Source organism: Oncorhynchus mykiss, chromosome 2 (genome assembly GCF_057628025.1).
Source record: "Oncorhynchus mykiss isolate SJ-2025 chromosome 2, ASM5762802v1, whole genome shotgun sequence".
Classification (NCBI taxonomy): Eukaryota; Metazoa; Chordata; class Actinopteri; order Salmoniformes; family Salmonidae; genus Oncorhynchus; species Oncorhynchus mykiss.
Genome location: NC_143023.1, coordinates 61,729,187 through 61,801,275, shown reverse-complemented (window position 1 = coordinate 61,801,275; position 72,089 = coordinate 61,729,187). Strand labels below are relative to the sequence as shown.

Sequence of the window (72,089 nt, the reverse complement as noted above, 5' to 3'; positions counted from 1 at the left end):
TGTTGTCATCTCCCCGCTGCCACGGCTCAAAGCTCGCCTCAGAGCATCAGGAGAGCCCATTTGCTCCTCCAGCTCTCTGCAGAGGGCACTTACAATCCTTGCACTTGAGGGGCGGGAGTACGGCGTCTTGAGATCCTTGGTCATTTCCAATGCTGAGGTAACGTCTGGGGAATCGGACATGTCCCGAAGGACAGAAACCACCATGTCCATTGCCACATCAGAGAGAGTGGTGGTTGGGGATGACACAGGTGATGCAAAGTCTTCTGCGTCAAGCTCATACCCATGAAGCAGCTTGGTGATCAGGTCTACAACCACCTCTGGTGTGGAATGTAGACTGGGAGAGTCCTTGTCGGAGGTCTCAATCATACAGGATTCAATTTCACTCAAAGCCCCTCTGACCATGATGTTTGTCTCAGAGTCATCGGGTACATGGTTCTCTTTGAGGTTTTTGATACCTGCCTCACACAGCTCTCTCACATGGATGTTCTCGGAAGACATCACTGCTTCTTGAATAGTAGGTGGTTGATTGACTATGGTTGTAGCCATGATTGTCCTTACCATCAGAGGACAAAGCTTTGCAACCAGTTCATACTGTAGCTTAAAGTTCTCAGAGCGGCTGTAGTTTATGGGTACCTCAGGGATGTCAAGGCCCTGAAATAGCATCTTCCGTACCAGTTTGCCCACTACACCCTCCAGTAGGCAATTAGTAGGGCTCGGGGTCTCATTCCCTCTGCCACTGGAAGGTAACTTTTGCTTCTTGTGAAGGCCATGAATGGCCTCACTTTGCGCAATACAGCCCTCAACAGGCAACTCCTCCACTGCAATCGTGTGCATAACCACATTGACGTCGTTGGTGTGGGGTCCAATCAAAAGCTTCTTATAGGTTGGGTCTGTGACATATTGTAAAACACCCCCGCCTGTCTTTAAGTTCTGAGCTTTATCTCCAAATGTCCTATCCAGGAGACACAATACTGACTCAGAAAGTGGGTCAGTGAACTCCTGGAGCTCTAGGCTGCTCTCAACTTTGAAGGGGCTGAGGCTACAGCTGATCTGGGAGCTGTAATAAGAAGCCTGCAGCTCTCTCTTGGACTCCAATCGGTCATGCAGCTTTGGATATAAGGCATCTGCAATATAGTCTGTGAGCCGCTCATCCAAATTAACAGAGAAAATATTATTCAGGCTTTTGTTGGAAGCCTCCTCTTTGGTTTTCCTCAGGATGTCCCATACAGCTTCCCTTGGGGCAGAACCAGAAGTGCAAACATGTCCATTGGATGGTGCCTGGGTGCCAGTAAGGGATTCCTTGATCAAGAAACTCTGGAGTTCGGTGGCCACTTCCTTAGACATCTCCCTTCTGATCTTCAGAACAGCAGGTGTCAGTGTAGCTTTCTCCGAGGTCAAAGGTGTCAGAACTCTGGTCAAAGTTGAGGGGCATCTGATATGATCACTATCATCAGAGCAGGACATCTTGGCAACTTTAAATAAAACCGAACTAATAAGGTTCTGAGCCACAGCAGATGATTTTGCTGATGCTGCCTGGAGTGTCTCTGAACTAACCTGATTGGAGGCAGCCATCTTTGTTGTTGCCCTGGTAATGATGTTACTCACAGGCTTGATGGAGTAGCTCATAAACTGGGATCTCAGGCTTTCAAAGACTCCCTTCACTCTTTCTGCCTTCAGGTCTTTGTCAGTGGCAAATACACACGACTGAACAGCATAGTGAGATACAGGGAGAGATATGCCCAAGGGTGAAGCCACATCTGTGATATGGATGGAGGACTCTGAGGGTGTCCCCTCAAGGCGCCTCTGCAGCAACTTTATCATCTCCAGGACTCTGGCATTGTCCTGTGGTGAGGTGGAACACTCTCCTGAGAGGTTCTCACTGTCTAGTGTGTTCTGGATTCCAAGCAGTGTTGTGCTGAGTATCCTCCTGTCATGGGGAAGCACTCCCCTCAGTGCAGAAGAGGACCGGCTCTGTGGTGCTGGTGTGTTGCATGGTGTTGATGCACCAGAGACGTCACTTCCACTGTCATCATCTTTTTTGGTCCTCATTATAATAAGGATTTCGTCAATGATCTCATCACTGTAGACTTCTAAGTCCTCTGTGGTAACATGGGCCGTTGGGGTGGCGATACCCAGAGTACGACCCCCAAGAAGTTTGAAGGATGTCTCCGACCCACTGCCAAGAGGGCCAACAGACACACATTGCAGTATTTCGCTGGATGACGAAGAACAACTGGAGGAGAGATCAAGCAGCTCCTCCTCCAAAGTCGGAGAGGAGGAAAGAATTCCCTCCATTTTCAGGACAGAGATAACATCCGCAAGTGTTGAATCTACAAGGTCCTCACCTAGTGGGCTACTCCTTAAGTGGCTGACAAACATCCTTGTAGGAGAATGGGAGACTGTGGTGGGAGATGGAGAGCCCTCCTCACCATTCACACTTGACCGCGCCTCCACAATTGCTAAAGACTGGGAGATGATGGAACATACAAGTCCGCCAGCCCGCTCAATAATGGAGGGGAGGGAAACAACCAAAGGGGCTGGAGGTGTCACACTCCCTCCTTGGCCATTTCTATCTTGGCTGAGGCAGATCGACGAGACCTCAGTAGCAAATTGATTCTCCCGCACAGGGCTGCTGCTAGAGTCAGGTCCAGGAACATTTGAAATGGAGCTTACAGTCAGGGAGCAAGGAATGTCACTCCTACTGTCTGAAAGCTTGATGGAGCACGAGGAAGGGAGGCTGCTGGAGGAGAGGTTGGTGTTGGTCTCGTCGCTGGAGATTGAGGAGAAAGGGGCCAAGGTCAGTTTGACAGGGATGATATGCCCACGACCTACCACAGCAGATAAGGTTCCAGAGTAGTCAGTGGCAGTAGGTGGTTTAGCATAATGTGGTTTAGCAGGTGGTGGTTTAGCAGGTGTTGGTTTAGCAGGCGTTGGTTTAGCAGATTGTGGTTTAGCAGGTGGTGGTTTAGCAGATTGTGGTTTAGCAAGTGGTGGTTTAGCAGGTGGTGGTTTAGCAGATTGTGGTTTAGCAGATGGTAGTTTAGCAGATGGTGGATTGGCAGAACGTGACCTAGCAGCCAGGAGGTTCTTAGTAGAGATCTGACTGGAGAAAGAGTGTGCTCGTTCCTCACTGGACAGAGAACTGCTGCTACAATAAGTCTGGACAGCAGTGACTGGTTCATCAAAGGAGATTGGGGAGGACCTACTGTCTGGACTCTGAGGGAGACAGATGACATTGACTTTGGAGAGTAGGGAGGTACAGCTGACAGAGCCCTGGGTTGAATCTTCGTTGGTGTCTTTGCTGATGGGGAGCATATTCTCTGCAGTACTTTCTGAAGCTCTCAGCCTTATAAGGTCAACCAAGGCAGGGATCAGGATGCTATTTACCTCCTCCAATACTGAGCTCGTTATGTGCCCAATCATGAGCAGCAAGTCCCTAACAGTAATCTGTATATATGAACATCAACAGAATTGATTAAGATTCACAGTATGTTGGAAATCAAAACACATGTTAATACATTTCAAATTATTTTAAAAAGTAAATATAACAAGTATACCTTTCTTTTTTAGCAATTACTCTATGTCAAATGTGTGGTCTCCATTGTTTCAACTTAATCATCTTCCTCATCTAGACTTTTTACATTTACCAAAGTGGCAAAGGCATTTCACATCATATTATCCAATTACAGTGGCAAGACAAAGTATATGAACCCTATTGGAATTATCGGAATGTCTGCATAAATTGGTCATAAAATTAGATTTAATCTTCATCTAAATCACAACAACAGATTAACACATTCTGCTTAAACTAATAACACACAAATGATTGTATTTTTATTGTCTATACTGAATACATAATTTAAACATTCACAGTGTAAGTTGAAAAAAGTATTTGAACCCCTAGGCTAATGACTTTTCCAAAAGCTAATTGGAGTTAGCTAACCTGGAGTACAATCATTGAGACGAGATTGGAGATGTTGGTTAGAGCTTTCTGCCCACAAAACTTGAGTTTGCTATTCACAAGAAGCATTGCCTGATGTGAACCATGCCTGAAACAAAAGAGATCTCAGAAGACCCAATATTAAGAATTGTTGACTTGCATAAAGCTGGAAAGGGTTACAAAAGTATCTCTAAAAGCCTTGATGTTCATCACTCCACGGTTAGACAAATTGTATATAAATGGAGAAAGTTCAGCACTGTCGCTACTCTCCCTAGGAATGGCCGTCCTGCAAAGATGACTGCAAGAGCACAGCGCAGAATGCTCAATGAGGTTAAGAAGAATCTTAGTGTTAGCTGAAGACTTAAAGAAATCTCTGGAACATCCTAACATCTCTGTTGACGAGTCTACGCTATGTAAAACACTAAACAAGAATGGTGTTCATGGAGGACACCACGGAAGAAGCCACCGACTGTCCAAATAAAAACATTGCTGCACGTTTGAAGTTCGCAAAAGAGCATCTGGATGTTCCAGATTCTGTGGAGAGATGAAACTAAAGTTCAGTTGTTTGAAAGGAACACACAACACTGTGTGGAGAGAAAAAAAGCACAGCACACCAATATCAAAACCTCATCCCAACTGTAAAGTATGGTGAAGGGAGCATGGTATCATGGTTTGGAGCTGCTTTGCTGCCTCAGGGTCTGGACAGCTAGCTATCATCGATGGAAAAATGAATCGCCAAGTTTATCAAGACATTTTGCAGGAGAATGTAAGGCTGTTCGCCAATTGAAGCTCAACAGAAGTTGGGTGATGCAACAGGACAGCGACCCAAAACACCAAAGTAAATCAACAACAGAATGGCTGCAACAGAAGAAAATATGCCTTCTGGAGTGGCCCAGTCAGAGTAGGGGACCTCAACCCGATTGAGATTCTGTGGCAGGGCCTCAAGAGAGCGGTTCACACCAGACATCCCAAGAATATTGCTAAACTGAAACAGTTTTGTAAAGAGGAATGGTATAAAATTCCTCCTGACCGTTGCTCAGGTCTGATCTGCAACTACAGAAAACGTTGAGGTTATTGCTGCCAAAGTACGGTAAACCGTTTATTAAAACCAAGGGTTCACATAAACTCAGCAAAAAAATAAACGTCCTCTCACTGTCTACTGTGTTTATTATCAGCAAACTTAACATGTGAAAATAATTGTATGAACATACAAGATTGAACAACTGAGACATCTTCATCAGAATGCACTCCCAGGAATCACAGTTCCACAATAAATGTTTGTTTTGTTCGATAAAGTTCATCTTTATGTCCAAATACCTCCTTTTTGTTAGCGCATTTAGTTCACCAATCGAAATTCACAAGGCGCGGTCAAGTCCAGATGAAAAGTCAAAACAGTTATATTACAGTTCGTAGAAACATGTCAAACGATGTATAGAATCAATCTTTAGGATGTTTTTATCATAAATCTTCAATAATGTTTCAACCGGACAATTCCTTTGTCTTTAGAAATGAAAAGGAACACAGCTCGCTCTCACGGCCGCCCGCGTGCATGACTTAGCTCATGGCCTTCTGCCAGACCTCTTAGTCAAACAGCTCTTATTCGCTCCCCCTTCATAGTAGAAGCCAGAAACATTGTTCTAAAGACTGTTGACATCTAGTGGAAGCCTTATTGGTAAGTGCAATATGACCCCATTTAGACTGTATAGTAGAAAGGCAAGGAGTTGAAAAACTACAAACATCAGATTCCCCACTTCCTGGTTGGATTATTCTCAGGTTTTCACCTGCCATATGAGTTCTGTTATACTCACAAACATCATTCAAACAGTTTTAGAAACGTCGGAGAGTTTTCTATCCAAATCTACTAATACTATGCATATATTAGCTTCTGGGCCTGAGTAGCAGGCAGTTTACTCTGGGCACGCTTTTCATCCGAACGTGAAAATACTGCCCCCTATCCCAAACAGGATAAACTGAACATGTGGCTAACAGAAATGGAATAATGTGTCCCTGAACAAAAAGGGGGTTCAAAATCAAAAGTATTTGCCAGTTCTTGCTGTGAGATGTTACCCCACTCTTCCACCTGTAAGTTCCCAGACATTTCTGGGGCGGGATGGCCCTAGCCCTCACCCTCCGATCCACTTCGCTGGCCATGGCAGAACACGGACATTCCTTTTTTTTGTGTGAATTTTACCCCGTTTTCTCCCCAATTTCATGGTATCCAATTGTTTAGTAGCTACTATCTTGTCTCATCACTACAACTCCCGTACGGGCTCGGGAGAGACGAAGGTTGAAAGTCATGCGTCCTCCGATACACAACCCTACTGCTTCTTAACACAGCGTGCACCCAACCCGGAAGCCAGACGCACCAATATGTCGGAGGAAACACTGTGCACTAACCTTGGTTAGGATATCCCTGCCAGCCAACCCCTCCCTAAACCGGACGACGCTAGGCCACGGACCTCCCGGTGGTGGCCGGTGGTGGCCGGTTATGACAGAGCCTGGGCGTTAACCCAGAGTCTCTGGTGGCACAGCTGGCACTGCAGTACAGAGCCCTTAACCACTGCGCCACCCGGGAGGCACAGTGGACATTCCTGTCTTGCAGGAAATCTCGCACAGAACGAGCAGTATGGCTGGTGGCATTGTCATGCTGGAGGGTCATGTCAGGATGAGCCTGCAGGAAGGATACCACATGAGGGAGGAGGTTGTCTTCTCTGTAACGCACAGTGTTGAGACTGCCTGCAATGACAACAAGCTCAGTCCGATGATGCTGTGACACATCGCCCAAGACCATGAAGAACCCTCCACCTCCAAATCGATACCGCTCCAGAGTACAGGCCTCGGTGTAATGCTCATTCCTTCGACGATAAACGCGAATCCGACCATCACCCCTGGTGAAACAAAATCATGACTCGTCAGTGAAGAGCACTTTTTGACAGTCCTGTCTGGTCCAGCGATGGTGGGTTTGTGCCCATTGGCAACGTTGTGCCGGTTTCCTTACAACAAGCCTACAAGCTCTCAGTCCAGCCTCTTTCAGCCTATTGCGGACAGTCTGAGCACTGATGGAGGGATTGTGCATTCCTGGTGAAACTCGGGCAGCTGTTGTTGCCATCCTGTACCTGTCCCGCAGGTGTGATGTTCGGATGTACCGACCCTGTGCAGGTGTTATTACACGAGGTCTGCCACTGCGAGGACAATCAGCGGTCCGTCCTGTCTCCCTGTAGCGCTGTCTTAGGCATCTCACAGAACGGACATTGCAATTTATTGCTCTGGCCACATCTGCAGTCCTCATGCGTCCTTGCAGCATGCCGAAGGCACGTTCACGCAGATGAGCAGGAACCCTGGGCATCTTTCTTTTGAGGTTAATAGAAAGGTTAGTATAAAGGCCTCTTTAGTTTCCTAAGTTTTCAGAACTGTGACCTTAATTGCCTATCGTCTGTAAGCTGTTAGTGTTTTAACGATCGTTCCACAAATGCATGTTCATTAATTGTTCATGGTTCATTGAACAAGCATGGGAAACAGTGTTTATACCCTTTAAAATGAAGATCTGTGAAGTTATTTGGATATATATGAATTATCTTTCAAAGAAAGGATCCTGAAAAAGGGAAGTTTCTTTTTTTGCTGAGTGTACTTTTTCCACCCTGCACTGTGAATGTTTACACCGTGTGTTCAATAAAGACATGAAAAAGTATCATTGTTTGTCTATTGTTGTGACTTAGATGAAGATCAGATAACATTTTATGACCAATTTACGCAGAAGTCCAGGTAATTCCAAAGGGTTCACATACTTTTTCTTGCCACTGTACTTGGATATGGATTTCCCAGTAGATGGGAGACAGGGAAGCAGTAATATGCCTACAGCCCCCAAAGAGTGAAATCTGGGAACATGTTCATGACCAAAATGACCTACCACTGACGGGCTAGCTGAATGTGGTGAGCAGGTCATCACAGAAGACAAGGTTCCAGAGTGATCAGAGTCACTGCTAGGTCTTTCAGATGGTGGTCTGGCAGAACGTGGTCTGGTAGTTTGTGGTCTGGCAATATGTGGTCTGGCAGTATGTAGCCTAGCAACCTCGAGGTTCTCAGTCGAGATCTGACTGGAAAGAGTGTCCATCGAGGAGGTGGAGTGTCTGAAGGGAGAGTCCATTCCCAGAGGTGTGTGTGTCTCCATGCCCAGGGGTCTCCAATCTCCCATCTGGCTACCAGGCTAAGAGAGACGGGTGAGAAAGAGAGGCAAATGGATGAAGATACCAACAGAAACACTGAGGTCCTACTGCTGCTTAAGCAACTGTGAGTTGATATCAGCCCTAGGAGTGCCGCTGTTCCATCCTTACCTGTCCAATCACCGACCAGCGGATTCGGCGCTCCAGGCGCAGCTCCCTGCACACTTCTCTTTCCAGCTCCTTAAGCCTGAGGCGTCGTTTCACATCCCAAGCCAGTTCGGCCAAGTGAAGGTTCTTCCCCTCTTCCATTTCACTCTGAAACCTTCACATACAAGGGAACATAAAACATGATTAACCTTCATTTTTCTACAACTCAAACTGTCCACCATATCTATTTCTTAAGTTATTGCTAGATAGGTCAACGTGATTCCACACCTTTGCTTATGTTTTTTTTTACAAATTTGAGTAAAAGATTCTAATAACACTCACGTGTTCTTGAAGTAGTTTCTACCCTTGGCAATGAGCCAATCTCTAATATCCGTCAGTGAGATGTGGGACGGAACCTCCCCTTGCTGCTGCAAGACTAGGAACTGCTTCAAAAGCATTTTCTGAGAGAGAGAGAGAGAGAGATTAATTTGCACCATTCCACAAGTTTTTCCTGGTCTTGTCGCGTGATCAGAAAACCCTTTCCCGATCCATGAGCGACAGCAAGTTACATACACAGTTGGAATAAAACGCATGGAAAGGTGTCTTACAATATAGCATTTGTGTTTTTATAATTATGCATCTAGAAAGCAGACCACTCTAACCTGCTGGGCACAGCACTGCTTCTCCCACAGCAACTGAACTGACTTGATGTAGCTACTGTAGCGATTGTACTCTTTACACGTACACAGCACCTGAAAGGGAGGAGCCACAAAAGAGCCATTTTTAGAGGAAGTTCATGTGTACAAACACCCAATCCCAAATCTACCTCTACCCGAAACCCCAATATTGATTGATTTTGCCTGTATTTAACCAGGTAAGACATTAAGAACACATTCTCTTTTACAACCTGCATTAACAATGACCATATGTAGATTTGGATTTGTGTAAACTAAGCAAAATGGCAAACATTTCACCTAGCCATCATATTGCTTACACCTGTCCAATTTTCTCAGTTCCATATAAGTGTCACTTTTAGATTTTGGAAAGAAAAGGGAGGTCTGCCTTGCCTTCTCATTTGAGGTGATGAGGCCTTGCTTTACCAGCCGCTTCTTCCTTTCCGGATGGCGGAAAAAACTCTTCAGGTGTTTGTCGTGGAGGCAGTTATAACTAACATCTATGACTCTCATGTTGGGGTCCAACAGGTCAAACCCTGGGGTCTCCTGATGGAGCTGTGGATTGTGTTTTAACAAACCTCAATGTCAGGGCAATGGATACTACAGTGGGAATGGTTTTGGAATTAGGACTGAAAATGGGAAGGAAGTAATTAAAAATATATAATTAGGAAACATTTCATTTGAAAGAAATTGAGGATCTCAGATCATTTGGAATGTCATACTATCACACTAACCTTCTCCCCCAGTTTTCCTCTGAAGAATACAGGGAATGTCCTTTCTGGGGCTTCCTGTAACCCCTACAAAGACAGAGACAATCATGACAGAACTTTATAGATGTGGGGTTTTGGTAATGGTTTTGATAGTAGACCCCATCCCTGTCACTTGGTTTGTAATAATTCCACCTTTTGCCAATTCACTTGCATGAAAAATGTTGAATCAAGCTTATCTCTAAAACAAATGTGTTTGATCCATTTACATTGTTAAACTATCCTTAAACTTGTCAACTAGCCGTAGGCCTACATGATGACTGATTCTGTAGGCTACATATTCATCTCATAGACTTTCATCATCCATCTTTAGAATTATACAAATGTGAAGCGACATTAATATGAAGAACGAACAAAGCATTATCCTAGGCCTACTCACATTTTCTTCTTCTTTGCCCGCACTTTTTGACATAGTAGGTATATTGACTAATATTGTAAACAAGTGATGTCATAACTGAAACTTGATTATCCTGTGTCTCCAGAAAAGGTATGCCCGATGCCCTCAAGTAAACGTCCGCTATCTGATAGACCTATGTTGTTGTACTGATATAAACACTATGAAAGGATATTGTAGTCTTAACCTACTGATATAGTCTACAGGCTTATTTATGGTGTGCCCGCTCCATAAAGCGCACCTCCAGTTGTGCCTGGGCTTGCTGCAACACGTGCACTCTGTTGCCAAGCCTTCCACAGAATCATATCTCAACCCTAAAATGTGATCCACATGTATTCGATGTCGAAATTGTCAGTCATTTGCAGTGATGGATTTAAAGCATTACCACGACTACGTCTATATTATTCAATTATTGCACCCACACTGCTTGGGCGCGCCAACAAGCTTCTGCATAGCAAAGGGCTAAAATAGAAGACAGTTATATTTCTGATGCAGATCACACTGCAAGTCCTGCCTCTCCCATCTCCTCATTGGTTTATAGAAGCAGGTACCAACGTGCCATCTCCTCATTGGTTATACCCACGTGGGTGACTGAAAAACCAAAGAGGTCAGTGGCGGTAAGGCACCTAATTTATGAAAGTTGCCAATCGCAATATAGAATCAAGAGAAGAAAAAGCCTGGAAGGAGGAGAGATGACTAGAAACGATTCGGTTGACCGTTTTATGTGTGGATTAATTGGTGGTGTAAAGGACCTTGGTTCACACAGGGTCATGTTTGGCGAGTCAGTGGACAAGTATCCTGCCTCTATTGTATTGAGTTTTGGAGAAAATGGGGGTCGTATTAGCAGTAACTGCAAAAAGTTACTGTGAAACCAAGGTAAATGGCAGTAACTGAACTTACTGCCTTTTAGCTTGGTTTCAACCTGCCCTTGGCTGCAGTTACTGCGTTTAACCTTTGTATCATATCATCATTATATTCTGATAGTGATGCAATCAAACCTGTATGACACTGACTGACAGCTACACACACATACATTGCTAATCTAGGGATACAACACCATGGCACAGCATTCCCGGGGGAAATTATGGTTTAATTTGCCCTGAAACGCCGACATCCAGACACTGGTAAGAACTAGCTAGCTAAGTACATCTGACATCAAAATAAATTAGCTAGTTAGCATAGACTAACAATTCTCCCTGCTCCCAGCAAATTGAACATGAATCCAATCCTGCAACACATTGAGTCCTTACATCCCCAAATCAGGCACTACAGACGAGAGCATGCCCCACATCGTTTCTACCTCCCTAGTGACGTCAATATTCGGTTCATGCATAATGACTACAAGGAGAAGAACAAAGATGCCAGCTGCGGTTATGAAACCTATCGCAAGGCAGTAAAAGGAAGGAACATCAGCTTTGTGAAGCTTGAAGAGGAGGAGTGCGAGCTCTGTTTGGTGTAGGGTCATCATCTTAAGATGGAGCACAGGGAGAATGAGGCCATGGAAACCCAAGCCTGCCAAGACAATAGCCAAGCAGCACCTGAATTCACCATCACCAACCCCGACTGCATTCAATGTAGAAAATATGAGGAATATAAGAAGTCTGCAGGGCAGAGCAGAAGCCATTACCAGGCTGATGCACAGAAAGATTGGCCTGAGGACTGGTCTGTGAAGAGCGTTGATATGCAACAAGTCATCATGCTCCCTCGCATGCCAGGTGTGAAAACAGCATTGTTCACAAGAAGAATCGTTGCCTATCACGAGACATTCGCCACCATTGGAAAGAAGTCTCAAAAGAAGAAGTAAACAATCTCAGTGGTATGGCATGAAGGAACAGCTGTTCGGAAGGCAGAGGAGATTACTTCCTCTTACGTAACAGCACTGAAGAGTGAGAGAGATGTCAAGCATGCAGTGTATTGGGTGGATAACTGCACTTCTCAAACCAAAAACTGGTGCCTCCTAAAATCACTGGTGAGCATTGTCAATGCTGACTCAACTTTGATGGAGGACATCACCCTCAAGTTCTTCGAGCAAGGACACACCTTCATGAGTGCAGACAGTTTCCACCGTGGCGTGGAACAGGAAATGAAAGCTCGACCTGGAGGTGTGGTGTACGACTTCGGGGACTTCCTCCATGTGGTCGCTACTTCCAATGCAGGCAAGGTGGAGGTGGCCGGAATAAAAAAGGAAAACATCCTGGCATGGAAAGCTGGCCATTCCATCGTCCAGCTGAAGTAGGCAGCAGCACCAAAGCTGGCAGAGATGGCTGACATCCAATTGAGGCGTGGATCCAGGAGCCTCTTCTACAAAGTCTCCCATGAAGAAAAGGACTTCACAGAGCTTGACTTCCTCATGAAGAAAGTCACTCTAGAGACACTCTCGACACTACGTACACAGGATAGAGGGATAGAAGAGTCCAAGAAGATGATCATAATCACCAAGATGTGTTCTCTGATGCCTGCAAATCGAAGGCAGTTCTGGAATGACTTGGCTGTGAACAGCATTACTGAGGATGAGGAGTGATATGGAAGAGCACTGAAGAAGTTTTACTTAAAAATGAAATATTACTTAAATGAAATGTAACTATTCAGCATTTTATCAATTGTAGCTAAATGTCATTTGGGTCCACTTGTGAATATGAACATGTAAATATGTTTAAAATGTATTCTTAAAGCTGTTATTTATTCAATCAAAAGTATAATTTGAAAAAATACAAATAAAATGTTTTTATAAGCAAACTCATGGTCATTTTTTATCATTTGTATTACCCTACATCATATGATTAACACACGGGACGAGACCCGTAATCATCTGCGCAATCCACAAGGACACGAAAGCCCAAAACACACAGCACAGGTACTCACGCACACCAACGGACATTGTAATAATAATCAAAAGTCCAATGTAAACTAAAGGGCACACTTATACAAGTCCTAATCAGTGGGAATAGGGGACAGGTGTGCGTAATGAAAGTTCCGGCGGGATCCCTGACATCCAAGAAGCGCATGGAGCATGAATGCTCTGACTTCTGCGGCCAATGCAGAATTCGGATTGACCATGCCGAGTCCTTAATAGTAATAGTAATAATAATAATAATAGTAGTAATAATAGTAATAATAATAATAGGTCAACCAATAGAGGCCAAGTCTTTGAAAGCTGCATCCTCCGAAGATGGAGGGTCCGTTCATGGCTTGAGCGGAGAGAGCTGGTGAGAGAATGGTAGATGATGGTGATGGAGTTTGCTAATGATCTTGTAGAGGGTAAGTCTGGGAACCAGCCTGAGTCTTATAGCCACTGGATTTGTCTTCCACTCTGGGTAGCACCCACTTGGGTGATGCCTCAGCGTTTCTCGGCATCACCTCACAAAGTTCCAAATAGTAGCCAGTCATCCTTACCACGAACACCCCACTGCACCTCTCTGATTCAGAGGGGTTGAGTTAAATGCAGGAGACACATTTCAGTTGAATGTTTTCAGTTGTGCAACTGACTAGGTATCTTCTTTCTTTACCTTTCCATCCCAGCATATTCTGTAGTATTCATAGTATATTCATAGTATACTCATAGTATACTCATAGTATATTCATAGTATATTGTGTAAATATTCCTGCTACCCTCCCTCCTGTTTAAAATATGTTTCTATTATTTGGTTGTATTTATGTCTGTGTGTATGTGTGTGTGTTGCATTGTTGAGGAGAGCCTGTGAGTAAGCATTTCGCTGCAACATTTACGTCCTGTATTCTGGGAATGTGACCAATATATTTTGATTTGATCATAGCCAGGCACTAATTAGCCAAATAAATATAAGGTATTAGGAGCCAATGGTAACCTATTAGGCATTTATTCACTATTTCTTCTTCTTTATCTAATACATTTGTTTATTCATTCACAACTAAGATGTTGCTGGGTCAGTATAGGCATTGAGGTGCAGTGGCGGTAGGAAGAAAACAGAAAGAGACACACAAATGTAATGCCAATTCCATAATATGTAATAGTGATTACCACTAGGGTATGATGTGTTGCTAAATTGCCAGGGCTGAATTTTTGTCCCAGTCAGCCAATGCTTGCCATAACAAAGGGGTTGAATACTTTTTGACTCAAGATATTTCAGCTCTTAATATTTTATTAATTTGTAAAAATGTCTAAAAAACTTAATTCCACTTTTACATTATGGGTTATTATGTGAAGATCAGTGGCACAAAAACTTAATTTAATAAATGTTATATTCAGGCTGTAACACAACACAATGTGGAAAAGGACAAGGGGTGTGAATACTTTCTGAAAGCACTGTACATATTGGTATGTTTAATCATAGAAATACAGTAGATACATTCTATTGTGGTTTTCTTTGTAGCCTATTGGTTTCGTGGTTGTAAATGGAATAGTACATATTGGAAACGTATTTATGGTAGGCTGGCATTGCTTAATTGATTATGTGGGTCTAATTTGATCCACAGAAGTGTATTGTATCATATCACAACGTGTTGCTGAACCCCTGAGCAGCACGACTTTCCATGTTTGAAGCGGGCCTGTTGTTTTGGCAAGACAGCTGTGCATGGCTGCATCTCACTGTAGCAGGCTGTATACTATGTTTTGGTTATTTGCCTTTTGTTTGCTGCATTTGTTTACTGTTAATGTAACTAGCCTTAATATATTGTAGATTGTGTCATATCTTTATCAATCTTACATTTTGTTTACTAGTCATACTACTTGGTACCGCTGTTCACGTTCAATCGTTGCATTCACAGTTGTGTCAGTAGGCTATTCCAAGCCAAACTGCTATTCAGTAGCCTATTTTTGTTTGCATGCATGAATAACTAGGCTACTAGGCTACTTTCAGTATTTAGTTTGTATTATTTTGTACTGCTGCATTCACATAGGCTGTTTGTAATAAGTGAATTACCCTATCTATCTTGTAGCCTATATTCATTACCAAACGGCCTTGCTTTAGTGTGTAGGGCACTGTCCATGGTGCTGATACGCAGCGGAAATACAACAGCTTTTGCACCAACCTACCTTACTTCAAATGCACTCAATGATCTCTGAGTCTCAGCATTTAAATTTTATGTTTGTGATATACGCAGAATTCAATATAATTCCAATGCAAGAACCCCCAAAAAATGTGCCCCCTCATCGATTTCGACTGCCCCCTTAGTAAATGTTTCCTGACGCCTGGTGTGCGTGAGCGGTCTCGGGCATACGGGTCTGATTAGATGGCAATTCCTAACACACAATGATCTAAGCCAAATCGATCCATTTTATAGACTCCATGCTGGCGACAGGGGATTTACACATAACCTCAGACATGCACCCGTTTCCATACATTTTTCAGTGTAATCAATACAAAAATGTCTACAGTCAATCATTTCAAGGTAGGCCTGTAGCGATAGAAATGGACTTACTTTTCTGGCGTCGTCGCCGTCCATGCTACACGCCTAATTAGTTCTCCAAAATGAGCCGGTAAAACATCGTACTTCATCTGAGTTTGCCAAAGCTTGAATGCTACTGAATATTAAACTGGCTTAGAAATAAGAATGTATAGAAATTCCAAAAAAACATTGAAATTATTGCGTCACAATACCAGGCAGCCATTGGGAGTGTACCCATGAAGTTACCAGTCAATTTCCAGGGTTATAGTTCCAAGCCCATTCTATTCATTCTTATTTCTGTGAGCCCAGGCCTACTTCCATCATGATGTAATTTGCAGTCCACATCATTAAGCATAAATCTTAGACCACAGATGCTGAGATGCACTATTTTGCTCAAAATATATAGCTTTTACCCTTTGGTGTAAGCTATACAGTACCATTCAGAAGTTTGGATGTACCCACTCCTTCAAGGGTTTTTCTTTATTTTACTATTTTCTACATTGTAGAATAGTGAAGACATCAAAACTATGAAACCTATATGGAGTCATGTAGTAACCAAAAAAGTGTTAAACAAATCCAAATATATTTTATATTTGAGATTCTTCAAAGTAGCCACCCTTTGCCGTGATAACAGCTTTGCACATTCTTGGCATGAGCCGGCTTCACCTGGACTGCTTTTCCAACAGTCTTGAAAGAGTTCCTACACATGCTGAGCAATTGTTGGCTGCTTTTCCTTCACTCTGTGGTCCAATTAATCTCAAACCATCTTAATTGGGTTGAGGCCAGGTCATCTGGTGCATCACTCCATCACTCATCCTGGTCAAATAGCCCTTACACAGCCTGGAGGTGGGTTAGGTCATTGTCCTGATGAAAAACAAATGACACTAACACTAAACACAAACGAGATGGGCTGGCCTATCGCTGCAGAATGCTGTGGTAGCCATGCTGGTTAAGTGTGCCTTGAATTCTAAATAAAGCAACGCACCCTCACACCATCACACCTCCTCCATGCTTCACGGTGGATATCACACATGCAGAAATCATCCGTTCACCTACTCTGCGTCTCACAAAGACACGGCCGTTGGATCCAAGAATCTCAAATCGCAGGCTGTCAAATCAAAAGGCACTCCTTCGATAAAGTTGTTTTTGACTAAAATGAAAATATGTCATTTTCACAAGGTTGTGGAGTAACATGTTCAACGACCTATTATTGGCTCAAATTAGGGTTGTGCCTTTAGATTGACAAAATTAACAACCAATGCAAGAATTTTTCACTTGTCAAACCCCGCCCTGGTCTGCTTGGTTTGTTTCGTAAGCATTCAAGAAAGTCTTGTGATGTTGCGCCTCTTGGTTCAGAAATTCCGATGTAACATTAAGCCTGTTAGAAGAACGACATTTACAGGAAAAATATACAGGAATCCTAGTCTCTCAGCCTGTATATTTTGTGCTAAGCTATCAATGCTAGTTAGCAAAGTATCTAAACCTGATGCATCTGAAATAACTATCGTTTAAAGTTAAATATAGCCTCAGTGACTGTTCAAGCAAACAACAACACTGGAGGCTTATTGGAACTACTAAAAAGTATGAAGTTTACAAGTAATTAAATACCAAAAATATAGGCTATTTGGAAAGGACACAATGGCTGCAACTTCGGTCAGTGATGGTGGGAGTGGTTTTGCCGAATGGAACCATAGGAGTTTGAGCCTTGAACAACAGAAAAATATTGAGTAACTACTCTCATTCTACAGGTTTTTAAGCATCTAGTTACAGACGTTAGACTAAGACATCCAGAGCAACACATAGCAGGGAGCTCCAATATGATCAGGAAACTAGACCGGTTATATAGATCGCTGAAAATGACTGTCAATCATTTCTTGTATTAGTCATCTCAGGGATGGTACTTGAAAAATGTAGCAGAAGCAATTTCCGGTTTAGCTCCTCACTAAACAGTCTATAGACATGAAATCATAAAATTACACAACTGAATAGGACAAAATAAACCACCAAAACTCGCAATCGAAAAAAAACTGGCAGTGAAAGCAAAGATCCATGTCATCTAACCAAAGGTAGTAACTGCAGGCAAGAGCGAAATAGATTCAATAGGGTTGGTTGTTTCAAAAATTCAAATGAAAAACTATTTTTAAATTAGTTTCCAAATAATTTGTTCTGCTTTTAAATTAGTTTTGCTCCTTTTGTTTACAAATCTACAAACGATTCTCTCAACATCCATCACTTCTCTCAATCTGTTACGGTGCGTGAATGAGGACCCAAAAGCGAATTAACGTAAACAGAGCTTCTTTAATAACAAAACAAAACGTAGGCTCAGATGGACCGGCAGGTTCCGACAGGACAGGACAAGGTTGCAGCAAACATGACGATAGTCTGGTTCAGGCATGAACAACACAAACAAGAATCCGACAAAGACAGAAACAAAAACAGAGAGAGATATAGAGGACTAATCCGAGGGAAAAAGGGAACAGGTGGGAAAAGGGGTGACGAGGTAGTTAGGAGGAGACAAGGAACAGCTGGGGGAAAGAGGGGGAGAAAAGGTAACCTAATAACGACCAGCAGAGGGAGACAGGGTGAAGGGAAAGGACAGAAACAAGACACAACATGACAATACATGACAGTACCCCCCCACTCACCGAGCGCCTCCTGGCGCACTCGAGGAGGAAACCTGGCGGCAACGGAGGAAATCCTCGATCAGCGCACGGTCCAGCACGTCCCGAGAGGGAACCCAACTCCTCTCCTCAGGACCGTACCCCTCCCAATCTACTAGGTACTGATGACCACGGCCCCGAGGACACATGTCCAAAATCCTACGGACCCTGTAGATGGGTGCGCCCTCGACAAGGATGGGGGGGGGGGGGGGAAGACGAGCGGGGGCGCGAAGAACGGGCTTGACACAGGAGACATGGAAGACCGGGTGGACGCGACGAAGATATCGCGGAAGAAGAAGTCGAACTGCGACAGGATTAATGATCCGAGAAATACGGAACGGACCAATGAACCGCGGGGTCAACTTGCGAGAAGTGGTCTTAAGGGGAAGGTTCTGAGTGGAGAGCCAAACTCTCTGACCGCGGCAATATCTAGGACTAGGATATCTAGTTCTACGCTTATTAGCAGCCCTCACAGTCTGCGCCCTATAACGGCAAAGTGCAGACCTGACCCTCTTCCAGGTGCGCTCGCAACGTTGGACAAAAGCCTGAGCGGAGGGGACGCTGGACTCGGCGAACTGAGATGAGAACAGCGGAGGCTGGTACCCGAGGCTACTCTGAAAAGGAGATAGCCCGGTCGCAGACGAAGGAAGCGAGTTGTGGGCGTATTCTGCCCAGGGGAGCTGTTCTGACCAAGACGCAGGGTTGCGAAAAGAAAGACTGCGTAAGATGCGACCAATAGTCTGATTGGCCCGTTCTGCTTGACCGTTAGACTGGGGGTGAAAGCCGGAAGAGAGACTGACGGAAGCCCCAATCAAACGGCAAAACTCCCTCCAAAATTGAGACGTGAATTGCGGACCTCTGTCCGAAACGACGTCTGACGGAAGGCCATGAATTCTGAAAACATTCTCGATGATGATTTGTGCCGTCTCTTTAGCAGAAGGAAGCTTAGCAAGGGGAATAAAATGAGCCGCCTTAGAGAACCTGTCGACAACCGTAAGAATAACAGTCTTCCCCGCTGACGAAGGCAGTCCGGTGACAAAATCTAAGGCGATGTGAGACCACGGTCGAGAGGGAATGGGAAGCGGCCTGAGACGGCCGGCAGGAGGAGAGTTACCGGACTTAGTCTGCGCGCAGACCGAACAAGCAGCCACGAAGCGACGCGTGTCATGCTCCCGGGTGGGCCACCAAAAGCGCTGGCGAATGGAAGCAAGCGTACCCCGAACGCCAGGGTGGCCGGCTAACTTGGCAGAGTGAGCCCACTGAAGAACGGCCAGACGAGTAGGAACGGGAACGAAAAGAAGGTTCCTGGGACAAGCGCGGCGACGGAGTTTGAGTGAGTGCTTGCTTTACCTGCCTCTCAATTCCCCAGACAGTCAACCCGACAACACGCCCCTCAGGGAGAATCCCCTCGGGGTCAGTGGAGGCTACTGAAGAACTGAAGAGACGAGATAAAGCATCAGGCTTGGTGTTCTTAGAGCCCGGACGATAAGAAATCACGAACTCGAAACGAGCGAAAAACAGCGCCCAGCGCGCCTGACGCGCATTAAGTCGTTTGGCAGAACGGATGTACTCAAGGTTCCTATGGTCAGTCCAAACGACAAAAGGAACGGTCGCCCCCTCCAACCACTGTCGCCATTCGCCTAGGGCTAAGCGGATGGCGAGCAGTTCGCGGTTTCCCACATCATAGTTACGTTCCGACGGCGACAGGCGATGAGAAAAATACGCGCAAGGGTGGACCTTGTCGTCAGAGAAGGAGCGCTGAGAAAGAATGGCTACCACGCCCACCTCTGACGCGTCAACCTCGACAATGAACTGTCTAGAGACGTCAGGTGTAACAAGGATAGGTGCGGATGTAAAACGATTCTTGAGGAGATCAAAAGCTCCCTGGGCGGAAACGGACCACTTAAAGCACGTCTTGACAGAAGTAAGGGCTGTGAGAGGGGCTGCCACCTGACCGAAATTACGGATGAAACGACGATAGAAATTCGCGAAGCCGAGAAAGCGCTGCAACTCGACGCGTGACTTAGGGACGGGCCAATCAATGACAGCTTGGACCTTAGCGGGATCCATCTTAATGCCTTCAGCGGAAATAACAGAACCGAGAAATGTGACGGAGGAGGCATGAAAAGAGCACTTCTCAGCCTTCACAAAAAGACAATTCTCTAAAAGGCGCTGGAGGACACGTCGAACGTGCTGAACATGAATCTGGAGTGACGGTGAAAAAATCAGGATATCGTCAAGGTAAACGAAAACAAAGATGTTCAGCATGTCTCTCAGGACATCATTGACTAATGCCTGAAAGACAGCTGGAGCGTTAGCGAGGCCGAAAGGAAGAACCCGGTATTCAAAGTGCCCTAACGGAGTGTTAAACGCCGTCTTCCACTCGTCCCCCTCCCTGATGCGCACGAGATGGTAAGCGTTACGAAGGTCCAACTTAGTGAAAAACCTGGCTCCCTGCAGGATCTCGAAGGCTGAAGACATAAGAGGAAGCGGATAACGATTCTTCACTGTTATGTCATTCAGCCCTCGATAATCTATGCAGGGGCGCAGGGACCCGTCCTTCTTCTTAACAAAAAAAAACCCCGCTCCGGCGGGAGAGGAGGAGGGGACTATGGTACCGGCGGCAAGAGCTACAGACAAATAATCTTCGAGAGCCTTACGTTCGGGAGCCGACAGAGAGTATAGTCTACCCCGGGGGGGAGTGGTTCCCGGAAGGAGATCAATACTACAATCATACGACCGGTGTGGAGGAAGAGAGGTGGCCCTGGACCGACTGAACACCGTGCGCAGATCGTGATATTCCTCCGGCACCCCTGTCAAATCACCAGGCTCCTCCTGTGAAGAAGAGACAGAGGAAACAGGAGGGATAGCAGACATTAAACATTTCACATGACAAGAGACGTTCCAGGAGAGGATAGAATTACTAGACCAATTAATGGAAGGATTATGACAAACTAGCCAGGGATGGCCCAAAACAACAGGTGTAAAAGGTGAACGAAAAATTAAAAAAGAAATGGTTTCGCTATGATTACCAGAAACAGTGAGGGTTAAAGGTAGCGTCTCACGCTGAATCCTGGGGAGAGGACTACCATCCAGGGCGAACGAGGCCGTGGACTCCCTTAACTGTCTGAGAGGAATGTCATGTTCCCGAGCCCAGGTCTCGTCCATAAAACAGCCCTCCGCCCCAGAGTCTATTAAGGCACTGCAGGAAGCTGACGAACCGGTCCAGCGTAGATGGACCGACAAGGTAGTGCAGGATCTTGAAGGAGAGACAGGAGTAGTAGCGCTCACCAGTAGCCCTCCGCTTACTGATGAGCTCTGGCTTTTACTGGACATGAAGTGACAAAATGACCAGCAGAACCGCAATAGAGACAGAGGCGGTTGGTGATTCTCCGTTCCCTCTCCTTAGTCGAGATGCGGATACCTCCCAGCTGCATAGGCTCAGCACCCGAGCCGGCAGAGGAAGATGGTAGTGATGCGGAGAGGGGGGCAACGGAGAACGCGAGCTCCTTTCCACGAGCTCGGTGACGAAGATCAACCCGTCGCTCAATGCGAATAGCGAGTTCAATCAAGGAATCCACGCTGGAAGGAACCTCCCGGGAGAGAATCTCATCCTTTACCTCTGCGCGGAGACCCTCCAGAAAACGAGCGAGCAAAGCCGGCTCGTTCCAGCCACTGGAGGCAGCAAGAGTGCGAAACTCAATAGAGTAGTCTGTTATGGATCGATTACCCTGACATAGGGAAGACAGGGCCCTGGAAGCCTCCTCCCCAAAAACAGATCGATCAAAAACCCGTATCATCTCCTCCTTAAAGTCCTGATACTGGTTAGTACACTCATCCCTTGCCTCCCAGATTGCCGTGCCCCACTCACGAGCCCGTCCAGTAAGGAGAGATATGACGTAGGCGACACGAGCAGTGCTCCTGGAGTAAGTGTTGGGCTGGAGAGAAAACACAATATCACACTGGGTAAGGAACGAGCGGCATTCAGTGGGCTCCCCAGAGTAACACAGCGAAAGACCTCAAATTGAAAATATATGAATGTGATCAAGACAAAGGAGATAATTGTGGACTACAGGAAAAAGAGGACCGAGCACGCCCCCATTCTCATCAACGGGGCTGCAATGGAGCAGGTTGAGAGCTTCAAGTTCCTTGGTGTCCACATCACCAACAAACTAACATGGTCCAAGCACACCAAGACGGTCATGAAGAGGGAATGACAATGCCCTTTCCCCCTCAGGAGACTGAAAATATTTGGCATGGGTCCTCAGATCCTCAAAAGGTTCTAGTTGGTTGCATCACTGTCTGGTATGGCAACTGCTCGGCCTCCGACCGCAAGGAACTACAGAGGTAGTGCGTATGGCCCAGTACGTCACTGCGGCCAAACTTCCTGCCATCCAGGACCTCAACACCAGGCAGTGTCAGAGGAAGGCCCTACAAATTGTCTAAGACTCCAGCCACCCTAGTCATAGACCGTTCCCTCTGCTACTGCACGGCAAACGGTACCGGAGCACTAAGTCTAGATCCAAGAGGCTTCTAAACAACTTCAACCCCCAAGCCATAAGACTCCTGGACATCTAGTCAAATGGCTTCCCAGACTATTTTCAGTGCCCCCCCACCCACACACACACACACCCTCTTTACACCGCTGCTACTTTCTGTTGTCATCTATGCATAGTCACTTTAATAACTCTACTTACATGTTCACACTACCACAAATAACCAGTGCCCCGCACATTGACTCTGATCGGTACCCCCCTGTACATAGTTTTGCTATTGTTAATTCACTGCTGCACTTAAATTACTTGTTACTTTTATCTCTTATTCTTATCTGTATTTTTTGAAACTGCATTGTTGATTAGGGACTCGTAAGTAAGCATTTCACTGTAAGGTTTACACCTGTTGTATTCGGCGCATGTGGCTAAAACGATTTGATTTGATTGATTTGATTTGTAAGCTCTGATTCAAATTCTTTAAGGTGATCGGGACATTCGTGTGTCCTAACAGGGTAAGGACACAAAGTAGCCATTGATTGTTGTTGTTCTGGGGCCTGGCCAGTTTGCACATAGGCCAACATAGAAATGCACAACATAGAATGCCCACCCCAAATCACACCCTGACCTAACCAAATAGAGAAATAAAACAGCTCTCTAAGGCCAGGGCGTGACAAAAGGACATGATGGATAAAAAAAATCACGACAGGCCTGATGGAAACAGCAAATTTGTCGGTCAATCTTACAAATGTCAACAAAACAAAATACACTAGGCAAGGTTGGATCTTTTTGTGTCGGTAAAATGAATTATGCGAGAAATGGCGGTGGAAACGCCATTATGCGCAAATATTTATATAATAACCATCATATCAAAGTAAATTTGGAGTCACGCAATGATATTGTGTGGTCCTCCCACTATGACTCGAGAAAGCATGCAGTTTATTAGGCTACAGATGAAATAAGTTACGATGAACTTGATGATCTTGATGCTCCTTTCCAATATATATCAAGGGTCTTATTCTGATGGCATGATGATCGATGCTTGGCTGCCGTTTGACAAGTAAAATCATACGGTATAGGCTATACCCGCAAATTATCAGCGAGCTGTTTGCTAGAGCACACGTGCCTAGACCAGAGTGGGCACATTCTTTATATAACCTAACCAATTTTGTGACAAAACCATCAATAGAGTTGAAAATGCAATGAAAACCCAATTGTTTTTTATTATTTGGTACATGGAAATTTAACCGCAAAGTTATTTTATGTGCACTACGTCTTAATCTGTAACAAGTCAATTTGATGGAAACACACTGGTGGGAATATATGCATAATTTTTCATGCAGAAGTTTGAATATTCGCATGAAAGTCTGTAGCCAATTGGACGGAAACCTAGCAAATGACAGGAAAGAGATTTAGTTTATGCATTTGTGGTGACTTAAGAATGGTATTTACAATATTGCATATGGATAGGAATAAAATACCTCTACAGTTAATGTATGTCAGATACCAAGATTATCATTGTGGGTAAGGAGAGTAAACAAACATGTAGAGTTCCTTACTAGTTTATAATCAATTCAGCTGTACGGAGAACAACCAGATTTTTTTTTTTACTAATTGCCTAATCTATAACACATTGGTTGATGTTTGACAGTTTTTCAAAAAGCAAAATGATTTGGACAAACCTTGACATTTTGGCTACAGAGGCAGTCATTCTTTATTAGTTATACATTATAAAGGGGTGGGTGTGCATGAAGTTATGCTTAAATCCTCTAAGGACATAGAAGTCTAAAAACGATCAAGTAGTCTGAAACAAAGTACATCCATTTTTATTAGAACTGTTGTAAGAGTCCCCGGGGGATTCATAGTGAAGATTCTAGGATGAGGGCTCTCAAAAGGCATGTAGGAAATGAAGTAGGCAGCCAAAGCTCAAAACTTAAAAACATAAGAAACTTGTGGAAACACAAGAGATTCACACAGTGCAGAATGATTTTCCAGTGGTTGTAAATACAATCTATTTTTCTACAGGATATTTATGTATTTATATTTTAGCACAGTGGTCACATCACAATGTCAGGTGTCATCAGATAAAGTTAAATGTTATTTGTCACATGCTCTGAATACAACAGGTGTAGTAGACCTTACAGTGAAATGCTTACTTACCCCAACTTGACCCCAACTTTATATAGTTGCATTGCTATTTAGGACGGGGCACACTTGGGTCTTCTTTAACCTTCATTTTAAGATAGAATTCAGTCAAGACTACCTCTGACTGAAATTAAAGATTGTCTGCTCTGAATAATTTTGAGGCAAAATCGTTTCTAAAACATTTCAAAGCCTTATCAGTTCCCCTTTCCAGTTTAATTTGGTTTGTTTTTGTGCTGTTCATTTCTCTCTCTCGCTCTCTCTCTCTCTCTCTCTCTCTCTCTCTCTCTCTCTGTCTCTCTCTCTCTCTCTCTCTCTCTCTCGCTGTTGACAATGAGTTCAGCAAGTCCTGCTACTACAATTAATACATCTGTCTGGCACTGACAGGAAGTTTCCAAATTGTCATCAGTGGCACTGTTATCAAGTGATTGATTCTCATAACTCACTGGGTTGTCATAAGACAACTGGGTTGTCTTATTGGGACATTTGTGCATATCTCAAACTGTCTTATCTGTGGTTACATCCCAAATGCACCCTATTCCCTGTATAGTGCTCTACCCTGGTCAAAGGTAGTGCACAATATAGGGAATAGGGTGCCATTTGGGACGTAACCACAGATAAGTAATTTGCTTTGAGACATATTGTTTTATTTGACATAATTACATCATAATTGAATATATAAAGGAAAAGACAAAGGGTAAGAAAAAGGCTAATAGGATTTTAGGGTCATTTAAATTATGTAATTTACTGTTCTTAACTACTGTAACACAGTTAGTAACCCTATATTAGCATTTAGAGCCCACTGCTGTGGGAGTCTGTCACATAGTGTGCACATGAAATGTTACATCAAATGAGAAGGCAAGTGATACATTATTTTGAAGTACTCAGATATTTACCACGGTTCATTTTTTATGTCTGATTTTAGTCTAATGAAATGATGTGTGATCCCCTACAGCAGCACTGGTTCTTTAATATTTTCGATTTGAGATAGACAAGTCATTGACCTGCCTACCCCAGTGCCGTCCCTGGCCAGGATGACTTGAAGAAAAGAGTACAGAGATGACGGATTAACAGGCAGCCTTATGGCCTATGATTATTTTGTCTCAGCACAGAAGAATATACAAGAAAAAGCTGTAGGGTGATTTATTTCCACACAGGGTAGACAACATTTCTCTTTTACCATCCTCCTTAGGTCCGGTCAACAATGATGCTATCACTTTTTGAATAATAAACTTCAAAGATTATAATAACATGACAGAAAGATTATCAGTGGGCTTTCCACATAAAATTCTGACTTAGGTAATGCACTTGCCTGATGCACAACTGTTGGATGTTCTTAAGTCTGACTTTAAGCCCCTTTCTTCCCATTTTCTACTTGCCTCAATAAACATACCATATCTCATATCACTGACTATACCCGACAATGAATAATGCCATAGTATAATTTTAGTCTGCTTATATACAATAGGCAGCTTAATTCAATACATTCCTTCTGGTCATTAGAGTCATATTACATAATATTCATTTCTTTCCTTAAATCATGTTTATTCATGCTTTCCAGACATGAAGGAGACATCAGCTTTCTAGTGCTTACCCGCTGAAGCAGAAAGCAATTTAGAGCCACTGTGCTCTAGTGGAGTAATAGGTTCACATATTGATTTTTCTCAGTTGGGCTCTGGAGTGTGTGTTCAGACTATAGCTGAATCTCCTCTATCTCTCATTAGGTGCTGTGAGGCAGATGAGGGAGAAAAAAGAGCCACAAGTTCTCAGGGAATACATGTACAGTATTTGTAACCCTGACCCATGACACATACATATAGGGAGATGTACACTTGTCAGTCACATCTCTAAGTATACTGCATTCAACACATGCATTTGTCTGGCAAGGAGACTGCTCTCTTTGTGATGTAGCATTGGTTAAAACATGACAACAGACAATGAAAAAGGAATCTGCAACCTCTTTTCAACCTTTGGATAAAAGCGTCTGCTAACTGGCGTACTTGATATTGAGCAACTCAGGGTATAGAATGTCAAAAGGAACAGAGGTGGCTTTGTACACTGACCATCAGGGCTGGTTCCAGGCATAAGCGACATAAGCAGTAGCATAGGGCCCCCGACTGCTAGAGGGCCCCCTGACCAAAAATAAAGAAATAAACGTACCCCCAAAAATGTAACTCAGTAAAATGTGGTTGTGTATATACATGAAGTATGTGGGCACCCTTCAAATTTGTGGATTCGTTGCTGACAGGTATATAAAATGAAGCACACAGCCATGCAATTTCCATAGGCCTTACTGAAGAGCTCAGTGACTTTCAACATGGCATCGTTATAGAATACCACCTTTCCATCAAGTCAGTTTGTAAAATTTCAGCCCTGCTAGAGCTGCCCTAGTCAACTTTAAGTGCTGTTATTGTGAAGTGGAAATGTTCAGGAGCAACAACGGCTCAACCGCAAAGTGGTAGGTCACACAAACTCCCAGAACGGGACCGCAGAGTGCTGAAGAGTGTAACGCGTAAATATTTTCTGTCCTCAGTTACAACACTCACTACCGCATTCCAAACTGCGTCTGGGAGCAACGTCAGGACATGAACTGTTTGTCGGGAGCCTCATGAAATTGGTTTCCATGGCCGAGCAGCCACACACAAGCCTTAAATCCACATGCACAATGTCAAGCCTCGGCTAGAGTGGTGTAAAGCGTGCCGCAGTGGAAACACTTTCTCTGGAGTGATGAATCAAGCCTCACCATCTGGAACGACAGACAATTCTGGGTCTGGCGAATGCCAGGAGAATGCTACCTGCCCCAATGCATACTGCCAACTGCAAAGTTTGTTAGAGGAGGAATAATCGTTCAGGCTGGGCCCCTTAGTTCCACTGACAGGAAATTTTAACACTACAGCATACAATGCCATTCTAGATGATTCTGTGCTTTTAACTTTGTGGCAACAGTGTGGGGAAGGCCCTGTCCTGTTTCAGCTTGACAATTTCCCCATGCACAAAGCGAGGTCCATACAGAAACGGTTTGTCGAGATCGGTGTGGAAGAACTTGACTCACCTGAACAGAGCCCTGACCTCAACCCCATCGAACACCTTTGGGATGAATTGGAACGCTGACAGCGAGCCAGGCCTAATCGCCCAACATCAGTGCCCGAATTCAAAAATGCTCTTGTGGCTGAACATAAGCAAGTCCCCGCAGCAGAGGGCACCCATTTATTTTGTTAGTCATTCACACTCAGATATCTTATTAACATGGCATAAGTCATTACAATATGTGTAGAATTGCAGGAAATTTGCTTTAAATCTGCAAACATTTCTATCCACCCCATGGTAAAATGTGTAAAATTGAAGGAAAAAAACTGTAAAACTGCACATTTTTTATCTGTGCCCCACGGCATACTGAGTATAATTGCATGACATTTGTTATAAAAAGTTCTCGCTGTCCCATAACAAAAGATGTAGAAATGCAGTTACAAGAATTTGAATGATGATGTCCCATCCTCCCAGGCTGCTGGCCTGGAGTAGTATCAGATAGGGCCAAAGTAGTGGCATTTTGTTGAGGTTTTAATGGGATCAGGGTTAGTTGGTAAAGCAATTGTTTTTGTATTTAGTTTTATTTTTCATATTTTTTTATTCACAAAGTGTAATGAATTCATACTATAGAATAGTAGACTGATACACAGCCAATACAGCAGCATGCACCTATGACATTTAGTTGTGGACCACCATAATACAGAAGAAGAAGAGACAATTGATACATGGATTGTGTGCCGTTCAGAGGGTGAATGGGCAAGACAAAAGATTTAAGATTGAATTGCCTTTGAACGAGGTATGGTAGTAGGTGCCAATAGTTTCCTGTGTGTATCAAGAATGGTCCACCACCCAAAGCACATCCAGCCAACTTGACACAACTGTGGGAAGAATTTGAATCAAAATGGGCCAGTATCCCTATGGGACGCTTTTGACACCTTGTAGAGTCCATGCCTCGACAAGGGTGTTCTGAGGGCAAAAGGGGTGCAATGGAATATTAGGAAGTTGGTCTTAATGTTTTGTATACTCAGAGTACAGCCAAACCAACAAGGAACTGGCAGTATATCTGTGTCAGAGTCTCTCCACCGCTCTCTCTGAATTTGATATAAAACCATCTGTGTTCGTCATAGAACGATGGGACTAGTTTCTGTGGATGGGGACAGATTTCCAGCGTTGTGCTTTGTTTGAAGCAAGCAGTGGCGGGCCCTCTGATGAGCAAATTCAATTTTAGGTGGGACTTTCCAGCCTCCAATGGCTGTGGATATTTAAGTGATGATGCCGGAGAAGCTGGTGTTTGGAGGATATATTGGCACAGGTGTTTATAGGCCTGAGACGAAGTGCCAATACAGGGAGTGAAGGTTAAATAACTGAAAGACATTAAACAGAACAGGAACAGCGTCTGGACAGGAACACACAACACCAAGTAATGCGTACACAGGGAACACCACGAGGAACAGATATATATACTGGGGCAATCAACCACGTGAAGGAGTCCATGTGAGTCCAATGAGCGCTGCTGCGCGTAGGGATGGTGACAGGTGCATGTACAGACGGGTAGCCTGGCGCGGAGGGGGAGTGGGAGCAGGCGTGACAATATCCTCCAAACACCGGCTTCGAGGATACATCAATAACAATGAGCTAATCGGTTACGATTTCACCCGGCATAAAAAAAAGTGCTCTTGTTAGGACACTATTGTTCAGAGGAGCTAGCCAACAACACAGCTAACACAATAACTTCAAACTGGAGCTGGAAAGACTGCAAACTAGCTGCCCTTCCTTTCGTTTAACCTTTTTTCAATTGACATTTCTTTGTATATATCCATAAAAATCATGTCAGCTTATTCATGATTTCGACTGGCTGAGAAACGCTGCCTGGCATCTCTCTTTCTCGTCCGACTCCCGACCCCCTTACACGTTCATTACTATGGGACAGTTGGAGATCGAATTTGAATATTTGAAACAATGTTGCAGATGTCGGAGAGAGACTCATGTTTATACAAATCTCCGCGTTTGAAAACGAAATGTTAGTCTAAAGAAATGTGAGATAATGTCTAGATGCTTTTTATAGTGGAGATCAAGTTTATAACTTCCCTGCCTGGGCTGATGAGACAGTCAGATGGAACAGAGTACATAAGCATTTTAACGTCATAGATTTAGCTTGTGGTAATTTGTGGAATAGACACCGGCTGGAATGCGCTTTTAACCAATCAGCATTCCGGATTATACCCACCCATTGTATAAATGGGTGATTCATGTGTTATGACGTCTTAATGTAGGGAGCCCTCAAGTAATGCATTATGTGTGTCAAACTACTAACAGGCAGGGTTGCCACACAACATACTGGCCCACAAGTTATGATTAAGGTCATCTCGTTCACCAGATACTTAAATTAGCTGGGGGATGAGGTCCTGATTAAGGTGTAGCAGCAGTATAAAAACCACACTACAAATGATGAGCTGAGTCATCATGCCCCAAAAACACCTTATTGTACATGAGCATGCCTGCAGGAGAGGGAGAGAGAGACGGAACACTGGCTAGCAGACCTAATCCCCTTATTAAAGCTGAGTCTGAACTTGCATCCCAAATGGCACTCTATAAAGTGCACTACTTTTGACTAGACCCCTATGGGCCCTGGTCAAAAGTAATGCATTGTATAGTGAATAGGGTGCCATTTGAAATGCAGTCTGGATCTCCTCAACACAATTATACGGATGAGTTTCCCCCGTTTCACTGTGCCTGAGGTTACGGTAAAGCCACTCACATGGAGTGGGCTTACGACTGCTCCTCTTCGCCTCAGCCTCTGAGAGAGGGGCTTCCCTGCTAGTATGAATGGGCCATGATAAAGTCCTCTTTTTCAATATGTCTAAGTCCTCTTCTGAAAGTATTACTTTCTTTGTCTCCCCAAGTTAGGCAAACAGAGTAGTCACATAAACACGTGGTGCATAAATATCATATGCCAAATCATACTAAACTCACGTGCCAGGCTTCACGGTTCAGGATGCAGAATACATGCAAGAATATGGCAGCTGGCCGTAAGACTCGCATGCTCCGGTAACTTCAAATATATACAACCTGAAGTATATACACTGAGTGCACAAAACATCAGGAACACTTTCCTAATATTTAGTTGCACCCTTTTCCCCCATCAGATCAGCCTCAATTCGTCGGGGCATGGACTCTACAAAGTGTCAAAAGCATTCCACTGGGGTGCTGGTCCATGTTGACTCCAATGCTTCCCACAGTTGTGTCAAGTTGGCTGGGTGTCCTTTGGTTGGTGGACCATTCTTGATTCACACGGGACACTGTTACGCGTCAAAAACCCAGCATTTACACTGTGACATCAATAAAGGATCATAGCTTTCACCTGGATTCACCTGGTCCATCTATGTCATGGGAAGAGCACTCATGTTTTGTACACTCAGTGTATATTACACTGCTTTAATACTGCTAATTAATTTGGCAGACAGCAATGTTGTATTTCACACTAGAAACTCTGAATTCAATATACTGTAAATGATTCATCAAGCCCTTCTCTGCCAAGGCAGAGTTAGAGGAAGATGTAAGTATGCATTTCACCTGTTCGACAGCGCATGTGATAAATACATTGATAGGATTTTCTGAGAGAAGATATTTGTCGCCATCTTGAGGCCTTTTCTACCTCTTTCAGGACCGTGCCAATTAAATAAATAAGTGAAAGTCATACAACTTCCGTCTGTCTAACAATAATATAGCTTTTGTTGAGCAAGCAAATATCTCCATCAAGTTGACATACATCAATTCACTTTTATTCATTTACATTATTTCTACTATAATATAAAGCTCCACAATGAATATCTTAATACTGCACTATGGATACAATTATATACCCTTATAGAAGTCATAAAATGACTAAGCCTAGTTCATACAATAGGGAGAGGTGCAACACAAGAACGCTTCTCAAAATGCTGATCCTGCGATCTTGTGTAAAGTTTTTTTTGTGTAGCTGCTTGTAGTTATTTCTTGTGTACGTATGTAGGGTATAAACTACGCTTTAGTCCCATGTCATCAAATGAAAACCTAAATTAAAATAAAAAATGATGAAAGATACAATATTAATACAAATCTGCAATACAAATGCTTTATTAAAACAACAATTAAAAAGTATGTAAGTGATTGAAAAATAAAATACATAGTTCCTCAAAGCCCAAAAAGTTTAGCACCACTTTCCTAATCGTAAGAGTAGAAGCTGCTGTCGGCCTACCCTCCTTGTCATTTTTTAATTTAGGCTAAATATCTACATCAAATTTAGAGGCTGCAATGGATGTGGATCAATGATTATAATAGGGAGAGGGCATCAGATGTACAGCACATCTAGTCAATTGGTTGGGCTTCTTAGCTTATCTTCCTAATCACAGGAGAAGCTGTAGATGTCTGAATGACATTTAGAAGCTCACATTCCTAGTTACAGGAGTGGGAGCTAATAAGGGATCAAAAGACCCAGATGGAATTGTGGTGTTGACTAGCCTATAGTGTATCTTCCTTAAGGAGTATAAACTAATGGTAAGCTAGTCCACTGACAGCCTGGTTCAAATATAGCAGCATTAGGGGATTCAAAATGAAAACAGAAATGACCAACAAAAATAAAAATGTTGTATTGAGGCCAGTTGTGGTGTCCTCCTCAGATGTAGCCTGGCAAAAGCAACTGACATGGGCTGCACGTCATCCAGGCTACCCATCAGAGGACCCAGAGGACTTGCAGGTGACCAAGCGTTTCCAGGCCTTCTGGACTCCCCGGAAGAAGTCCCGGATGCCTTTCCTCATCTTGGATAATTTAACTGGCAAGAAGATGAAAATATGTAAGAATTTCAGATGGACAATTGTCTGAAAAAACAATAATTTATTACTTCTTTATATATAATTGTCCCATAAGAACATTTCCCCCCAGGAATACTCACTCATAGGTGTAGAATCCACAGCAATGTACATCTCTGGCTGGTTTGTAGTGTCTGTAAGGACGATGCTCATGTTGGACTGTGATTAGAATTCAAGAATGCACAATTAAACTTCAATTTCACTTCCTTTACATATTCCTATAATTATACAACTATACTTACTGGTGCCGATATCAAAAAGCACAACCAATGACCATTCAAGAGTAATCTGAGCTTGTCTTACCTTTCTGCCAGTTGTATAATGCACCCCCTCAGATTCCGCATCCTCCAAATCATTACTGCATGAGTCTTCAAGGTCTGAGGTCTCACGGTCATATGGGTTGGAAACTGAGGGTTTCAAGATGGCCAGTAGCTTGTGGGAAACAATGACAGAGACAATGGAAAGCATCTCCTGATCCTCAAATAAATCGTCAATTTTCAAGGAGCGTTTCAAACGCTTGACCTTCCCAAGGTCAGTGTAGATGGCATCTGCCAGCTTCGATGTCATCTTAGAATTGAAACTTTTTTTCTGGCTTTCCATTTCCTCAATCAGATATTTGGTCACCTCATCGTCGAACAATCGGATCAGCTCAGTCACCAGATCACTGATCTGGATGCGCTGACGCTTGTTGATCCTTTTTGGCATACGGCATATCTTCTTGACAAGCTTCATCAGGACTTCTTCTAATATAAGCTCCCTAATGAAGCTGGTGGAACCGGATGTCACTTGTTCCACAGTGGACCACTCCGACTGTTCAATCTCAGTCTTCATGCTGCTCTGCTCAGCTTTCTTATTCAAAGATTGACGGGTTGTCATTTCATTAAACAAGGCTGTCAATTCTTTCAAGTTGAGTGTAGATTCCAGATTTTTGGTGCTTTGAAGTTTGGATGGTGCATCCATAATTCCGTTCGTGACAAGACAGACAATGTCCTTGTGCAGCTTGGGTGCCTTGTGGCACAGTATCTTCTGTAGGGCTTCCTCTGTGCCATAGCGTTGCATCAACTTTCTATGCACAGACAGCACCAACTGAAAGATGTCTGTTGCCTTCAGGCAGACATTTGCTTCCCTCCACCTGTTAGTCACCCTCACCCACAGAGCACTGGACAGCTTGTTGGTCACATCCTCAACTAGGGTCCAGCTGGCCAGTTTATCCTGGGTCCGAGGAACAATCAGAGACCGCAGCCGGACAATGATATCCATCACCGCCTCTACATGAACAATAATATACACCGGTTGGGATGCCTTCACCTCAGCCGAGCCACATCGGCTCTTAACCATGACCTTGTCCTGGTCTGTCCTTAGGCAGATGTCTGAGGAGAGCGGCCTGATAGAGACTTTGGGTACAATTGAACCCAGACGGTTGACTTCCCTGGTGACTGCACTCGCAATGGCTGTTGTCATCTCCCCGCTGCCACGGCTCAAAGCTCGCCTCAGAGCATCAGGAGAGCCCATGTGCTCCTCCAGCTCTCTGCAGAGGGCACTTACAATCCTTGCACTTGAGGGGCGGGAGTACGGCGTCTTGAGATCCTTGGTCATTTCCAATGCTGAGGTAACGTCTGGGGAATCGGACATGTCCCGAAGGACAGAAACCACCATGTCCATTGCCACATCAGAGAGAGTGGTGGTTGGGGATGACACAGGTGATGCAAAGTCCTCTGAGTTAAGCTCATACCCATGAAGCAGCTTGGTGATCAGGTCTACAACCACCTCTGGTGTGGAATGTAGACTGGGAGAGTCCTTGTCGGAGGTCTCAATCATACAGGATTCAATTTCACTCAAAGCCCCTCTGACCATGATGTTTGTCTCAGAGTCATCGGGTACATGGTTCTCTTTGAGGTGTTTGATACCTGCCTCACACAGCTCTTTCACATGGATGTTCTCGGAAGACATCACTGCTTCTTGAATAGTAGGTTGTTGATTGGCTATGGTTGTAGCCATGATTGTCCTTACCATCAGAGGACAAAGCTTTGCCACCAGTTCATTCTGTAGCTTAAAGTTCTCAGAGCGGCTGTAGTTCATGGGTACCTCAGGGATGTCAAGGCCCTGAAATAGCATCTTCCGTACCAGTTTGCCCACTACACCCTCCAGTAGACAATTAGTAGGGCTCGGGGTCTCATTCCCTCTGCCACTGGTGCTGGAAGGTAACTCTTGCTTCTTGTGAAGGCCATGAATGGCCTCACTTTGCGCAATACAACCCTCAACAGGCAACTCCTCCACTGCAATCGTGTGCATAACCACATTGACGTCGTTGGTGTGGGGTCCAATCAAAAGCTTCTTATAGGTTGGGTCTGTGACATATTGTAAAACACCCCCGCCTGTTTTTAAGTTCTGAGCTTTATCTCCAAATGTCCTATCCAGGAGACACAATACTGACTCAGAAAGTGGGTCAGTGAACTCCTGGAGCTCTAGGCTGCTCTCAACTTTGAAGGGGCTGAGGCTACAGCTGATCTGGGAGCTGTAATAAGAAGCCTGCAGCTCTCTTTTGGACTCCAATCGGTCATAAAGCTTTGGATATAAGGCATCTGCAATAGAGTCTGTGAGCCGCTCATCCAAATTAACAGAGAAAATATTATTCAGGCTTTTGTTGGAAGCCTCCTCTTTGGTTTTCCTCAGGATGTCCCGCACAGCTTCCCTTGGGGCAGAACCAGAAGTGCAAACATGTCCATTGGATGGTGTCTGGGTGCCAGTAAGGGATTCCTTGATCAAGAAACTCTGGAGTTCGGTGGCCACTTCCTTAGACATCTCCCTTCTGATCTTCAGAACAGCAGGTGTCAGTGTAGCTTTCTCCGAGGTCAAAGGTGTCAGAACTCTGGTCAAAGTTGAGGGGCATCTGAGATGATCACCCAGACCCTCTAAGTCATCAGAGCAGGACACCGTGGCAACTTTAAATAAAACCGAACTAATAAGGTTCTGAGCCACAGCAGATGATTTTGCTGATGCTGCCTGGAGGGTCTCTGAACTAAGCTGATTGGAGGCAGCCATCTTTGTTGTTGCCCTGGTAATGATGTTACTCACAGGCTTGATGGAGTAGCTCATAAACTGGGATCTCAGGCTTTCAAAGACTCCCTTCACTCTTTCTGCCTTCAGGTCTTTGTCAGTGGCAAATACACACGACTGAACAGCATAGAGAGATACAGGGAGAGGAAAGCCCAAGGGTGAAGCCACATCTGTGATATGGATGGAGGACTCTGAGGGTGTCTCCTCAAGGCGCCTCTGCAGCAACTTTATCATCTCCAGGACTCTGGCATTGTCCTGTGGTGAGGTGGAACACTCTCCTGAGACGTTCTCACTGTCTAGTGTGTTCTGGATTCCAAGCAGTGTTGTGCGGAGTATCCTCCTGTCATGGGGAAGCACTCCCCTCAGTGCAGAAGAGGACCGGCTCTGTGGTGCTGGTGTGTTGCATGGTGTTGATGCACCAGAGACGTCACTTCCACTGTCATCATCTTTTTTGGTCCTCATTATAATAAGGATTTCGTCAATGATCTCATCACTGTAGACTTCTAAGTCCTCTGTGGTAACATGGGCCGTTGGGGTGGCGATACTCAGAGTACGACCCCCAAGAAGTTTGAAGGACGTCTCCGACCCACTGCCAAGAGGGCCAACAGACACATATTGCAGTGTTTCGCTTGATGACGAAGAACAACTGGAGGAGAGATCAAGCAGCTCCTCCTCCAAAGTCGGAGAGAAGGAAATAATTCCCTCCATTTTCAGGACAGAGATAACATCCGCAAGTGTTGAATCTACAAGGTCCTCACCTAGTGGGCTACTCCTTAAGTGGCTGACAAACACCCTTGTAGGAGAATGGGAGACTGTGGTGGGAGATGGAGAGCCCTCCTCACCATTCACACTTGACCGCCCCTCCACAATTGCTAAAGACTGGGAGATGACGGAACATACAGGTCCGCCAGCCCGTTCAATAATGGAGGGGAGGGAAACATCCAAAGGGGCTGGAGGTGTCACACTCCCTCCTTGGCCATTTCTATCTTGGCTGAGGCAGATCGACGAGACCTCAGTAGCAAATTGATTCTCCCGCAGAGGGCTGCTGCTGGAGTCAGGTCCAGGAACATTTGAAATGGAGCTTACAGTCAGGGAGCAAGGAATGTCACTCCTACTGTCTGAAAGCTTGATGGAGCACGAGGAGGGGAGGCTGCTGGAGGAGAGGTTGGTGTTGGTCTCGTCGCTGGAGATTAAGGAGGAGAAAGGGGCCAAGGTCAGTTTGACAGGGATGACATGCCCACGACCGTCCACAGCAGATAAGGTTCCAGAGTAGTCAGTGGCAGTAGGTGGTTTAGCAGAATGTGGTTTAGCAGGTGGTGGTTTGGCAGGTGTTGGTTTAGCAGGCGTTGGTTTAGCAGATTGTGGTTTAGCAGGTGGTGGTTTAGCAGATTGTGGTTTAGCAGGTGGTGGTTTAGCAGATTGTGGTTTATCAGATGGTAGTTTAGCAGATGGTGGATTGGCAGAACGTGGCCTAGCAGCCAGGAGGTTCTTAGTAGAGATCTGACTGGAGAAAGAGTGTGCTCGTTCCTCACTGGACAGAGAACTGCTGCTACAATAAGTCTGGACAGCAGTGACTGGTTCATCAATGGAGATTGGGGAGAACCTACTGTCAGGACTCTGAGTGAGACAGATGACATTGACTTTGGAGAGTAGGGAGGTACAGCTGACAGAGCCCTGGGTTGAATCTTCATTGGTGTCTTTGCTGATGGGGAGCATATTCTCTGCAGCACTTTCTGAAGCTCTCAGCCTTATAAGGTCAACCAAGGCAGGGATCAGGATGCTATTTACCTCCTCCAATACTGAGCTCGTTATGTGCCCAATCAGGAGCAGCAAGTCCCTAACAGTAATCTGTATATATGAACATCAACAGAATTTATTAAGATTCACAGTATGTTGGAAATCAAAACACATGTTAATACATATCAAATTATTTAAAAAAGTAAATATAACAAGTATACTTTTCTTTATTTTCTAGCAATCACTCTATATCAAATGTGTGGTCTCCATTGTTGCAACTTAATCATCTTCCTCATCTAGACGTTTTACATTTACTAAAGTGGCAAACACATATCACATCATATCATCCAAATACAGTGGCAAGACAAAGTATATGAACCCTATTGGAATTATCGGAATGTCTGCATAAACTGGTCATAAAATTAGATTTAATCTTCATCTAAATCACAACAACAGATTAACACATTCTGCTTAAACTAATAACACACAAATTATTGTATTTGTATTGTCTATACTGAATACATAATTTAAACATTCACAGTGTAAGTTGAAAAAAGTATTTGAAACCCTAGGCTAATGACTTTTCCAAAAGCTAATTGGAGTTAGCTAACCTGGAGTACAATCATTGAGACGAGATTGGAGATGTTGGTTAGAGTTGTCTGCCCTATAAATACTTACAAAATTTGAGTTTGCTATTCACAAGAAGCATTGCCTGATGTGAACCATGCCTCAAACAAAAGAGATCCCAGAAGACCTAATATTAAGAATTGTTGACTTGCATAAAGCTGGAAAGGGTTACAAAAGTATCTCTAAAAGCCTTGATGTTCATCACTCCACGGTTAGACAAATTGTATATAAATGGAGAAAGTTCAGCACTGTCGCTACACTCCCTAGGAATGGCCGTCCTGCAAAGATGACTGCAAGAGCACAGTGCAGAATGCTCAATGAGGTTAAGAAGAATCTTAGAGTGTTAGCTGACGACTTAAAGAAATCTCTGGAACATCCTAACATCTCTGTTGACGAGTCTACGATACGTAAAACACTAAACAAGAATGGTGTTCATGGGAGGACACCACGGAAGAAGCCACCGACTGTCCAAATAAAAACATTGCTGCACGTTTGAAGTTCGTAAAAGAGCATCTGGATGTTCCAGATTCTGTGGAGAGATTAAACTAAAGTTGAGTTGTTTGAAAGGAACACACAACACTGTGTGGAGAAAAAAAAGCACAGCACACCAATATCAAAACCTCATCCCAACTGTAAAGTATGGTGAAGGGAGCATGGTATCATGGTTTGGAGCTGCTTTGCTGCCTCAGGGTCTGGACAGCTAGCTATCATCGATGGAAAAATGAATTGCCAAGTTTATCAAGACATTTTGCAGGAGAATGTAAGGCTGTTCGCCAATTGAAGCTCAACAGAAGTTGGGTGATGTAACAGGACAACGACCCAAAACACAGAAGTAAATCAACAACAGAATGGCTGCAACAGAAGAAAATATGCCTTCTGGAGTGGCCCAGTCAGAGTAGGGGACCTCGATTGAGATTCTGTGGCAGGGCCTCAAGAGAGCGGTTCACACCAGACATCCCAAGAATATTGCTAAACTGAAACAGTTTTGTAAAGAGGAATGGTATAAAATTCCTCCTGACCGTTGCTCAGGTCTGATCTGCAACTTCAGAAAACGTTGAGGTTATTGCTGCCAAAGTAGGGTAAACCGTTTATTAAAACCAAGGGTTCACATAAACTCAGCAAAAAAAGAAACGTCCTCTCACTGTCTACATTGTTTATTATCAGCAAACTTAACATGTGAAAATAATTGTATGAACATACAAGATTGAACAACTGAGACATCTTCTTAAGGCTAGGGGAACCCCTCGACAACATCCGCTGAAATGGCAGAGATAAAACATATTTTTTCGAAATATTTAACTTTCATACATTCACAAGTGCAAAACACCAAATTAAAGCTTAATTTCTTGTTAATCTACCCATCATGTCCAATTTCAAAAAGGCTTTACAGGGAAAACACACCATACGATTATGTTAGGTCAGTGCCTAGTCACAGAAAAACATACAGCCATTTACCAGCCAAAGAGAGGAGTCACAAAAGGCAGAAATAGAGATCAAATTAATCACTAACCTTTGATGATCTTCATCAGATGGCACTCATAGGACTTCATGTTACACAATACATGTATGTTTTGTTTGATAAAGTTCATATTTATATCCAAAAATCTCAGTTTAAATTGGAGCGTTATGTTCAGTAATGTTGTGCCTCGAAAACATCCGGCGAATTTGCAGAGAGCCAGAACAATTTACAGAAATACTCATCATAAACTTTGATAAAATATACAAGTGTTATTCACAGAAATAAATATATACTTCTCCTTAATGCAACCGCTGTGTCAGATTTCGAAAAAGCTTTACGGAAAAAGCACACCATGCAATAATCTGAGTACAACGCTCAGACACAAAAACAAGCCATACAGATGGCATGTTGTGGAGTCAGTAAAAGTCAGAAATAGCGTTATAAATATTCACTTACCTTTTGATGATCTTCATCAGAATGCACTCCCAGGAATCACAGTTCCACAATAAATGTTTGTTTTGTTCGATAAAGTTCATCTTTATGTCCAAATACCTCCTTTTTGTTAGCGCATTTAGTTCACCAATCGAAATTCACAAGGCGCGGTCAAGTCCAGATGAAAGTCCAGACGAAAAGTCAAAACAGTTCTATTACAGTTCGTAGAAACATGTCAAACGATGTATAGAATCAATCTTTAGGATGTTTTTATCATAAATCTTCAATAATGTTTCAACCGGACAATTCCTTTGTCTTTAGAAATGAAAAGGAACGCAGCTCGCTCTCACGGCCGCGTGCATGACTTAGCTCATGGCCTTCTGCCAGACCTCTTAGTCAAACAGCTCTTATTCGCTCCCCCTTCATAGTAGAAGCCAGAAACATGGTTCTAAAGACTGTTGACATCTAGTGGAAGCCTTATTAGTAAGTGCAATATGACCCCATTTACACTGTATAGTAGAAAGGCAATGAGTTGAAAAACTACAAACCTCAGATTCCCCACTTCCTGGTTGGATTATTCTCAGGTTTTCGCCTGCCATATGAGTTCTGTTATACTCACAGACATCATTCAAACAGTTTTAGAAACGTCAGAGAGTTTTCTATCCAAATCTACTAATACTATGCATATATTAGCTTCTGGGCCTGAGTAGCAGGCAGTTTACTCTGGGCACGCTTTTCATCTGAACGTGAAAATACTGCCCCCTATCCCAAACAGGATAAACTGAACATGTGGCTAACAGAAATGGAATAATGTGTCCCTGAACAAAAATGGGGTTCAAAATCAAAAGTATTTGCCAGTTCTTGCTGTAAGTTCCCAGACATTTCTGGGGGGGGGGGGGGGCCACAGGAGGACCCTCCGATCCAACAGGTCCCAGACGTGCTCAATGGGATTGCGTTACGGGCTCTTCGCTGGCCATGGCAGAACACGGACATTCCTTTTTTTTGTGTGAATTTTACCCCGTTTTCTCCCCAATTTTGTGGTATCCAATTGTTTAGTAGCTACTATCTTGTCTCGTCACTACAACTCCCGTACGGGCTCGGGAGAGACGAAGGTTGAAAGTCATGCGTCCTCCGATACACAAACCTACTGCTTCTTAACACAGCGCGCACCCAACCCGGAAGCCAGACGCACCAATATGTCGGAGGAAACACCGTGCAACCTTGGTTAGTGCGCACTGCGCCCGGCCCACAGTGGACATCCCTGTCTTGCAGGAAATCTCGCACAGAACGAGCAGTATGGCTGGTGGCATTGTCATGCTGGAGGGTCATGTCAGGATGAGCCTGCAGGAAGGATACCACATGAGGGAGTAGGTTTGTCTTCCTTGTAACGCACAGTGTTGAGACTGCCTGCAATGACAACAAGCTCAGTCCGATGATGCTGTGACACATCGCCCAAGACCATGAAGAACCCTCCACCTCCAAATCGATACCGCTCCAGAGTACAGGCCTCGGTGTAACGCTCATTCCTTCGACGATAAATGCGAATCCGACCATCACCCCTGGTGAAACAAAACCATGACTCGTCAGTGAAGAGCACTTTTTGACAGTCCTGTCTGGTCCAGCGATGGTGGGTTTGTGCCCATTGGCGACGTTGTGCCGGTTTCCTTACAACGAGCCTACAAGCCCTCAGTCCAGCCTCTCTCAGCCTATTGCGGACAGTCTGAGCACTGATGGAGGGATTGTGCATTCCTGGTGAAACTCGGGCAGCTGTTGTTGCCATCCTGTACCTGTCCCGCAGGTGTGATGTTCGGATGTACCGACCCTGTGCAGGTGTTGTTACACGAGGTCTGCCACTGCGAGGACAATCAGCGGTCCGTCCTGTCTCCCTGTAGCGCTGTCTTAGGCATCTCACAGAACGGACATTGCAATTTATTGCCCTGGCCACATCTGCAGTCCTCATGCGTCCTTGCAGCATGCCGAAGGCACGTTCACGCAGATGAGCAGGAACCCTGGGCATCTTTCTTTTGAGGTTAATAGAAAGGTTAGTATAAAGGCCTCTTTAGTTTCCTAAGTTTTCATAACTGTGACCTTAATTGCCTATCGTCTGTAAGCTGTTAGTGTTTTAACGATCGTTCCACAAATGCATGTTCATTAATTGTTCATGGTTCATTGAACAAGCATGGGAAACAGTGTTTATACCCTTTAAAATGAAGATCTGTGAAGTTATTTGGATATATATGAATTATCTTTCAAAGAAAGGATCCTGAAAAAGGGAAGTTTCTTTTTTTGCTGAGTGTACTTTTTCCACCCTGCACTGTGAATGTTTACACCGTGTGTTCAATAAAGACATGAAAAAGTATCATTGTTTGTCTATTGTTGTGACTTAGATGAAGATCAGATAACATTTTATGACCAATTTACTCAGAAGTCCAGGTAATTCCAAAGGGTTGACATACTTTTTCTTGCCACTGTACTTGGATATGGATTTCCCAGTAGAAGGGAGACAGGGAAGCAGTAATATGCCTACAGCCCCCAAAGAGTGAAAGCTGGGAACATGTTCATGACCAAAATGACCTACCACTGACGGGCTAGCTGAATGTGGTGAGCAGGTCATCACAGAAGACAAGGTTCCAGAGGGATCAGAGTCACTGCTAGGTCTTTCAGTTGGTGGTCTGGCAGAACGTGGTCTGGTAGTTTGTGGTCTGGCAATATGTGGTCTGGCAGTATGTAGCCTAGCAACCTCGAGGTTCTCAGTCGAGATCTGACTGGAAAGAGTGTCCATCGAGGAGGTGGAGTGTCTGAAGGGAGAGTCCATTCCCAGAGGTGTGTGTGTCTCCATGCCCAGGGGTCTCCAATCTCCCATCTGGCTACCAGGCTAAGAGAGACGGGTGAGAAAGAGAGGCAAATGGATGAAGATACCAACAGAAACACTGAGGTCCTACTGCTGCTTAAGCAACTAACTGTGAGTTGATATCAGCCCTAGGAGTGCCGCTGTTCCATCCTTACCTGTCCAATCACCGACCAGAGGATTCGGCGCTCCAGGCGCAGCTCCCTGCACACTTCTCTTTCCAGCTCCTTAAGCCTGAGGCGTCGTTTCACATCCCAAGCCAGTTCGGCCAAGTGAAGGTTCTTCCCCTCTTCCATTTCACTCTGAAACCTTCACATACAAGGGAACATAAAACATGATTAACCTTCATTTTTCTACAACTCAAACTGTCCACCATATCTATTTCTTAAGTTATTGCTAGATAGGAGGTCAACGTGATTCCACACCTTTGCTTATGTTTTTTTTTACAAATTTCAGTAAAAGATTCTAATAACACTCACGTGTTCTTAAAGTAGCTTCTACCCTTGGCAATGAGCCAATCTCTAACATCCGTCAGTGAAATGTGGGACGGAACCTCCCCTTGCTGTTGCAAGACTAGGAACTGCTTCAAAAGCATTTTCTGAGAGAGAGAGAGATTAATTTGCACCCTTCCACAAGTTTTTCCTGGTCTTGTTGAAATAAAACGCATGGAAAGGTGTCTTACAATATAGCTTTTGTGTTTTTATAATTATGCATCTAGAAAGCAGACCACTCTAACCTGCTGGGCACAGCACTGCTTCTCCCACAGCAACTGAACTGACTTGATGTAGCTACTGTAGCGATTGTACTCTTTACACGTACACAGCACCTGAAAGGGAGGAGCCACAAAAGAGCCATTTTTAGAGGAAGTTCATGTGTACAAACACCCAATCCCAAATCTACCTCTAACCCCTACCCTAATATTGATTGATTTTGCCTGTATTTAACCAGGTAAGACATTAAGAACACATTCTCTTTTACAACCTGCACTAACAATGACCATATGTAGATTTGGATTTGTGTAAGCTAAGCAAAATGGCAAACATTTCACCTAGCCATCATATTGCTTACACCTGTACAATTTTCTCAGTTCCATATAAGTGTCACTTAGATTTTGGAAAGAAAAGGGAGGTCTGCCTTGCCTTCTCATTTGAGGTGATGAGGCCTTGCTTCACCAGCCGCTTCTTCCTTTCCGGATGGCGGAAAAAACTCTTCAGGTGTTTGTCGTGGAGGCAGTTATAACTAACATCTATGACTCTCATGTTGGGGTCCAACAGGTCAAATCCTGGGGTCTCCTGATGGAGCTGTGGATTGTGTTTTAACAAACCTCAATGTCAGGGCAATGGATACTACAGTGGGAATGGTTTTGGAATTAGGACTGGAAATGGGAAGGAAGTAATTAAAAATATATAATTAGGTAACATTTAATTTGAAAGAAATTGAGGATCTCAGATCATTTGGAATGTCATACTATCACACTAACCTTCTCCCCCAGTTTTCCTCTGAAGAATACAGGGAATGTCCTTTCTGGGGCTTCCTGTAACCCCTACAAAGACAGAGACAATCATGACAGAACTTTATAGATGTGGGGTTTTGGTAATGGTTTTGTTGGTAGACCCCATCCCTGTCACTTGGTTTACAATAATTCCACCTTTTGCCAATTCACTTGCATGAAAAATGTTGAATCAAGCTTATCTCTAAAACAAATGTGTTTGATCCATTTACACTGTTAAACTATTCTTAAACTAGTCAACTAGCCGTAGGCCAACATGATGACTGATTCTGTAGGCTACATATTAATCTCATAGACTTCCATCATCCATAATTAGAATTATACAAATGTGAAGCGACATTAATATGAAGAATGAACAAAGCATTATCCTAGGCCTACCTACATTTTTTTCTGCTTTGCCCGCACTTTTTGACATAGTAGGTATATTGACTAATATTATAAACAAGTGATGTCATAACTGAAACTTGATTATCCTGTGTCTCCAGAAAAGGTAGGCCCTATGCCCTCCAAACGTCCGCTATCTGATAGACCTATGTTGTTGTACTGATATAAACACTATGAAAGGATATTGTAGCCTTAACCTACTGATATAGTCTACAGGCTTATTTATGGTGTGCCCGCTCCATAAAGCACACCTCCAGTTGTGCCTGGGTCTGCTGCAACACGTGCACTCTGTTGCCAAGCCTTCCACAGAATCATACCTCAACCCTAAAATGTGATCCACATGTATTCGATGTCGAAATTGTCAGTCATTTGCAGTGATGGATTTAAAGCATTACCACGACTACGTCTATATTATTCAATTATTGCACCCACACTGCTTGGGCGCGCCAACAAGCTTCTGCATAGCAAAGGGCTAAAATAGAAGACCGTTCTATTTCTGATGCAGATCCCACTGCAAGTCCTGCCTCTCCCATCTCCTCATTGGTTTATAGAAGCAGGTACCAACGTGCCATCTCCTCATTGGTTATAACCACGTGGGTGACTGAAAAACCAAAGAGGTCAGTGGCGGTAAGGCACCTAATTTATGAAAGTTGCCAATCGCAATATAGAATCAAGAGAAGAAAAAGCCTGGAAGGAGGAGAGATGACTAGAAACCATTCGGTTGACCGATTTATGTGTGGATTAATTGGTGGTGTAAAGGACCTTGGTTCACACAGGGTCATGTCTGGCGAGTCAGTGGACAAGTATCCTGCCTCTATTGTATTGTGTTTTTGAGAAAATGGGGGTCGTATTAGCAGTAACTGCAAAACGTAACTGTGAAACCAAGGTAAATGGCAGTAACTGAACTTACTGCCTTTTAGCTTGGTTTCAACCTGCCATTGGCTGCAGTTACTGCGTTTAACCTTTGTATCATATCATTTTATTCTGATAGTGATGCAATCGAAACTGTATGACACTGACTGACAGCTACACACATACATTGCTAATCTAGGGATACAACACCATGGCACAGCATTCCCGGGGGGAAATGATGGTTGAACTTGCTCTGAAACGCCGACATCCAGACACTGGTAAGTACTAGCTAGCTAAGTACATCTGACATCAAAATTAATTAGCTAGCTAGTGAGCATAGACTAACAATGCTACCTGCCTTCATAAGAGATCTGCAATTGATACTAACGTCAATCTATTATACATATAATCAATTTTATTCTGAAATTTCATATGCTGGTTTCTTTGAATCAGTACACCATACACACCATTACTAGCCAGTGACAGCCACTTAGCTAAAAATGACGCCCCCCTACCAAAACATCAAATCCTACCTAGCTAGCATTAGCATGAAGCAATAGATTTGTGCTACATGTTCCCATAAGAGACGATCAGCAGTTTATACTAGCTTCAATCTATTATACCTTGTCCTGGTCATGAAAGTTAAAATCCCAAATTGTATCCATCACCTTTGTTGGTGGCATATGTAATTAGTACAACAAGCTTTGACATGCCAAACGTGTGCTCAATGTGTCTGCTTCAGTGCCATCTTTACATGAATGCGAAAAAAACTGTTTTGCATGACTTCCACCAATCCCTGTGGCCTAGATGATTAGTATCAATGCGGATCAAAGTTGCCATGTTTTGACAGTGAAAATTATTAAGATCATGTTTGCACAAGATAAAATCAACATTGATTATATCCTATATTATAGAATAACTGAAAATGATTATGATCATATGTTTGCACACCAGAAAATGTCACTATTAATTATTATTATGTATTATTATACATGTTCCTGATTATTTGCTCTATTTATTTCAGTTGATTTTGAGGGCCACATTTCAACAAAGATTCCTGATCTACCCCCTTTAACTGAAGTCGCAGTGTCAACACTATTTGAAGAAATAGAGAACCAGTGGGTGGTCTCTGACTCATTAGACATCAGACTATCAGAAGATAAATAAATTGCCAATGATGATGATGATGAAGATTATCATCCACCTTCAGAGTTGGATGTTCCAGCACAAGTGGCAGCTGAGCCCGTGGACACAACTCCAGAACACCTATCAAACAAGAAATCCAAGATTCCACCAATGGGTAAGCCATGTGGTCCCAAATGCAAGAGGCAATGTACTCAGAATATTTCAGAGGTTAGGCGAATGGAAATATGGGAAAATTAATGGGAGATGAATTATAAGGAGAAGAGGACATGGATCTTCCACACGGTGGCACAGCAATCTAAGAAAAATGTTACAGTTGGTGCTTACAGTCGACGCAGCAGGTAGTTTCTGTACCATCTTCTAAACCAGAGCGGTTCTGCACAACAGGTGTGCAAAGTGTTTTTTCTGAAAACATTGGGCTACCACCCCAAAAATGACAGGTTGATTGTCACTAAGATGGGCAAGTCAATCACCACCAAACTGATTCCACCAAAGGATCAGAGGGCAAATTGAACATGAATCCAATCCTGTAACACATTGAGTCCTTCCATCCCCAAATCAGCCTCTACCTCCCTAGTGACGTCAATATTCGGCTCATGCATAATGACTACGAGGAGAAGAACAAAGATGCCAGCCGCGGTTATGAAAACTATTGCAAGGCGGTAAAGGGAAGGAACATCAAGCTTTGTGAAGCTTGGAGAGGAGGAGTGCGAGCTCTGTTTGGTGCAGGGTCATCATCTTAAGATGGAGCACAGGGAGAATGAGGTCATGGAAACAAACGCCTGCCAAGACAACAGCCATGCAGCACCTGAATTCACCATCACAAACCCCGACTGCATTCAATGTAGAAAATATGAGGAACTTAAGAAGTCTGCAGGGCAGAGCAGAAGCCATAACCAGGCTGATGCACAGAAAGATTGGCCTGAGGACTGGTCTGTGAAGAGCGTTGATATGCAAAAAGTCATCATGCTCCCTCGCATGCCAGGTGTGAAAACAGCATTGTTCACAAGAAAAATCGTTGCCGATCACGAGACATTCGCCACCATTGGAAAGAAGTCTTAAAAGAAGAAGTAAACAATCTCAGTGGTATGGCATGAAGGAACAGCTGTTCGGAAGGCAGAGGAGATTAATTCATCTTACGTAACAGCACTGGAGAGTGAGAGAGATGTCAAGCATGCAGTGTATTAGGTGGATAACTGCACTTCTCCTAACATCACTGGTGAGCGTTGTCAATGCTGACTTAACTTTGATGGAGGACATCACCCTCAAGTTCTTGGAGCAAGGACACACCTTCATGAGTGCAGACAGTTTCCACCATGGCGTGGAACAGGAAAGGAATGCTCGACCTGGAGGTGTGGTGTACGACTTCGGGGACTTCCTCCATGTGGTCGCTACTTCCAATGCAGGCAAGGTGGAGGTGGTCGATATGAAAAAGGAAATCATCCTGGCATGGAAAGCTGGCCATTCCATCGTCCAGCTGAAGTAGGCAGCAGCACCAAAGCTGGCAGAGATGGCTGAGATCTAGTTGACGCGTGGATCCAGGAGCCTCTTCTACAAGTCTCCCATGAAGAAAAGGACTTCACAGAGCTTGACTTCATCATGAAGAAAGTCACTCTAGAGACACCCTCGATACTACGTATACAGGATAGAGGGATAGAAGAGTCCAAGAAGATGGACCAAATCACCAAGATGTGTCCACAAATGCCTGCAAATCGAAGGCAGTTCTGGAATGACTTGGCTGTGAACAGCATTACTGAGGATGAGGAGTGATATGGAAGAGCACTGAAGAAGTTTTACTTAAAAATGAAATGTAACTATTCAGCATTTTATCAATTGTAGCTAAATGTCATTTGGGTCTTCTTGTGAATATGAACATGTAAATATGTTTAAAATGTATTCTTAAAGCTGTTATTTATTCATTCAAAAGTGTTATTTGAAAAAAATACAAATAAAATGTTTTTATTAGAAAACTCATGGTCATTTTCTATCATTTGTATTACCCTACATCAGGGGTGTCAAAGTCAAATGGACGGAGGGCCAAATAAAAAAATCAGCTACAAGACGAGGGCCGGACTGTTCGAATGTTCATTGAAAAATTTTTAAATGACGCATATAGTCTAGTGAACCTAATTGAACCTACTGAAAACCTAACAAATATATTACAATATGATCAGATAAATAAAGCAATATTTTCTTATGGCTCTGTCAGTAATCTTTAATTTTCAACAGACACAAAAGACAAATTTCCTTTATATAAATATCCCCATAACATGAACATTAAATGAAAGAAACCGGTATTCAAGGCACCATCAGTAGACTATATTTTCTATTTTAGCAAAAGTGGGCTAAATTTACTTCAAAGAAAAAACAATAATAGCAATTTTCTATCATCCACTCAACTGAAATATTTTTAAAATATAATTGGATTGAAATACAAAAAAATAAAGTGCAAAAATCTATTAATCAAAAACAACACTTTGTTTAAGGAGAAGTAACATGCAGTGAAAACAAATATTAAATTTTAACTTTTAAACTTGAACTGAGTAAAAACTCTAAATATGTGATTGCACAGTAATGTTCACTTGTTTGAGGTTGAGGGTGATACTTGGTGGTGTCCCATCTTTTCCACAAGTTCATCAATGTTCGGGGTAAGGCTCTGAGCTGAAGAAATCCTCAGAATTGAGTGGAGGTGTTCAGCAGTAAGTCGACTTCTGTGTGATGTTTTGTTCAGGTTCATCAAAGAAAACAGTTGTTCACACAGGTATGTGCTGCCAAACATAGACAACGTTTGAGCAGCCTGGATGCGCAGCTGGGGCATTGTGCCGGGGAGGAAACGGGCGAACTCCGCAGCACCCACTGCCGCATATTTTGCCCTCAGTGCATCATTGCATTGGAGGTCAATCAACTCCATTTGGAGGTTTGGTGGTGAGCTTTCCACGTCAACAGCAAATGGGTTACCGAGCAGTTCCAACCTGCTTTTTTGTGCTTCAAAGTCAGCAAATCGGCGTCGAAAGTCAGCGGCAAGCATACCTATTTTATCAGCCAACTGTGTGCTCGGGAACGCACTGGTAGAGAGCTTCTCTTTCATGGTCTGGCAGCTGGGAAAGTGGCTCAAATTTTCTTTCCGCATCTGCGTCTCCCACAGAGTCAGTTTGGTTTTAAATGCCTTCACTGTACTGTACATATCAGAGATGACACGATCCCGACCCTGCAGCTGCAAGTTTATTGCATTCAGATGACTCGTAATGTCACACAGAAAAGCCATTTCACACAGAAACATTTCGTCTCGGAGTTGTGTTGTGTCTTTCCCTTTGCTGTCCAAGAACAGACAAATCTCCTCACGAAGCTCGAAACATCTTTGAAGCACCTTTCCCTGGCTTAGCCATCGCACCTCTGTGTGATAAGGCAAATCACCATGCTCCGTTTCTAACTCCGTCAGAAATGCCTTGAACTGGCGGTGATTCAAACCTTTGGCTCTGATAAAGTTAACTGTGCGCGTGATGATGCTCATTACATGCTCCATTTTCAAGGCTTTACCGCACAACGCTTCCTGGTGTATGATACAATGATAAGCTGTCAGCTCACCTGTCGCGTTTTCCTCTTGCATCTTTTCCCGTATCTTCGCCACCAGTCCGCTCCTGTGTCCACACATCGCAGGTGCTCCGTCGGTTGTCAAACCCACGAGTTTTTCCCAAGGCAGCTCCATCTCATTTACACATCTTGACACCTCTTCATACAAATCATGCCCCGTAGTTGTGCCATGCATAGGACGTAAAGCCAAAAACTCCTCTGTCACGCTTAGGTTGGAGTCCACTCCGCGGATGAAAATTGACAACTGGGCAATGTCAGAAATGTCGGTGCTCTCATCCACAGCCAAGGAATATGCAATAAAATCTTTTCCCTTTTTCACAAGCTGCTCTTTTAGATTGATGGACAACTGGTCTACTCTCTCGGCAATGGTGTTTCTGCTCAGACTCACATTTAAAAAGAGTTGCCTTTTTTCTGGGCAAACTTCGTCACAAACTTTAATCATGCAGTTTTTGATGAAATCCCCCTCCGTAAATGGCCGGGCTGATTTAGCGATCTCTTCTGCCAAAATAAAACTGGCCTTTTGTAGCCTTTGTTCCATGTCCATATTCTTGTTTTTGTCCGCGTGTTTCGTTTCATAATGTCGTCTCAGATTATACTCTTTCAGTACCGCCACACTTTCTCCACACAGAAGACACACAGGTTTTCCAGCTACCTTCGTGAACATATACTCCGACTCCCACCTTGTTTGAAACCCCCGGTTCTCAGTATCCACCTTCCGTTTTGCCATTTTTGATGGGTATCTGAAAGTTAATTTTACTGTGATGCTGACGACTGCTGTGCCAATAAATATTGAAATGAAGCAGCCTACTGCTCGGTGCGTCACCTTTGCATTGTGGGAAATGTAGTATTGGTGCGTGTAAAAGATCTGCGGGCTGCCGGCTTGCTGCGGGCCGGTTCTAATAATAAATCAAGATCATCCCAGGGGCCGTAAAAAACCTTCTTGCGGGCCGGATGTGGCCCGCGGGCCTTGACTCTGACATATGTGCCCTACATCATATGATTAACACACGGGACGAGACCCGTAATCATCTGCGCAATCCACAAGGTCACGAAAGCCCAAAACACACAGCACAGGTACTCACGCGCAGCAACGGACATTGTAACAATAATCAAAAGTGTAATGTAAACTAAAGGGCACACTAAAACAATTCCTAATCAGTGGGAATAGGGGACAGGTGTGAGTAATGAAAGTTCCGGCGGAATCCCTGACATCCGCGAAGCGCAAGAAGCATGAATGCTCTGACTTCTGCGGCCATTGCAGAATTCGGATTGACCATGCAGAGTCCATAATAGTAACAATAATAATAGTAGTAATAATAGTAATAATAATAATAGTAGGAATAATAACAACAGTAATATTAGTAATACTCATAATAATAGTAATAATAATCATAAAAATAGTAATAATAACAACTGTAACAAGTGACAAGTCATAATAATAATAGTAATAATAGCAACAGTAATAATTATAATGATAGTAATAATAGTAGTAATAGTATTAATAATAATAATAATAATAGTTGTAATGATGATAATAATAATAATAATGTATGGCATTTCTGTAGCGCTTTTCATAGATTCTCAAAGTGCTTCAACAGCAAAAAACAAACAAGCAATATATCAGGACAGGTCAACCAATAGAGGCCAAGTCTTTGAAAGCTGCATCCTCCGAAGATGGAGGGTCCGTTCATGGCTTGAGCGGAGAGAGCTGGTCAGAGAATGGTAGATGATGGTGATGGAGTTTGCTGATGATCTTGTAGAAGAGTCTTATAGCCACTGGATTTCTCTTCCACTCTGGGTAGCACCCACTTGGGTGATGCCTCAGCGTTTCTGGGCACCAGAAAGCTCACCTCACAAAGTTCCAAATAGTAGCCAGTCATCCTTACTACGAACACTTAACTGCACCTCTCTGATTCAGAGGGGTTGAGTTAAATGCAGGAAACACATTTCAGTTGAATGCATTCAGTTGTGCAACTGACTAGGTATCTTCTTTCTTTACCTTTCCATCCCAGTATATTCTGTAGTATTCATAGTGTCACGCCCTGGCCTTAGTATTCTGTGTTTTCGTTAGTATTTTGGTGAGGCCAGGGTGTGACATGGGGATTTATGTGGTTTGTTTTGTCTGGGGTTGTTTGTAGTTATGGGATTGTGGTTAGAGTAGTACTCTAGGTAAGTCTATGGTTGCCTAGAGTGGTTCTCAATCAGAGGCAGATGTTTATCGTTGTCTCTGATTGGGAACCATATTTAGGCAGCCATATTCTTTAGGTCTCTTGTGGGTGATTGTTCCTGTCTCTGTGCACCAGATAGGGCTGTTTTGGTTTTTTCACATTTCTTGTTTTGTTAGTTTAATCATGTATAGTGTCTATATTAAAGAACCATGAATAACCACCACGCTGCGTTTTGGTCCGCCTCTCCTTCACCTCAAGAAAACCGTTACACATAGTATATTGTGTATATATTCCTACTACCCTTCCTCCTTTTTAACAATTGTTTCTATTACTTGGTTGTATTTATGTCTGTGTGTATGTGTGTGTGTTGCACTGTTGAGGAGAGCCTGTGAGTAAGCATTTCGCTGCAACATTTACATCCTGTATTCTGGGAATGTGACCAATATATTTTGATTTGATGATAGCCAGGCACTAATTAGCCAAATAAATCTAAGGTATTATGAGCAAATGGTAACCTATTAGGCATTTATTCAGTAGTTTTTCTACTTTATTTAATACATGTGTTTATTCATTCACAACTAAGATGTTGCTGGGTCAGTATAGGCATTGAGGTGCAGTGGCGGTAGGAGGAAAACAGAAAGAGACACACAAATGTAATGCCAATTCCATAATATGTAATAGTGATTACCACTAGGGTATGATGTGTTGCTAAATTGCCAGGGCTGAATTTTTGTCCCAGTCAGCCAATGCTTGCCATAACAAAGGGGTTGAATACTTTTTGACTCAAGATATTTCAGCTTTTCATTTTTTATTAATTTGTAAAAATGTCTAAACTTAATTCCACTTTTACATTATGGGGTATTATGTGTAGATCAGTGGCACAACAACTCAATTTAATAAATGTTATATTCAGGCTGTAACACAACACAATGTGGAGAAGGTCAGGACAGAAATACAGTAGATACATTCTATGGTTTTCTTTGTAGCCTATTGGTTAAGCGGTTGTAAATGGAATAGTACATATTGGAAACTTATTTATGGTAGGCTGGCATTGCTTAATTGATCCACAGAAGTGTATTGTGCCATATCACAAGTGTTGCTGAACCCCTGAGCAGCACGACTTTCCATGTTTGAAGCGGGCCAGTTGTTTTGGAAAGACAGCTGTGCATGTGTTGCCGATGTGAAATGGCTAGCTCGTTTGCGATGGTGCGCGCAATCGGTGACGTTACTTGCTCTGAGACCTCTAAGTAGTGGTTCCCCTTGCCCTGCAAGTGACTGTTGACGTGTGCAGCGTCCCTGGTTCGCGCCTAGGTCGGGGCGAGGGGACGAGCATCAAGTCTATACTGTTACACATGGCTGCATCTCAATGTTGCAGGCTGTGGACTATGTTTTGGTTATTTGCCTTTTGTTTGCTGCATTTGTTTACTGTTAATGTAACTATCCTAAATATAAATTAGATTGTGTCATATCTTTATCAATATGACATTTTGTTTACTAGTCATACTACTTGGTACCGCTGTTTTGTTCTGTTCACGTTCATTCGTTGCATTCACAGTTGTGTCAGTAGGCTATTCTAAGCCAAACTGCTATTCAGTAGCCTATTTTTGTTTGCATGCATGAATAACTAGGTTACTAGGCTACTTTCAGCATTTAGTTTGTATTATTTTGGTAAAACAGGCTGTTTGTAATAAGTTAATTACCCTATCTATCTTGTAGCCTATATTCATTACCAAACGGACTTGCTTTAGTGTGTAGGGCACTACATGGTGCTGATACGCAGCGGAAATACTACAGATTTTGCACCAACCTACCTTACTTCAAATGCACTCAATGATCTCTGAGTCTCAGCAATGCAACAACCCCCCAAAAAGTGCCCCCTCATCGATTTCGACCTCCCCCTTAGTAAATGTTTCCTGACGCCGGGTGTGCGGTGAGCGAACTCGGGCATACGGGTCTGATTAAATGGCAATTCCTAACACACAATGATCTAAGCCAAATCGATCCATTTTATAGACTCGATGTTGCGACAGTGGATTTACACATGACCTCAGACATGCACCCTTTTCCATACATCTTTCGGTGTAATCAATACAATAACTGTCTACAGTCAATCATTTCAAGGTAGGCCTGTAGCGATAGAAATTGACTTACTTTTCGCGCCTTGTCGCGGTCCATGCTACACGCCTAATTCGTTCTCCAAAATGAGCCGGGAAAACATCGTACTTCATCTGAGGTTGCCAAAGCTTGAATGCTACTGAATATTAAACTGGCTTAGAAATAAGAATGAATAGAAATTCCAAAAACACATTGACATTATTGCGTCACAATACCAGACAGCCATTGAGAGTGTACCCATGAAGTTACCAATCATTTTCCAGGGTTAGAGTTCCAGGGCCATTCTATTCATTCTTATTTCTGTGAGCCCAGGCCTACTTCCATCATGATGTAATTTGCAGTCCACATCATTAAGCATAAATCTTAGACCACAGATGCTGAGATGCACTATTTTTCTCAAAATATGTAGCTTTTACCCTTTGGTGTAAGCTATACAGTACCATTCAGAAGTTTGGATGTACCCACTCCTTCAAGGGTTTTTCTTCATTGTAGAATAGTGAAGACATCAAAACTATGAAACCTATATGGAGTCATGTAGTAACCAAAAAAGTGTTAAACAAATCCAGATATATTTTATATTTGAGATTCTTCAAAGTAGCCACCCTTTGCCGTGAAAACAGCTTTGCACACTCTTGGCATGAGCCAGCTTCACTTGGACTGCTTTTCCAACAGTCTTGAAAGAGTTCCTACATATGCTGAGCAATTGTTGGCTGCTTTTCCTTCACTCTGCGGTCCAATTAATCTCAAACCATCTTAATTGGGTTGAGGCCAGGTCATCTGGTGCATCACTCATCACTCATCTTGGTCAAATAGCCCTTACACAGCCTGGAGGTGGGTTAGGTCTTTGTCCTGTTGAAAAACAAATGACACCAACACCAAACACAAACCAGATGGGCTGGCATATCGCTTCAGAATGCTGTGGTAGCCATGCTGGTTAAGTGTGCCTTGAATTCTAAATAAAGCAAAGCACCCCCACACCATCACACCTCCTCCTCCATGCTTCACGGTGGAAATCACACATGCAGAAATCATCCGTTCACCTACTCTGCGTCTCACAAAGACACGGCCATTGGATCCAAGAATCTCAAATCGCAGGCTGTCAAATCAAAAGGCACTCCTTCGATAAAGTTGTTTTTGACTAAAATGAAAACATGTCATTTTCACATGGTTGTGGAGTAACATGTTCAACTACTTATTATTGGCTCGAATTCGGGTTGTGCCTTTAGATTGACAAAATTAACAACCAATGCAAGAATATTTCACTTCTCAAATCCCGCCCTGGTCTGCTTGGTTTGTTTCGGCAAGTGTTCAAGAAAGTCTTGTGATGTTGCGCCTCTTGGTTCAGAAATTCTGATGTAACATTAAGCCTGTTAGAAGAATGACATTTACAGGAAAAATGTACAGGAATCCTAGTCTCTCTGCCTGTATCTTTGGTGCTAAGCTATCAATGCTAGTTAACTAAATATCTAAACCTGATGCATCTGCAATAACTATCGTTTAACGTTAAATACAGCCTCAGTGACTGTTCAAGCAAACAACAACACTGGAGGCCTATTGGAACTACTAAAAAGTATGAAGTTATTTGGAAAGGACACAATGGCTGCAACCTCGGTCGGTGATGGTGGGAGTGGTTTTGCCGAATGGACCCACAGGAGTTTGAGCCTTGAACAACAGAAAAATATTGAGTAACTACTCTCATTCTACAGGTTTTTAAGCATCTAGTTACAGACGTTAGACTAAGACATCCAGAGCAACACATAGCAGGGAGCTCCAATATGATCAGGAAACTAGACCGGTTATATAGATCGCTGAAGCTGACTGTCAATAATTTATTGTATTAGTCATCTCAGGGATGGTACTTGAAAAATATAGCAGAAGCAATTTCCGGTTTAGCTCCTCACTAAACAGTCTATAGACATGAAATCATAAAATTACACAACTGAATAGGACAAAATAAAACCACCTGCTTTTAAATTAGTTTAGCTCCTTTTGTTTGCAAATCTTCAAACGATTCTCTCAACATCCATCACTTCTCTCAATCTTCACATTTTCAAACATCGAGGGCGTTTTACTAAGACATATGCAATGTACACAACTGAAAACTGCTCCCCAAAAAACAGGACACTGCCCTTGCCACCAAACTATACTTGATTTTCAGCACAGCGAAAGACCTCAAATTGAAAATATATTTATGTGATCAAGACAGAGGAGATAATTGTGGACTACAGGAAAAAGAGGACCGAGCACGCCCCCATTCTCATCAACGGGGCTGCAGTGGAGCAGGTTGAGAGCTTCAAGTTCCTTGGTGTCCACATCACCAACAAACTAACATGGTCCAAGCAGACCAAGATGGTCATGACAGGCCACTACTCTTGTTTTTGTTGTTGTTGTTTTTTTGGAATTTTTAACCCCTTTTTCTCCCCAATTTCGTAGTATCCAATTGTTGTAGTAGCTACTATCTTGTCTCATCACTACAACTCCCGTACGGGCTCGGGAGAGACGAAGGTTGAAAGTCATGCGTCCTCCGATACACAACCCAACCAGCCGCACTGCTTCTTAACACAGCGCGCATCCAACCCGGAAGCCAGCCGAAACCAATGTTCCCAGACTATTTTCAGTGCCCCCCCCCCCACACACACACACCCTCTTTACATCGCTGCTACTTTCGGTTGTCACCTATGCATAGTCACTTTAATAACTCTACTTACATGTTCATACTACCTCAAATAACCGGTGCCCCGCACATTGACTCTGATCGGTACCTCCCTGTACATAGTCTCGCTATTGTTATTTCACTGCTGCACTGAAATTACTTGTTACTTTTATCTCTTATTCTTATCTGTATTTTTTGAAACTGCATTGTTGGTTAGGGACTCATAAGTAAGCATTTCACTGTAAGGTTTACACCTGTTGTATTCGGGAGCATGTGACTAAAACAATTTGATTTGATTGATTTGATTTGTAAGCTCTGGTTCAAAGTCTTTAAAGTGATCGGGACATTCGTGTGTCCTAACAGGGTGAGGAGACAAAGTAGCCATTGATGGTTGTTGTTCTGGGGCCTGACCAGGTTACACAGCTTACTGGTTATACTGGAGCAGTATCCTTCTTGTATGACTGGCAGGGTATTCAGGGCTGTGTGGTGATCAGTTTCCAACTACAACAGTTGGTTCCAGGCCCATTGACTAACTGGATGATGCTAGGACATAAAAAGGATATCTAAGGTCAGGGCGTGACAATAATAATAGTAATATATATATATACATTTACTACTGTAGCAATGATACATGTCCATTGGAAAGGGGGGGGGGGGGGCAATTTAATCCAACACAAAGGTTAACTACAGGTTACTTAGAGCGTAGGTCATAGACTACGACTAAGAAGCATTATGAGGGACGTAGCACAACTCCACACGCATATACATTTGAAGAGGATCCCTGGGCTTTGATATACTCAAACGTGAGTTGGCTTGGGGGTGTGGTTTGATATGTGTGTTCTTCAGTGTGTCCTTGCCACCTCCAAGACCCAGGAGTAGAGATCAACACCAGGGAAAAATGGAGTGTTAAAACAATATGTTGTTGTTATAGTTTATTTGTGTTCTCTGTATCAGACAACACAGTGCCTAACACCTCTTTGCTCTAAAATAAGACCTTGTCCAGGGTTAGGAGTTTTCCCTGGTCAGTTCATGTGGTCAGGAAAACCTCCTTACCCTGCTCATACTTTACAGATATGCCACTGGGTCAAGGTCAGATCCCATCCCTTCAGCATCACTGTGCTTCCTCTATGTTTGAAGGGAGTGAATACTGAATATACATTGCTTTTACACTCTTTGGTTTACTGCTGCTGGCGAGTGTATGTAGTGAACCGCAGTCTAAACTCAGGGACACTCTCAAATTCCAAATGGGGTTTGAAGGCATTTGTCAGTCCACTTCATCCTCGCGCAGGAGAAATACACTCATGGCTGTGCTTTTAAAGAAGAGACATGCTTTTAGTATGGAAAATGTTATCCCAAGACAGGAGCCATTTAATTTCAATGGAGGGGAACAAACAGAAGTGTGTGTGAGCAGACTTCTAAGGCCACGATTTGGTCACACTAATCAGGTTTACAACCAACTTTTATATGCGAGTAAAGGTGTCACGTTCGTCGTAAGTATTGGACCAAGGCGCAGCGTAGTAGGCGTACATTTTCTTTTTATTAAATGAACACCAGACAACAACAACAACAACAACAACAACAACAACAACAACAACAACAACAACAACAACAACAACAACAACACAAAACGTGACACTACTGTTGTGCACTCAGGCAACTAAATGTAGACAAGATCCCACACCAGAAAGTGGGAAAAAGGGCTGCCTAAATATGATCCCCAATCAGAGACAACGATAAACATCTGTCTCTGATTGGGAACCATATCAAGCCAACATAGAAAAGCACAACATAGAATGCCCACCCCAAATCACACCCTGACCTAACCAAATAGAGAAATAAAATGGCTTTCTAAGGTCAGGGTGTGACAAAAGGACATGATGGATAAAACAATTCACGACAGGCCTGATGGAAACAGCAAATTTGTCATTCAACCTTACAAATGTCAACAAAACCAAATACACTAGACAAGGTTGGATCTTTTTGTGTCGGTAAAATGACTTATGCGAGAAATGGCGGTGGAAACGCCTTTATGTGCAAATATTTATATAATTCCCAGCTAGCTAGTCCTCCCACTATGACTCGGGAAAGCATGCAGTTTATTAGGCTACAGATGAAATAAGTTACGATGAAGTTGATGATGTTGATGCTCCTTTCCAAAAAATATCAAGGGTCTTATTCTAATGGCATGATGATCGATGCTTGGCTGCCGTTTGACAAGTAAAATCATACAGTATAGGCTATACCCGCAAATTATCAGCGAGCTGTTGGCTAGAGCACACGTGCCTAGACTAGAGTGGGCACATTCTCTATATAACGCAAACAATTTTGTGACAAAAACATCAGTAGCGTTAAAAATGCGATGGAAACCCAATCGTTTTTTACTATTTGGTACATGGGAATTTAACCGCAAAAGTTATTTTATGTGCACTACGTCTTAATCTGTATCAAGTCAATTTGATGGAAACACACTGGTGGGAATATATGCATATTTTTTTTTTTTTTCATATTGAATATTCTCATGAAAATTTGTCGCCAATTGGATGGAAACCTAGAACCTGACAGGAAAAGAGATTTAGTTTATGCATTTGTGGTGACTTAAGAATGGTATTTACAATATTGCATATGGATAGGAATAAAATACCTCTAGTTACAGTATGTCAGATACCAAGATTATCATTGACAGAACAGGATGGTATTTAAATATTGTAGATAACAGTGTTACTCAACTGGACCTCTAGAGTTACAGTTTGAGATACAGAGATCAGTTGACAGGTCTTCTGAAAAGGACATACCAGGCCTTTCCTGCCAGTATGATTTTGACCGTATTGTATCATTTTGTTGTTGTGGTTAGCCACTGTTTACTGGGCAGTCTCTGGACTCATGCCCGTTTACTCATGTCTGACTCCAAAATCCAATAGTCTGGAATAATATCCCTTCCATTATTTTTTACATTGTTAATATTCCAAGATGGCGTAGCAGTGCAGATGTGTTTTGTTCGTCCTCTTGTGTACTTTTGTATTTTTCGTCTTTTTTTGTATATATTTCAATTTTATTTTCAATCACTCCTCCATTTTAGTTCAATTATACCTTCCGGTAACCTGCCACACTCAATGTGATACGGAAGCGCTATTATTCTTATTTTAAAGACCTTATAGCAAGAACCACCTAGCCATCAGAAGCTAACCAGCTAATTAGCTACAAGCCATTTAGTCATTGTTAGCCACTGCTTGCAGCCTTTACCTTCTGCACAGATACCAGCTCTTTTTTTTTGCCTGGATAATACTCGCCAGCCTACCATCAACAGACTGTCTCTCCACTACAACGCCGGATTCCTGCCGTAATCCCTGGACCATTACTCCTGATCTTCAAAGCTAGCTAGCACCCACCGAGTTACCCAGTACCGAAGCTATCTCTGAGGCCCACCTTCCGGCCTACTCAGTTGTTCACCCGGATTCTACCCAAACACGGCTAGAACACACTACTCCACCGGATCCTTGCCGTAAGCTCTGGACCTTGGCACCGGATCACCGCTGCTACCGAGTGGCTATAGTGGCTAATGCCCCTGCCCCGAAGCTAGCAGCAGTTAGCCGTGAGCCAGGCGCATCTCCCGGCTAGAAAACTAAATTACTACAATACCTATTTCGCCATCTGGCTTGGATCCTTTGTCGACACGGCGCCCCGCCGCACCACCACGACTGGTCTGCCGACGAATACTCCATCCGCTGTGCCTTCAACCGGCCTCCGTCGGACGTCGGTTGAACCAATACACTCAGTCAGTCAGGAAAGGAACCAATACACGCAGTCAGTCAGGAAAGCAAAGGCTATCTTTTCAAGCAGAAATTCGCATCCTGTAGCTCTAACTCCAAAAAGTTTTGGGACACTGTAAAGTCCATGGAGAACAAGAGCAACTCCTCCCAGCTGCCCACTGCACTTAGGCTAGATAAATCCATGATAATCTAACATTTCAATAAGCTTTTCTCAACGGCTGGCCATGCCTTCCTCCTGGCTACTCCAACCCCGGCCAACAGCTCCGCCCCCACCCCCACAGCTACTCGCCCAAGCCTCCCCAGCTTCTCCTTCACCCAAATCCAGACAGCAGATGTTCTGAAAGAGCTGCAAAACCTGGACCCGTACAAATCGGCTGGGCTAGACAATCTGGACCTTCTCTTTCTAAAACTATCCACCGCCATTGTTGCAACCACTATTACCAGCCTGTTCAACCTCTTTCATATCGTTCGAGAACACTAAAGATTGGAAAGCTGCCGGGGTCATCCCCCTCTTCAAAGGGGGTGACACCCTAGACCCAAACTGTTACAGACCTATATCCATCCTGCCCATCTAAAGTCTTTGAAAGCCAAGTTAATAAACAGATCACTGACCATATCGAATCCCATCGTACCTTCTCCGCCGTGCAATCCGGTTTCCGAGCAGGTCACGGGTTCACCTCAGCCACGCTCAAGGTACTAAACGATATCATAACCGCCATCGATAAAAGACAGTACTGTGCAGCCGTCTTCATCGACCTGGCCAAGGCTTTCGACTCTGTCAATCACCGTATTCTTATCGGCAGACTCAATAGCCTTGGTTTTTCTAATGACTGCCTCGCCTGGTTCACCAACTACTTTGCAGACAGAGTTCAGTGTGTCAAATCGGAGGGCATGTTGTCCAGACCTCTGGCAGTCTCTATGGGGGTACCAAAGGGTTCTTGCTGCAGGCGATTCCCTGATCCATCTCTACGCAGACGACACCATTCTGTATACCTCTGGCCCTTCCTTGAACACTGCGCTAACTAACCTCCAAACGCGCTTCATTGCCATACAACACTCCTTCCGTGACCTCCAACTGTTCTTCAACGTGAGTAAAATCAAATGTATGCTTTTCCAAACGTTTGCTGCCCACACCCGCCCGCCCGACTAGCATCACCACCCTGGATGGTTCCGACCTAGAATATGTGGACAACTATAAATACCTAGGTGTCTGGTTAGACTGTAAACTCTCCTTCCAGACTCATATTAAACATCTCTAATCCAAAATTAAATCTAGAATTGGCTTTCTATTTCGCAACAAAGCCTCCTTCACTCACGCCGCCAAACTTACCCTAGTAAAACTGACTATCCTACCGATCCTCGACTTCGGCGATGTCATCTACAAAATAACTTCCAATACTCTACTCAGCAAGCTGGATGCAGTCTATCACAGTGCCATCCGTTTTGTTACCAAATAACCTTATACCACCCACCAATGCGACCTGTATGCTCTAGTCGGCTGGCCCTCGCTACATATTTGTCGCCAGACCCACTGGCTCCAGGTCATCTATAAGTCTATGTTAGGTAAATCTCCGCCTTATCTCAGTTCACTGGTCACAATAACAACACCCACACTCTCGGGTTCAGCGTTGTTCTCCCTCTCAGATTCAGAGTCATTTTCCCTGTCAGGCCTAGTCAGCTTCCCTGTAAAAAGCTAAATAAACTCTGCAGTGGTGGGTTGAGGCAGAGTTGAGTGAAGCAGCTTCAATGGTAAACTTGACCTTTCCCTTATATATCAAATCAATATTACAGGCGGAGTCGTATCACGCTCATGGGTCCTATGTGTGCCCACTAGGACTAATTGAATGATCCAAAAAGTGCAAATCAAGTGTAGCCTACCTGGGAACACATGGAACGTTCAAACAGCGCACGGAACTTGTTGACAAGTCATTGTTTTGAATAGGACTTAAGTGGCAAGTACATAGGTCTACATTTACACAAGGTTGCACCCTCTTCAATCAAAAGGCTAGGGGCAAAATAACATCCAAATTGAGCGCTCATCGACTGAGAGAGGTATCAGGTGCAATTTTCTGTCTTTGTTCACAGGCACCACATGTAGTGTATGAGCAAAGTGCACAAGCTTTTCCGACTCTTTGTGCATCGAAGCACCACATAAAACTGTCTGTAACAAAGAACCCAAAACGGCTGCGTGTGTGCGTGCGCCATTGTGCGCCATCATGCATAAATGTATTTTGTCCCCCCACACCAAACGAGATCACGACACGCAGCTTAAAATATCAAACCAAACTCTGAACCAATTACATTAATTTGGGGACAGGTCGAAAAGCATTAAACATTTATGACAATTTAGCTAGCTAGCTTGCACTTGCTAGCTAATTTGTCCTATTTAGCTAGCTTGCTGTTGCTAGCTAATTTGTCCTGGGATATAAACACTGAGTTGTTATTTTACGTGAAATGCACAAGGTCCTCTACTCCACCAATTAATCCACACATAAAACGGTCAACCGAATCGTTTCTAGTCATCTATCCTCCTTCCAGGCTTATTCTTCTCTTGATTCTATATTGCGATTGGCAACTTTCATAAATTAGGTGCGTTCCCGCCACTGACCTCTTTCGTTTTTCAGTCACCCACATGGGTATAACCAATGAGGAGACGGCAAGTGGGTACCTGCTTCTAAAATCCAATGAGGAGATGGGAGAGGAAGGACGTGCAGTGCGATCTGAATCAGAAATAGAACTGACTAAGCAGTGTGGGTGCAATAATTTAATAATATAGATTTCTAAATTCATTTTGGTGTAGTCAGCCTGTTAGCCGTGATAATGCTTTCAATCCATCACTGAAAATAACTGACAGTTTCGACATCGAATACATGTGGATCACATTTAGCTAGCGGAGGTTTGGGGGCATAGGGCCTACCTTTTCTGGAGACACAGGATAATCAAGTTTCAGTTATGACATCACTTGTTTACAATATTAGTCAATATGCCTACTATGTCAAAAAGTGCGGGCAAAGCAGAAAAAAAATGTAGGTAGGCCTAGGATAATGCTTTGTTCGTTCTTCATATTAATGTCGCTTCACATTTGTATAATTCTAAAGATGGATGATGAAAGTCTATGAGATGAATATGTAGCCTACAGAATCAGTCATCATGTTGGCTTACGGCTAGTTGACTACTTTAAGAATAGTTTAGCAATGTAAATGGATCAAACACATCTGTTTTAGATATGAGCTTGATTCAACATTTTTTCATGCAAAGTGAATTGGCAAAAGGTGGAATTATTGGCAACTAAGTCACAGGGATGGGGTCTACTATCAAAATCCTTACCAAAACCCCACGTCTAAAAGGTTCTGTCATGATTGTCTCTGTCTTAGTAGAGATTACAGGAAGCTCCAGAAAGGACATTCCCTGTATTCGTCAGAGGAAAACTGGGGGAGAAGGTTAGTGTGATAGTATGACATTCCAAATGATCTGAGATCCTCAATTTCTTTCAAATTAAATGTTACCTAATTATATATTTTTAATGACTTCCTTCCCATTTCCAGTCCTAATTCCAAAACCATTCCCACTGTAGTATCCATTGCCCTGTCTTTGAGGTTTGTTAAAACACAATCCAAGCTTGTCGTGGTAATTTCCTGTATTACTAAATGATGAGAGTTACAAACCACACACCAGTCAGAGTTATACTTAAACTTCATGTGACCTTTCCCTAGAGAAGAAAGGAAAATGCAACTGCCAACAGTATAGTCCAAAAGAAGACATTCTAATGACAAGTATAAGATAAATAAAACATCTTATTTATCTATGTTACCTAACTAATTCTGATTCAGCTATGACATTCCCCTCTAAAGGGACTCTGTCCCTTCTGGAGACTCAGAACAGTAACTACATACTCAATATTTAAAATAAAATAAAAAATCAAATCCCTTCAATGTCAAGTACCTTAGTTTCAGAAGGGAAAAAGCTTACATATAAGCTAAGTTAACAACCTTTATTCTACAAGACAGACTTGCACAGGTTTAATCACACAGAATAATCCATTGTTGAGGAAAATAAAAATAAAAAACAGAACATGGAAATGCTCCCTAAGTTACATGAGAACCAGTGTCTAAACACATGCCTCATCACAACATATAGGACAGTCTTCCCTCTAAGTCCTTATGCTCAGAATAGGTCAGGGAAATCATTCATATTCCAAATCATAGCTTCAACCCAACTAATTATCCAACCAAAATTTAGAATGACATTCCTCAGTGATTCAAATTGGTCCTATCACTCAAAGTAAAAAACTAAACATCAATATTGGAAGAATTTACATTTATATTAACATTCAGTATAATTATCCCATAATTATACTATTAACTTTTTAATCACGATTATAATACAGATCAGTATCTCAATGCATTCTTAATCTAAATTACTATAATTTTACGTGGTGTAGACCTCTACAATCAACCTGATACCACAAAAGTCCAAAACAATTTATTGGCATAGTTGACCAACCCCCTCTTTCAGGCACTGATTCTTCTGGCATCCTTTTCCTTCTTCTTCGGATAGCTTTACAGTTCAAAGTGGATGGCCCATGATAATGTCCCAATTTCAATGTCTCATCTTTACACCATCACCTTTACCACTTGTCCATTCGTGAACCAATATAACAGCAACATAAGAAAAGTTTAGAACAGATCTCTCTCCATGCTCACTCCACGTGGACTCCTCTCACACTCCTGAGAGAAACATGAGAGAAAAGCAGTTGATAGCTTAGATCGGATACTGTACACCGATTCCTGGCTTGGTTCCCTTCTCCCGGTAGAAGTGGTCCAGACAGGGCCTTATTCAACGCCTTTGTCACTCTTCTTCAGCCAGTTAGAGGGGGTTTTGAGGTACACACACTGTTCGGTCCAATTATCTCTTCCATGCATTAAGATACCGTCTGATGTCACTTTTCATGATAACCTCGAAAGAACAGATCAGAACAACGGTTTAGTCCAGTTTATTAACTACATGATAAATGATTACTTTTACCAATTATTCTTAATACACATCTAAACATATTTCAAAGAGAATATCCACACATTCTATTGAAACTATTCTTTCAAATTCATACTGTCATACTGTCAACTCCATCGTAGAGCCAAAGGATCAGGAAGTTAGACATATTTCCCCTCGGGAATAGAACAGAACAAACACAACAACAATACAATACACTCCTTCACATATCACTCAAGATTTATAAACTTCAATCCAAAACATCAAAAAACTGAATCCTCCCCCATCCTCTCAGTATGAGAGTAATGTATAAAACAAAACTACTACTGGTACAAAATATATTTTTTAAATCAAATAAAATCTCTAAACTGAAAAACTCCAAAGAAAAATTATTTAACCCAAATGGTCATAGGAAGATGGAATTAAAGCAGCCTTAGTTAATATGACTAAGAACTATATTTCAATTTCACAAATTACCTTGAAATCAGTATTACAAATTACCGTAAATTCATTATCCAAATGGCTTTCCAATGAGGGTGATCAAGCCACAACGGAAAGTCATGATAGAGTTCATAGGTCATACAAAACCCTTTAAAGAAGTGTTTTTTACTATATTAGACAAATTACAAAAATAGTCAAACATTTCCTACATGTTGTATCCCAGGTTCCCAGAACTTTCCTTTATCAAAAGAATTCACGTGTTTAATTCAAACTCAGAAAATAAAAACTCATAAAGATTCCGTGCCCTTTTAAAATACCTTTGCACTAAAACAAATTTTGAAAACAAATCAAACATAGTATTTTAAAAACACCAACAAATAGTCATAACAAATGTTTTGTGTGTGTGTGTGTGTGTATTTGCAAACCTTAATGTAAAAACACAAAAACTTAAGTGAACTATAAACAAAAACCTAATGATAATTCCATTGTACTTCCTCCAATAATTGAATCATACATTTTAATCTACACCAATGTATACAGTGGGGCAAAAAAGTATTTAGTCAGCCACCAATTGTGCAAGTACTCCCACTTAAAAAGATGAGAGAGGCCTGTAATTTTCATCATAGGTACACTTCAACTATGACAGACAAAATGAGAAAAGAAAATCCAGAAAATCACATTGTAGGATTTTTAATAAATGTATTTGCAAATTATGGTAATACAGTGATAAATGCATGCAAATAACAAACAACAAGCTACACAAGATCTCACTACTGTAATGGTTCAGATGACAAAATTGCTCAGAGACTCATGTTTGCATCTAATTAAAATAAAAACAGTCTGCATGTTCCTCACAAAGAAAACAACTGATGCCCCTGAGAGAGATGTCTATGTATCAGGCGAAAAGCTCAAATAACCAAATTCAACCTAGCTAATTTTCCAAAACATATGAAATTGTTTTGACAATAGAGTTAATAAAACTATAATTAAAATCTATGATACTCCCCCACTTAACATACTACCTTACTAGTTTGGCCCAAGCTTGCTTTTCAACATTAATACCCATTCAGTCTTCTGCAAACAGGCAGAACCTGACATTGTTCCACGTAATGGAAACAGATTACAATGTTAGACTACATTAACTTTCTGCTCAAATTCACTGGTGTTAACTAAACAATCAAACCAAGAATCAATAACCATCAGAATACATTATCACAGTGTTTCCTTATTCACACCTAAATCCCTTTCAGCTTAACTCTCCTATTTTTTCCCCAGTGGGCAAAAATATAAGCCCTCTCATTTCAACGTTTTGTCTTACCTCTTATCGTAAGATTAAAACCAAACTTTAAAACTTTCTCTTCTCTTTCCTCTTCCCACTTATGAAATGCCCAAGACTTTAAAAATAACACGCAGAGCGCCAAATTTATAACATATGTCATATACAGTGCCTTGCGAAAGTATTCGGCCCCATTGAACTTTGCAACCTTTTGCCACATTTCAGGCTTCAAACATAAAGATATAAAACTGTATTTTTTTGTGAAGAATCAACAACAAGTGGGACACAATCATGAAGTGGAACGACATTTATTGGATATTTCAAACTTTTTTAACAAATCAAAAACTGAAAAATTGGGCGTGCAAAATTATTCAGCCCCCTTAAGTTAATACTTTGTAGCGACACCTTTTTCTGCGATTACAGCTGTAAGTCACTTGGGGTATGTCTCTATCAGTTTTGCACATCGAGAGACTGAATTTTTTTCCCATTCCTCCTTGCAAAACAGCTCGAGCTCAGTGAGGTTGGATGGAGAGCATTTGTGAACAGCAGTTTTCAGTTCTTTCCACAGATTCTCGATTGGATTCAGGTCTGGACTTTGACTTGGCCATTCTAACACCTGGATATGTTTATTTTTGAACCATTCCATTGTAGATTTTGCTTTATGTTTTGGATCATTGTCTTGTTGGAAGACAAATCTCCGTCCCAGTCTCAGGTCTTTTGCAGACTCCATCAGGTTTTCTTCCAGAATGGTCCTGTATTTGGCTCCATCCATCTTCCCATCAATTTTAACCATCTTCCCTGTCCCTGCTGAAGAAAAGCATGCCCAAACCATGATGCTGCCTCCACCATGTTTGACAGTGGGGATGGTGTGTTCAGCTGTATTGCTTTTACGCCAAACATAACGTTTTGCATTGTTGCCAAAAAGTTCAATTTTGGTTTCATCTGACCAGAGCACCTTCTTCCACATGTTTGGTGTGTCTCCCAGGTGGCTTGTGGCAAACTTTAAACAACACTTTTTATGGATATCTTTAAGAAATGGCTTTCTTCTTGCCACTCTTCCATAAAGGCCAGATTTGTGCAATATACGACTGATTGTTGTCCTATGGACAGAGTCTCCCACCTCAGCTGTAGATCTCTGCAGTTCATCCAGAGTGATCATGGGCCTCTTGGCTGCATCTCTGATCAGTCTTCTCCTTGTATGAGCTGAAAGTTTAGAGGGACGGCCAGGTCTTGGTAGATTTGCAGTGGTCTGATACTCCTTCCATTTCAATATTATCGCTTGCACAGTGTTCCTTGGGATGTTTAAAGCTTGGGAAATCTTTTTGTATCCAAATCCGGCTTTAAACTTCTTCACAACAGTATCTCGGACCTGCCTGGTGTGTTCCTTGTTCTTCATGATGCTCTCTGTGCTTTTAACGGACCTCTGAGACTATCACAGTGCAGGTGCATTTATACGGAGACTTGATTACACACAGGTGGATTGTATTTATCCTCATTAGTCATTTAGGTCAACATTGGATCATTCAGAGATCCTCACTGAACTTCTGGAGAGAGTTTGCTGCACTGAAAGTAAAGGGGCTGAATAATTTTGCACGCCCAATTTTTCAGTTTTTGATTTGTTAAAAAAGTTTGAAATATCCAATAAATGTCGTTCCACTTCATGATTGTGTCCCACTTGTTGTTGATTCTTCACAAAAAAATACAGTTTTATATCTTTATGTTTGAAGCCTGAAATATGGCAAAAGGTCGCAAAGTTCAAGGGGGCCGAATACTTTTGCAAGGCACTGTATGTCATCCATAAGAATGAAAAACATTTCGGTGGGCACCTCTCTACCACCATTATATCTCCGCTATTATTTAGAATTTCTTTAATTTAGGTAACTGTCTCCTCTATGATACAGTAATTTAAATACGACTGAATTCTCAATACATTATTCCAGCAGATCATTTAGGCAACAGACACCGTCTTGCATCGAAATTCGCTTCGCTATTATTTTGAATAAATTAGTCTATCAAGTTAACCTAAACAATCTATTAAAAAGTTACATTTATCCCTTCTTTCAATAGGAACCAAACAAGCTATTAAAACGTTCAGTTTATATCTTATACAAATACTAGCGACCATAACTTTCCAGGCAAAACATACAAATAGTTGATTTACAATCAAAAACTCTGATTTTAGTTAGTGTATTTGCCGGGAACCAAACTCGGGTCTCAAGCTTAGAAGGCAGCTATTTAACCACTGAACCACCAATGCTATTTGAATGACTAATACTCTGCAAATAAACCCACTTTACAATTGTCTGTATTCGTAAAATCAAGACACTTCCCAGAAAAATAGCCCTAATTTAAAGGTCCAAGCGTTATTCCGGCTATGATTCTCACATGCCAAATGAATAGATTAGCAATCAAAGAATAAAATCGACATTTATAGACTAGGAAACAGATCTTGCGCCTTTTAATAAAAGTAGATTATGTTTACTCATGCAACGTATTTCAATTACTTTACTACATCACATTAATCACGCAATGATAATTAGTTTGATGGAAGCCTTAGGCTTTGTACGACATTATAAATTACGTCTAGATTCCCTCTTAATTCGCTCTAATTTATGGAAAACTGTTTATTAGATAAATCCCGCAACTCCTCTCATACTGGGAAGAAAAAATAAAACATTTTCAGACCTTAAGGGCAGTTTTATTTCAAATGTTGTACCCAGATGGAGATAATCCAATAAGCGTTTTATAGTTCCATCGTTAGGGTAAGAAAAGTGGACACACTAATCAGTTTCTTGAGCTCAATTTCCCAGATTTTGTAGACTAGTTTAATAGTGCTTAAAACCTCATCTTTGTCAAATTATCCATTAAAGATACCAACTCGAAACCTACGTACGTCTACGAATGGGTGGTTTAAATTGTATCTAATTATATTCTCAGCATTACTTTATCAAATCTCTAGTAATCGATTATACACACATACAATTTATCATATTTTAAAATATTCACAGAATCCATATAAAACATAGAAAATCTTAGGTACTCACACAGAACTTTAAGGATCCCCCACACAGGAATGGTCAGATGTTCACACAGAAATGGTCAGATGTTCGCACAGAACATCAGAACATAATTAAAAGGTTACCCACACAGAGTCAACCTACACCGCTCACACAGAACGCTCCTACAAATATTACCTAGTGATCCTGTGACAAAATACTCACACAGAGTAACCCAGGGCAAACCTGGCTAGCACATTTAAAATAATTGGAATTCACCACCTCTGAGAGACACTTAGACAGTCACACAGACACTTTCAGAATGAGGTCCTTCTTCCAATAGGGCTTCACCAAGTACAGTGTTTCACACAGAACACAGTCACCCTGGCCCCTCACCCCCACAGACCGCACCAATCCCTACTGTAATCAATTCCGTGCCGGGACGGCTCTAGGTCGCCCGCAACAGACCAAGAGCAGAGTATTCTTTGAGTCCGCAAACTCTCAGATTACTCTCCTCTGACTCGGCTCTGTTTACGCCTCCCAAGGTGCCCTCCTAACAAAGGAATACACTCAGAGCCCACATAACAGAGGCTTTTCTAAAGACTCGACTTCAAGTATGTGTGGTTCGCTCCCCTTTCTTAAAAAAAACAACTAAGTTCGAGATGTGGTATCCACTCGGCTCGCTGCCTCTCAGATCAAAGGTGGGTCCATCTGCTTCGTTCCCGAAGTGTGGTTTCCCTGAGATCCCAAGTTTGAGGGATCCCTCGTGCACGATTTACCTAGGTCGTCAGGAGCGGTCACCGAGGGAAGATTCACATCCCATCCCCGTCGCCAAATGTCGTGGTAATTTCCTGTATTACTAAATGATGAGAGTTACAAACCACACACCAGTCAGAGTTATACTTAAACTTCATATTTTAATAATATGAGCTTCACCATGGACTCTCAGATAAATTCAGTGTCTATAAATTAATTCTGAGAGAGCTTACAAAATAATACTTCATCTTTTATAGCCAAGATACCCCACTCTCAACTCACAATGACGAACCACAGATCTTAGGAACTTCACAAAGGGCCTTTTACTTGAAAGAGGAGTATCCCATAGCCAGATAACATTAGCTATAAATTATCGTTCAGTTTGGTCTCTTAGACCAGGTTCTACTTCTCGTTCTTGGTACTTCATATTACCAAAACATTACCTCATCCAATGGCATATATCAATTGTCGATTCTAGATACTCCCATCTCAAATACAACCCACCTCTGGACAAGCTCCCTGAGAGGAGTGAGCCTCTAGGTCATATACTATGAAAGATAAGTTTCAACATCAGAGGGGACATACAATGTTTCCAGACACTGCCATACTCCTTCCCCCAATGGGAAAAGGAGGGAATGACTGGAGTACAGACATTTTTATTTTTATTTTTTTTAT

General features: G+C 42.7%; 2 protein-coding genes across 2 annotated transcripts in view; both read right to left on the bottom strand.

The window, feature by feature from the left end:
• Positions 1 to 9,434, bottom strand: part of LOC118936783 (uncharacterized) — an 11,130-nt gene extending 1,696 nt beyond the window's left edge. The window contains exons 1-6 of the mRNA XM_090204141.1: positions 9,315 to 9,434; positions 8,910 to 8,999; positions 8,590 to 8,708; positions 8,272 to 8,422; positions 7,848 to 8,144; positions 1 to 3,447 (exon numbers count right to left, since the gene is read on the bottom strand). The exon at positions 1 to 3,447 is cut by the window's left edge and continues 1,149 nt beyond it. Of these exons, the coding sequence (XP_090060267.1) occupies positions 1 to 3,447; positions 7,848 to 8,144; positions 8,272 to 8,422; positions 8,590 to 8,708; positions 8,910 to 8,999; positions 9,315 to 9,434 (4,224 nt within the window). The remainder of the gene's footprint in view (positions 3,448 to 7,847; positions 8,145 to 8,271; positions 8,423 to 8,589; positions 8,709 to 8,909; positions 9,000 to 9,314) is intronic.
• A 22,937-nt stretch (positions 9,435 to 32,371) lies between these two features.
• LOC110517167 (uncharacterized) lies at positions 32,372 to 44,310 on the bottom strand. The gene is made up of 9 exons (XM_090204140.1): positions 44,254 to 44,310; positions 43,913 to 44,074; positions 43,510 to 43,599; positions 43,253 to 43,371; positions 42,932 to 43,082; positions 42,504 to 42,800; positions 32,917 to 37,518; positions 32,697 to 32,772; positions 32,372 to 32,576 (listed from the first exon to the last, which is right to left on the bottom strand). The coding sequence occupies exons 2-9, from the start codon at positions 44,030 to 44,032 to the stop codon at positions 32,470 to 32,472; spliced, it is 5,562 nt and encodes a 1,853-aa protein (XP_090060266.1). The 5' UTR covers positions 44,033 to 44,074; positions 44,254 to 44,310; the 3' UTR covers positions 32,372 to 32,469.
• Between the last annotated feature and the right edge of the window lie 27,779 nt (positions 44,311 to 72,089).

Coding starts and splice junctions, on each gene's coding strand:
- LOC110517167 (XM_090204140.1), bottom strand. CDS start 44,032: ATGAGAGTCATAGATGTTAGTTATAACTGCCTCCACGACAAACACCTG. Junction 43,600..43,912: donor TCATCACCTCAAATGAGAAG/GCAAGGCAGACC, acceptor CCTCCCTTTCAG/GTGCTGTGTACGTGTAAAGA. Junction 43,083..43,252: donor AGAAGCTACTTTAAGAACAC/GTGAGTGTTATT, acceptor TTGTATGTGAAG/GTTTCAGAGTGAAATGGAAG.